The sequence below is a fragment of the Colius striatus genome, chromosome 16, assembly GCF_028858725.1.
Source record: "Colius striatus isolate bColStr4 chromosome 16, bColStr4.1.hap1, whole genome shotgun sequence".
Taxonomy (NCBI): Eukaryota; Metazoa; Chordata; class Aves; order Coliiformes; family Coliidae; genus Colius; species Colius striatus.
In genome coordinates, this window is record NC_084774.1 from 12,846,211 (window position 1) to 12,916,663 (window position 70,453).

The following is a 70,453-nucleotide window of genomic DNA, read 5'->3' on the forward strand; positions in this document are numbered from 1 at the left end:
CCTTGGTTAGAGGAAGCCTTCAGAATTATTTTTTTCTTCCTTACACTTGGGGTAGGGGGTACAAGAGGGAAGTTGGCCAGGAAGTCTTAAGTGTCTCACAACTACAGAAATGTGATCCATTTCTGACTCTTAAATCAATTCACTGTGTCATGATTTCAATGTTGGATACACAATAGTCACAAATAGGAAGTATAAAAAAAGGAAGTTAAAAACCAGAAGAGTTTGTTACTACATGTTACTAGAGCCTTACAATAATTTGCTCCCCCAGGGTGAATGTGCTTTTAGCCTTCATTATGTGGCATGATACAGTAGTGGTAGATGTCTCAGCTGCTACATTTTCATAACAGTTTCATAAGGCTGTACTAATTAATTACCACTTTGTTTACAAATATTTGCTGCTCTGACAAATACTTCAAGGAGAAAGAGACAGTCACCATGCATTCTTGGCTAAATCCCATAAGGAGACAAAGAACAAGTTGTCAAGAAAACATCACGGATTTAATAGGAAATACATATTGTAACATCAGTAAAAGTTAGGCAAGATGATAGCAGTGAACAGCATATCCAAGTGCAACAACTGGATCACCCTCAGATGAAAAGCATGACTGAAGGAGTGGTCTGTATCCTTCATCATTTGAAAAAAAGAAGTAGCAGTTGCATTGTTCAATAATACATATGTGAAAACATCAACAAAAATGAAGCAAAGAAAACTCCAACTTTCTTAAAGAGGAGTACCTTTACAAAGGTAATTAGCTTCTTGAATAAAATTCATTGTTAGCGTTTAAGTTAAATTTATGAACCCCAACCTGCAAGATAATGTAATGGGAGAACCAAAATTGTTTCTTCTAAGAAGTTTTTATTCTAGAATGACAGCAGTTACAGCAAACATTGTCCCAGTTTAAGAGGAGAAATCATCTTACTGCCTTGAAATTCCATGTGAAATCAGAATCACCAAATGACTCTAAACCACTAGAACTTCTCTAAGTATTCCTAAAGAGCTGTTTATAGAATGTACACTCTGACAACACTATGCTAAAAATTCAGGGTTGAGTGGGGGGTAAGTGGGAGGGGAAAGGAGGAAAGAGCTGATCCTAGGATCATTTTATCATGTCAGAAACTATCCCAAAACCCAAGAATACTGATAGGCTTAATCTTCTTATCTGAAATATTTGTTACCTGTGGCACTTTATATAGTAATGCTTGTTTTGCTCCCCCTGCCCCAGCCAGGTCTAACTGACCAAGAAAATTTACAGTGGCAAAATGTTAGTTTAGAAGCCAGTGAATTATTCAAGTTCTCTTCATGTTTATTTTTTCTCCTGCTATGCAGCTATTGCTGCTTTTAAGTAAAATTTGCTACAGTGACTAGTTACACGGTTCAGACAGCTTCTGTCCAGCAAATCATCAATTCCCAAGATGATCTTTGCAGATTGCTGACATAGCACACCACAAATAGACTGTACTATCCTTAATAAACAGTAAAGTCTTTCACAAGGAATTCATTCAAACATCACTGCTAAAGCCTTCTTTTCCCCCTAATACTCCATATGTTATACTGGAAACTAACACTAATGTTAGGGAATAATTTAAGATTAACATTGTAAAAAAAATCTTGAGGCCAACTTTTAAACCATTCAAAATACTCAGCCTAAATTATTTTTTAATAATTACAATGAAGCTTTAACTGTAAATGTAGACAGCTTCCAATGAATCCCACATCTCTCAGCCAGGTTAAAAGAGACTTCCAAATCAGTGAGTAGGCATTCTCTCCTCTCATTCTCTTCCCAAGCATGTAAATAATCATTCTTGAGCGTGCCAGTAACATTAAATTGGCATCATGTACACCAATAGCTAAACTCTGCATAGAACACCTCTCTAACTAGTAACTGTCTGATCCTGTAGCACTTGAAGGAGAGGTCTCACTGATGTCAGTAGGGATCTGAAGTGCAATAATTTGTTTTGTTTCGACATGGATCTACTAACATAAAGTCTTTCCCTTTTTGGCAACAGCAAAAGTTTTTACAATTGCCTTAGACCTTTTCAAAGCCTACTTTGGCACTTATTATGCCAGTTTCCAGCATGTATACAAAATATACTACAAAAACTTACTGCACAGATCAAGAGCCTGACAAGTCAGCGAAGAGACTGGTGTGATTTAGAGGGTCGGATGATGACACTCTCCAAAACTTGGGGAATGCATTTAAGTTGCTTCAAAGCTTTAAGAACTAAACATTTACTAAATAGTATTTTTGTACAAATCCATAACTTTCATGGGAAAGAACTGCTGTTGTTTAGAAATAGCAAAAGTCATAATTTTCTCAGTTAAAAAAAAGCTGTGATCAATGAGATGACATGCACCTTGTTACATTTTTACACACATGACACTTTACCCCTCCAAACTTGTTTTGCAGCATTTAATTCCCTTTGGGAGTATCTGAAAGTCTACTCTCTATGATGAGCTCCATTCATTAAACAGAAAGGCATTCTGGAATAAAACTTCAGTCCTGAGCTTTTTCAACAACTTCTTTACAGAAGAAAAGTTATTAAAAATTTAGCTGGAATGGTTGATAATCAGCACTCCAAACACTCAAAGGCTAATGTATCTCCAAATAGAGAAGCTATGTTAGGACAAGATATAATCAATTTCTGCAAGCCTAGTGCAAGATGAAAGCAGATGGTCTAACAAATTATTAATACAGAAGAAACTATTTTTCTCCAACAAAAATGAAACACTGAACATGTGCATCTCATCCAGGGAAGACTGCATTCCAGCTCTCAGCTAGGGCCAACTGATCAATAAACAGTTATCTTGGCTCAAAAGAACTTACATCAACAGTCTGTCATTTTAAATAGGCATGTGTTAAAAAGCAGCCTCACTCAGTGTTTGTAGTTTGGACAATCTGAAACACTGGCTATTTCCACGTCTTCATTAACTGCGATAATTCAAGAGAAGAACTGCAAAAAGCATATGAAGTACAGTTCCACTCAGATTGGTAGCAAAACAAAAGAAGTCTGAGGCATTAAGATTCAGCTACATTTGAGAAGGGACAGATTGCTGCTGCTGCTTTAGCATTTTTGGGTGGGTTTTTTTTTTGCTGTTTTTTAAAGTCTAATTTTGGTGTATAGTAAATAAGTAAGGATAGCTCAGAAAGCAGCTCATAAAGATCTGCTAAAATATACAGATCTCTCACCTGGCTGTAGAGAACTACAATGATCTCAACACTAGCCTACCTCTCAGTCTTGCCTAGTGTCCAGTATTTCCTTCTCAAGTCAATAAACCTTGGGTAAATACTAATGAATCACTTTTTTATGTCACTGAAGAACGGATATAAACTCAATTTTTACCACATGCTAACAGGTAATAAGAATTTACAGAGGTCAAATTCCTTTTTCTACTGATCTACATGAAAGATAATTCAGTATCTGAAGTCTTCCTTCTACTATGCTCTTTCCAAGTTCAAGAAATTCCAGATTTATTACTAATCAGCTTTAATAAAAGCAGTGTTTTCTGCATCACAGTTAAAATGCTAAAGCACCTGGTATCTTGGTATAGACTTCTGAAGCACTGAACAAAATGTTTTTAAAACATTTGCATTAAATAACAACACAATTTATTTTTTAAAAACCCCATCAACTGAGATATTTCAAGGAAACTACAGACTTCCATGACTGTTGCTGTGAAGGTTCTACATTTAATTGCTAACCTGCTTTTTATAATTAAAAATATGCCCAAGAGCAAACTTACTCTGTTCTTTCATTACTAATTATATTTCCATCAAGCATTTTGTAGGAGTACTGGAGTTTTCTGTTCACAACTTATTTGCTTTGAGAGACAGGAAAGAAGAAAACATACATCAGGCTGAACACCAAATACAAAGCCATCTCTACTGTGAGATGCTTCATTAAGGATCAATGTTTCAAAGGCGCTTCAAAACAGCCTTCGTTTGATGCAGATATACTTCTTGGGCTCTCTGTAAGCACACAGCTTGTACAAATGTGGCAAAAAAGGCATAACTGACATTTGTTTGCATATTTGCAAGGTAAATAAAAGGCATGCTAAAAATGTAGTCACTGAATTTCATTAAAACATACTGATCCATTCAAAATGTCACTGTAATAATTCACCTGTTTTGCTCCAATATAGCTCAAGAATTTTCACTAATAGAAACTAATCTGAAGCACATTTCTTACAAACTTTTCTACATTTCCTTTAGAGAAAACACTTGAGATGACAGAAGACAAGATTACAAAGAATAAGCATCATCAACATGACCTCATTTTGATACTAAAGCTTAACAGTGTATTTTAGCATATACTCAAGTTTATTAAGCATTTTTTTCTTCAAAAGTATAAAGTTTCTCACTAGTGCTGGTAGGAAACAAAAAGTAAAAATAAATAAACTAGCACAAAAGGGTATGGTCAACCTATAGTTTAATTGAAAGCATACTAAAACCAATACAGAATAAGCTAAACACCAATGTGCTAAAAACCCTCACAGATGAAAAAGCCCGGGAACCAAGAGGTAACGATCTACATTACCACATGTCTTAAGGTTACTTCCTATTCGTATTTTTGTGCCCAAAACAGGAAAGACTGGGTGTACCACGGATGAAAACTTGTTCAACAGAGAGACCTCATGCTGCACCAACAGCATTTTCTATCAGTCCTTTCAAGTGGGATTGAAAGGGAAAGAATTTCAGTCTGCCTCTGGATGAACTCAGTGACAATACCCAATACACAGGAAAAAAACCTGATGGAGATTCCCCAGGAGTTTACCCATAGGTGTGGAATGGAAGGAGTGTATAAGATTGCATCATTTTTTTTTTCTGTTTTTTACATAATTTATAATACTTTAAACACTGGTCTCATAAATATAATATGAACACTTTACACATGCCAAGCAATTAAAAGCTTTCCCCAAAAAACTTTTAGGTCTTATCAGAACCACTGGCAGTATCTGTTTTCAGTCAGTAACAACTTAGTCAGAACTACAATTAGGTTTTCCTCAACCAATATCTTAATGTTAAAAAACTTGTAGGAACAAAAAGATGCCTCTAAGCATATCAGTTTACCTTAAAGTGATTAAAGTCAGCATGAAAAAAAAGATTGTCTGTGGTTTAAGATCTTTTGCTTGTGTCCCCACCCCCAGCGCATATCATTAAATAAAAAGTGCAAATGGGATTTGGGGACTGGATGGATTGATTTGCCCACTATTTGTCTTCAGTTGCTTATTCTGTAGCCACATCACAAAAACTGTCCCATCATACTTTGGATTAGCTACAATTAAATTCAAAATAAGGCTCACTGAAGAAGAGGAAGAAGTGACATCTAACTTCCAGACGCCTCTCACCCTTAAGTCCCACAAAAGTGCTCATTTCCCTTTTTACAAAAAAAACCCTAAAATCTTGATTACAAAACTATTTAACATTTCAGTTCTACCATCCATGTAGTCACCTTCCTTTCAAGCAAGACGGAAAAAGCGAGGATGGATTCCCTTTGAATGCAAGAGATACTACACTTTCTGTAAGTAAACAGGTTGACATTACAATTGCAGTCTTTTCTGCGAGTGTACAGATGTCAGATGAACTGGCCCATTTTTATAGGACCTCGGGTGTATGCACACCAGCAGATAAAGATCTAAGACTGATAATATAAACCCAACGTGAACTATTAACTTCCAAGACCACCTACTGTATAAACAAGTCTGATTTTCTAAGAGATCAGTCAACAGCAGCTGCGCTTTGTCACCGATGGCTGTCTTCTAAGTTTGAAGCCCTTGCCACTAGATGGGGGGTTGGTGTCAGTTGATGGAATTCTACGACCTACAAGGAGACAGAAAAAATTAATAGTAAACATTATACTTGAAACTCATTCTAAGCATTTGGTGGATGTTGTGTATACAAAAAGTATGCCCTCAATTAGTCATATATCATTAGTAACAATGTTCCTGCATAATAGAAAGATGACATTTAACAGTCTATACCGTGTCCATAAGAGGTACGGTTCCATAAAAGAGGCAGTTTTAAGCTAATATTGCAGCACTTACACTTCAGGCTAATCTAGGCTTGGAGAGCTAAGCTATAAAAGCACCCAGTGAATATACTCTGCAGGATGCAATACCATCTGGAATATCTTCATTGAGAATCACCATCTTGACCTGTTATTTCCACAGTAAATCATCTGCATTGGGCTTAGCATAGAAATGCTTGTAAAGATTGCTGCCTTAGTCATCTAATCAGTCTCCAAAATTGACTACTGTCGGTTTAGTTGTCTTCTTTGAAAAGGATTTATGATTTCCCCCCCCCTCATTTATTATTTAAGATCAGTTTTAGAAATCAACTATTAAGTCTGTAAATCAGGAACTTAATCTACAGCATACAGAATTTTACATCAGCTTCGATATATTCAACTGCTTTTAAGGAACCTATTTTTTTTTTTCCTTTCAATCCTATTGTTTCCGTAGTTAATCAAAGCGAAGCTTCAATGCCCACAAGCACAAATGGATTGCTGTTGGATCTTCTTTTCACAATGAGGCTGACCTACCCAAATGTCGATGCTGCTGCCTGAAGCCTAGCCTGCAAATAGTATTGCATGGAATTTACTTTGGAATACTATTTACTTTTCATGCACACACCAAAAATTTGTCATTGTTGTTCCCACCATGAACGAGACAGAAAAGATCTGCAATTTAATTAAAAGAACCCCACGGTATCACAAAAACACTTGCAAAAAGCCTACACACAGTAGTGGCTATTTCCCATATGGTAATCTAGTATTTATGAATTCTTCTATATTTGAAAAAGCACTATTTTAGACTACATACAAACACAAACAGTAAGAACTTAATTCCTTTTCTCAGATGTATAGTTTGCATATTCCTCATACCCTTTCCTTTCTCTTCCTTAACCTTGGAAGCAACAACTGAAACATTCAATAACAGATACAATAAAATGACACTGACTTCTGACACAAGTGCCCTGCTCGCTATTCCTCCAGCAGCATCATGGTAAGCTTAAAATCTTTACAAAGATTATTTAGAGGTTGTTACGTGATGAAAAATTTATACAGCTCATTTTGTAGTTCGTATTCACGTCTGATTGTAACAAATTTAAGTCAGTACATTCTCACCTAAATAACACAAAAAGAAATACAGTAATCAAATTTCTACTTGAACTTCTTTCAGAACACATTAACTGTTTAAATACTTACTAATTTCTATAAAGAGTTCATTAATGTTTATTGCATTTTTCGCACTTGTCTCTACAAATATTGCATGAATGGAATCTGCATAGTCTTTAGCATCTTTTTCCATGACTTCTCTGGAAAAACAAAGCGAAGAAAAAACTGTAAATGCAAATACCTCATTATTCAACATCTTAAGGGACAAATTACTAAGGGACAGATTAAGCTTTTAAGTGTCTAATTGAGTATTTTATATTTTACCTGTTTAGCATCACAATGCTCCTTCATCTTGAAGCTGTTGTTCATTTTTTACACTATGCTGTCTCCCTGCCTTGAGGTATGAGCATCACTGAAGCACAAACTAAACAAGGCCTTAATCCATCTGACAACATTACAGTGGAGTTTGTTTCTTGAGTGCTCTAAGTGTAGGTCTGCAATCAATCATTAGGGGGCCTTTATTCTTCACACACACCAGTTTCAGATGTACTGAAAAGATCCTAAAGCATTAGTTCCACTAATCCAGTACACGTCCTACAGCTGTTTACAAAATCAAGTCTCACAACACTGCACAGAACACTATACTAGCATTTACCTTACATGAATGCAGAGCTATAAACAGGAATGTAGACTGAGCACACACCACCACAGCTATGAAGTGAAAAAGTCATTCTGCACCTCTGAGTAGACAAGGTGAGAATGAAGTATGTTTCCTTAAACAACATAAAAAACCAAAAGCCCAATAGGTGGAGGGAGAACTGGACTAGATGTTCTATCACTTTACATACAATTTCTAGAAAACAAGCTACTTTCAGTATCAGGGACATAGGATATCAAAAGCACACTTTGTATCAGTGACACAAATATTACCTCTGACTGAAGTACAAGGGATCTTGCTCATTATCTTGAATAACAATGTTTACATAATTTATGATGCCACCTAAGCACCAAAAATTAAGCATCTGAAACTTAATATTGCATGCCTTATATTTGTCTAGGTAATTTTATGCTGTATTTCCTTCAAGACACACGCTACTTGTAACAAAAGTTAATAGAGCTCACTGGATAACTGCTGTACATTAACAATTTGTAAAATTATACTAAGAACTATCTTGGCAATGGTTCTTTAAACACATAACCATCTGTCTCCTTTGAGACATCAGCTGGGGTATCTTCTCCAAAGAAATCTAAACCCAAGATATTTTCACACACCTTCTTTCTTGGTAAATTTTGGCTTATCTAACCAGGATATCACAAAAAAAGGCTTATTTTATTTTTAGCATATGCTTGCTTAAAAGTTTGGCTGTCCATAAAGTTTCTCAATAACTTTTCCAGCTCCCTGCAACTATTTCAGCCACAGCCAGTTCCACCTCAATACTTAAGTGGGGAAGGAAGGCACCTGAACAAGCAAGTCAGAAAAACCTACACAATGCTTTCCAACATGCTCAATGTTTTTCTTAACAAAATGAGGTGCTACAGACTGACAGGAGTACGTCTTATAAAGTGAGGTAAACAGCTTGTATTACGCTGTAGTTTCACAGGCAGTTTAGGCTTGTGTAACTTGGCGCTGCCACCAGTAAAGGTAATCCTGTCTCCTCGTAAACTGCTCATTCCTAACCCTGCTATCCCACCTCTGTTATGCCAGCATGTGTTCATAGTGCAAAAGATAAATACACTTGGATCAGTCTTCCTTGTTTTTAAATGGTTAGTTTTAATCTGGATCCACTTTATGGCCTGATTCACTGCCCAGTCACACGTACTCACACCAATGCAGGGAAGAAAGTGGGCAAGACCATCCAAGGATATACTAACCAAATCTTCCCACAGTAGAAACAGCTCACACTCCTTGTGAAACTACAATGCTAGTGCAAAAGAGTGTGAATTGTTAAGTAAACACCTTCAAATTGTCAATGTTACCTACCTTACATCATTAAGATCACATTTATTTCCTGCAATAGCTACAACAATGTTTGGAGGTCCATGCTGTCGAAGCTCCTTAACCCAGTTCTTTAATGTTGAGAAAGTTTCCTGATGTGGAATAAGACAAAAGAAAAAAGAAAGAAGAGATTAAGAGTCAGAACTGGCCCATGATAAGGAAAAAAACCCCCACACCTAGAAGTAGTAATTCTGGGTCAAGATCAAATTTCTTACCTCTTTTGTGATGTCATACACTATAATGGCTGCAGCTGACCCTCTGTAATACATTGGAGCTAAAGCACGAAACTGCAAGAAAGACACCATAGATTACGAATCTGTTCTTCCACTGACCACCATGATTTCCCTATTATTGCTAGTGAAGAAAGTTAAAATTAGCTTTAAAGTTCCCATTAGAGGAAAGCCTATCTTTACAAAAAGTCTGTGCAGTAGAGTACATAAACATCCACAAAAGTATTGTTTTACAACCGCTAACCAGTACATAGTTTAAGGTTCAGCAGTAAGCCTACTGCAAAAAGCAGGAAGCCAAATTTGACCTCATTTTGACTGGACTAAAATCTCTCATTTAAAAGACTGTAGATTATGCAGATACAAACCTGCAGGGTATATGCTCAACTTTAATTGTTGAGCAATAGGAAAACAGTAAAAATTGAGCTTGTTTCTTCCCCTTAAAGACACATGCTTTTGGACAATGAGTAATTTCAAGAATACTAGTTGACTTGAAAAATTCAGAAGTTGATGTCCACCTCTAGGCCCATGGCTCTTTCAATGAAAGAGATTGTAGTTTCTTTGTGGAACTTAGAGCTTTAAGCATTTAAGATTTCCCTCAAAATTACAAACCTGCTTAAAGACTGCATAAGCCCACAACTGTGACCTACTGCAAATAAGAGCTTTACAGAACACACTATATCATAAAAAGGCTACCGCAGGCATATTTGGTTGGTAGTGCATTTGGAGGGTATAAACTAGTCCTGCACCTAGAGTATTATGAGTCTGGGACTTAATCATGTGCTCTATCATTTTTTAAAGTTGCATCAAAAATATCAATGAAGCATTCTTAAGACAGTATGAATTTAAAAAGAAACTGAGAACTTATCTAGCAATCAAAAGTCAGTCAAGGCAGAGTAAACTGCATGTCCTGCTTTGATGTAAGCAGATGTGACTTAGAGCCTTTGTGCATCTTATTACTCAGGATAAGAATCATGAATAGGTTTTATAAAGGCTTATTTAGTTCTAATAAAACACCAATTTCCTTTTTCTTTGTTTAGCTCAACTCAGAGTATATCATAGATCATTAAAATCTCGCTATAAAGCAGAATTCCAGACCACTTACATTTGGCTCCTAAATTCTGTTTTGAAAACTGGATTTTGAACACAAAGTTCAGAATATAAAAATATTTAATAGTGGTAAAAGGAAACATGGGCAGGCACTCAGTTCATCTTGGGGCATAATCCCTCTCTTCCTCTAAAGTACTATAATGTAAAGGGAAACGTATTTGGTAAACCACCACTCAATCTGGTCAACCTGGCTTTTTGATTATTTGATTATTTATGTTGGGAATAAACCAACTTTCACTTGATGATTTTGTGTTACTCTCATTTCCTGCTTGCTAACACTTAGGTACTTTTTTCCACCTAAGAGCTGTTAGAAGATAAAATACATTAAAAAAAACAGATGTTACCAGAAACTGAATTTTCTTTTGCTATTTTTACAAAGATTTCAGCTTGCCCTCCAGCCTCCAATTTGTATTTTGACAGAATTATTAAGACTCTATTACACAATTATGCAGAGAAAGTGTCAAATATTTTAGGTAAGAAGGCAAAAATCCTAATTGCTGTAAGTAATCTCCTATGAACTTTATTTATTCACCATAGAAGAAATGAGAGAAGATGTAAGGTATGTGTAAGAAGATGTAAGGACATGAGCTGTGTAAAGTGGCTTATTGCACATTTCCACCCTTGGAGTGAAGTTAGCCAGCCACTCCTTGAAGCCATGTAGAACAAGGGATTGCTCAGCTTAATGTACAACTATTAGCTACTGGGCTTTTCAAATTGAAAACAGCAAATGCTCCTCCAGAAGCCAGGACTACAAATTCTGTGCATTACACATCATAGCTCAGCAGAGACATTTTAGCTTCAAGAATGGTGTGGACATTTTTGGTATTCCAGATCACCACTGATTGGATCCCTTCCATAATTTATTATCAGATCTGTTGCACGACTAGTAAACTGTGCTACAGATTTCAGGACAAGGCAGGTATACAGACCATGTGTGAAGATATACTGGGGCTGCACGGTGACTTCTCAGGTGTAGAACATAAGCTTCACAGGTGTCACAGCTCTTGGGTCAGAGCCCTGGTAAGACATCTTTCCCTTTTTTATTTCAACGGGGATATCATGGAACTTGTATGGAAGAAAACTAAGAGGTATTACTCATAATTCTAAAAACAGGGGAAAAAAACTAAAGGAACATGCTAGTCATATACAGAGATGCTTTCTCAGATAGCAGTGAATCCATATTACAATTTTTCCCACTGCTTACAAACACAATGGAATGCTAATATGTAATGGATGTTTCCTGCCAAGTTGTGGCATGCATGTTTATAAAGCTTTGCATTTAAGAGCACATGCCTCAGAAAATTCATACCCTACCTCTCCTAAGACTTTCATTCCAGCATTAACATTTCAGAATGGGCTAGGATGTTCACTTAAGACAAACTATGTACAGCAAATGCTGAGTGACTGCTAGTAATGGATGGACTTAGATCTCTTTCAGATAACATGGATACCATTGGACATTTCACTGGGACACATCCCTGACAAGTTTGCTTTATATGGTGCTGCTGGAACAGAATAAATTGTCATTCAAAATCTAGAGCACTGAAATGCAATACAAACATACTTGAGTTACTCTCTAGTCACGAAGGCTGTTAAGCTAAAAAGCTATCAAGTCAGTTCCACCAGGAATCCAAAAGGTCAAGTGACTCTGAACAGAGATGACTGAGCCTTTACAAGGTCGGTTGGGGTGGTTTTTTTTGGCTCAGTCTCTATTTCTTGAGCTAATCCTAAAGTATAGTGATTTTCTTGAAAGATTTCGCTGGCTCCCCTCTGAAGCTTGCATGCTGCCGAGACCAAAACCTCAACTACCAAATTCAAATTTAAAAATAGACGTCTGGACATAGCTTCTAACACTATCAGATCTGAGAAGTTAAACTTCACAAAATGATAAAATACCAGTTATCACCCATAACATTGCTTGTACACTGTTTTTGAAAGCCTAAACCTACATCCTACTCACATTCATAACACTAACAATGTAGCTAAGAAAATGTAACAGTTCTGTATTTTTCAGAATTGGGATCTTACTTTTCTTATGAAACATGATTATTTGTTTCACTTTTATTCTCACATTGCCAGCTGTACTGGCTGCAAATACTGCAGTTGTATGTTTAATACAAATAAAAATGGTAGTAGAGACAGCTGTTGTCTTCTCCAGCCTGCCTTGTTTTCTTTTGACATGGCATTCCCTTTCAGTCAATCTAAAGCCAGTCTCTTGTTTTATAAGCTCTTCTTCTTAGGTAATGATTTCTAACTCTTTAACCATTATTATAATGAAAAATAAAAGCATATTTACAGCACCCATATCTTGATGAAAACCTGCATAGAAATAAACATTCAAATAAATTTTTTAAAACAATCACATTGTAACTTGCAAGGACAGGGTTGAAAAGCAACCCAAACTCTTGCCAGAACTGTCACTACAGACACTGATTCTACTTACCCTCTCCTGTCCAGCTGTATCCCAAATTAAAAATTTATGAAGCTCATTTTGATACTGTACAGTCTTGGTCATAAATGAGGCTCTGGAAAAAAAAATTACAGCTTATGCTTTTGAGAATATAAATACCTTCTTAGGACATTACTACCATAGACTTTTAAAAAAGATTTACATTCCAATAAAAGCACTTTACTCACACACACACATATAACCGATGAAGACTTTAATACATAAAGGCTGAAATTAATCTGGAAAAGCGTCTCAGAGAATGAAATTTCCTTTCAGAGGATGAAATTCAACTAACAAACCAAAAGAAACATGAATGTAAATTATAAAGCTTTTATTGTTCACAAGGTTTTGATTAAAAAAATGAAGATGTATGACCAAAAAATCCACAAGAAAGGTCAGCCTTTTTAAGAGTATTCTTCATAATAAGAGGAATCACAGCAAATCACTTAAGAGTACACCAGAAACTCTGAGGGAAAGAGATTAAATTCTCTCCCTTTCTACCACCTTTTTCGGTCTCTGCACTAATGGTCAGATTACCACTGGTAAATCCAAATTTGGGAATAAAATATGGGATATTTGTATCATTACTGTTCAGTGTTAACAGGAGAAATACATCAATCATGCGCTGATGGTACTTCAGATCCAAAATAAACCAAAGTTCAATTTGGAAATAATTTCCTAAATTATAGATTCTCACTAGAAATTTATCTTGGTTCTATAAACAAAAGTATTCCTGTACAGTCAATTTGAGCCGAACAGCTGTGTTGCTCTAATTCACAACACAACTAAACATCCCACATGTAGCTAACAGGTTAAATGCTTCTTGAAATTCTTTGACAAGTGGAACTTTTCATTGTGACAGTCATCAAATTAAAAAAAAAAGAAGAGAGACCAAGTGGCTCAAAGACAGACCACTTCACACCAACAAAAGCCTCCAAACTAGAGCTATTCTGAAGGACTTCTCTTAAGAGAAGAGGAATTACCTCTACCAAATTTTCTAGCTGCTTCTCCCAGGGAAGCAAGCACTATAAATATATAAGATGCACCTGAAAGTAGTTCTATACTCATTCATAATTCCTTTTTGATGCTATAATGGAAAACCAGATGTTTTGCAGTACCTACAGATACATGCTGGACAGGCCAAACAGAGTATGTCTTCAGCATCCTCAGATGCAATAAAAGGGCAAATTTCTGAGAGGGTTTCTACAGTTGCCCATATTTGAACCTTAATCATGAAGGTTCATGACGACAAAGTATGATTGCTCAGATAACATTAAAAGGAATGGAAACAGGACAGGAAACATAAGATTGTATCTCATGAACTCAAAAAGCCAGGAGTAAACACAGATATATTCTCAGCTTTAGTTTTGCATGACGCTCAAGCCTCCTTTCTAACCCTTACTTTGTTCTTTCCACTGCCTAGTCTCAATTCAAAATATATCTAAGGTCTAAAAAATTTACAAAATGAATATGCTTAAAATTTTGGAACTGTATCTTATTGGAGCTTCACACAATCCCTGTATTTGGGCAAGTTGATTCATTTACACTATTATAGTAAAACTACCAAGTCCTTAGACCAATAAATAATTTCATTAAGAGCACTAAGAGATCGATTTTTAGTTGGTCAATTCAAGAAAGTATACCAATTCCAATACTGCCATATTCTAGACATTAGCCACAATGCCTAGTGTCTTCTAATAGCACCTTCACTTACTACCTTTTTGTTACATGCATTCCCCTGAGAAGGACTGCACATGTGATCTCTTTGGGTTCCTGCCTTCCAACAGATAGGCTCTACATTGGAAGGAGTAGAAAAATAGAAAAAAGTTAACCCATGCACCAAATAGTCATAAAACTTCCACATTAAAAAAAACCAAAACAAAACATGACTTGAGGGAAGACAACAACATTTTATAAAGTTCATTTGTCTCAGCCCTTCCTCAGAAGAAAAAAAAACCAACCCACCACAAAACTCTCTGCTCAGTTTTCTCTAGATTATAGAAAATTCTACTTTGCCAGGATAGAAGCATCACAGACCAGTCTTTGCTGTGCAGCTTTAATGTGTCTTGCAGACATACAGATCCTAAAGCCCTCAAGCATAGCATTTTAGAAAGCAGTTTGCATGTGACTAGAGACACAATGAGACTCCACACTGGCTTACTCAAACATTTAACCCATGTAGTCTCAATGTGTAGCAACATGTCTAACTACATAAGAGAGCATTCCAGTCACAGAAATAGGTATATCTGACATTTGCAAAACCTAACTCTGTTCTACCATACCTACTCACCTACTAATTAAGCAGATTTTAATGGCTTTTTTTCCCTTCTCCCACAGGAGCTGCATGCATGAACACAATGGCTAAATTTGGGCCACTGCAGATATCACCCATATTAGACAACTATTTAACAGACTGTTTTTAGAAGTATCTGGATAATTAGGAATGAAGCTAGATAATGATTTCTCAAACACCTCAGGTAATAAGGAAATAACTGGATCTTTCAGTAGCGCCCTCCTGAAGATGCTGTGCTTGCAGTTATCGCTATGGGCAGTTAAGTCTGAACTTTATATGCAACCTGAACTTAATGTTTAAGACAGCCTTCTCCCTTACATATGCACATCGCAATATGCTGCACATCAGTTTGTGGTTCTTCAGAAAAGAAGAATTAGCTACTGTAGCTAATTTGACAATAACAAAGAATGTTCAGCCCTTGAAGATTTAAGAAAATTACACAACAATCCACCTCAAAGGCTACCTTTGTTAGTAGGGAAATTTAAACAAAGGCATTATTTACTGCAGAATATTTTGCAATTCAGTACCAGTGTTTACACTCAAAGGAGGTGAGGGGTGGAGAGGTGTGTGGAAGAGAGAAGTATCATGGAAACCACATTTATTTGTAGCACAGGATGAGACACAGGTGATCTTTATCAGCAGAAGTTTTTGGTCAAAGCTGTAGTAGAGGCTGTGTGACACCTGAGGCAGGAAGTTGCATTGACATTCGCCCATAATACTTCTCAGCATTAAGTGAAGTCCTGTAGAAGAATTGCTTTTGAGCAAAGCTGTCCATAAGACACTTGCAAAGCAAAAAAAAGATAGCAAGACAAAAAAAAAAGATCCAAGCACTTCCAAGAATTCCTGATGCTGACCTTTTCTTGTATCCATTTTAAGATTTGAGCTCAGAACATTGCTAATCTGAAGCTCAATTTTCAAATACTCTTACCTGTGACACTGATTGCATTAACAATTTAATGAGTTACTTATGTGTGTACTGCATATAGATTTATAGCATTAGAAGTAATTCATGAAGAGAACTATGACTTGAATTAGTGTATTAGCTACCTTCAAAAGCCTAGGAGTCTGATAATGTACCTGACTCTTAAAATTTAAGAAAATCATGTAGTTGCATGCTAATTAGACTTCAAAATTTAAGAGTAGTGCATGAGAAAAGCATGTTGTTCCTTTCACAGAAGCATCTATACTGTAATTTATTCACAACCCAGCAATCCTATTAGGATTTCGTTGGTTTATATTAATGATATAAAATAGGTCTATATCTCACAGATGAAAGTGAAAGCTGCACAAGAGTTAAATACACACCTACATTTCATAAGGTAGCTCATGAGTTAATTAAGTCTCCATTCATGTTTATTACCACATTTAGCTGCCACGCATGGAAAATCTATTCAGGAGGTACAAACACACATTCATCCAATTTGGTTTTATTCTTGAATAAGTCACATTCATTTTACTTAGCTTCTTACCCTATTGTTGGGTTGATGTTGGGATCAAAGCTATCTTCCACAAATCTCCATACAATACTTGATTTGCCCACACCAGTGTCCTAAAAAAAAAGAACAAGGAGACATTAGTTGCTATGAACAGATAATATTTGTCTTCAAATCTTGAAATATACTGTACATGAACGACTCACTCTTGCAGAGGTTCTCAGAGAAGTTTGATTCTGAAGTACTTCAGGTATTAGCTTAGTAGAAAAGTAAAACATCTCTAACAAGATGTTCAGATGGTCTTATGAAAAACCAGAAGGATAAACATTCATGCTTATTATGTTTGGGGTTTTTTTTCCCCAAAGTTCTGCCCAAATTGCAGTTGAACAGGTGTAAGAAAAGACCATCTACTACTTCTACCAAAGCATATAGCAATTGAGTACAATACCATCTTTGCAAGCCAATGGAGCACAAGAGTGTGACACACACGTTTCAAGACTGACTAATGCCGTCCCACCCTGCTTAATGAAAGACTTGCTCTTTCTTCTGACACACCTGAAACACGTTTCTAACACAACTCTGCAGAGGTACAAATGGTAAATGAGAAAACATAATACAAAAATCCTGGGTTATTTATTGGCTCCATTGACTTCATAGTAAAAAAAAGCACCAGATTTAGGAGTGAAATAATTCAAACCATTAGACATAAAACTACTCTCAGTAGCAACTAGACCTTTTAAATGGTCATTTAGGTTAGGACAGATGAAGACAAACTTTTTGCTTTACACCTCCAGAATAATTAATATTTTAAGAAAAAAAATACCCGATGAATCACTTAATTGAAAATGAAGTTTAACGGCATTCATGCATTTCCTTGAATCTTCTGGATACTGGAGTAAATCAGGGTACAATAGGTGTACTTAGGTTTATCTTTTCAAGCTGTTTTCCTCTCACAGGGAAAAGCATATTATCTCAGTTCTGTATTTGCAGTCTCAATAATCAGAGCAAATCTTAAAAAGAGAAACATAGATGCAGCTCCTAGCTCCGGGAGTACAAAGACCAATTTTCCTGTGTGCTTATGAACCTTTTCTTATGTGACAAAAGGTTTCTTGGTTAGGTGAATGCAAATAGTAAGCAGTAGTCACCCCAAATGCCTTCAAAACATGAAGGGCACAGAAACACACAATTTTCCCCCTCAGAAGGGCAACCTAGCCATTTAGAAACATAAAATAATTCAACAAGTCATACTCTACACAAGACAGGGTTTAGATTCAGGTGGAGATAACTTCACCTAGTCAACGTGAGGCTCTCCACTGAAGCCCTCACCAAACTAAGCTGGGTTTTTTTCCCAACTTTGACTTCAGTTTCCTTGACGTCTCTTCTTTCAATACCTGCAACACTTCGGGCACTTTGAAAGCCTACATGTGTTATTAAAAAAAGTTCAAGACTCTTTTCCTCTCCACGGAGTTAGATTTCAGGTGTTTTTATTTATTGATTTTGAGAACTTCAAGCCTGGAATACCATACAAAAAAAACTTGAAAGCATACACTAGATGTTTGTGTATCCTCTCTTTCGTTTTTAAAGTAAAATAAGGGAAAAAAAGAAATGAAAAGGAGCGGTATTTACCTGTGGAAGCCACCTCCCCCCGCGGAGGGAAGGCCCTTCCGGCTGCCTCAAGGGGACGGGGCCGCACAGCCAGAACGCACCAGCAACTCCAGCGGCAGCGCGGCCCATCCTCCGCTGAGGGAGAGAACCCTCATGCTCAAAGCTTCTCTGAAGCCTCATGTAGAGGCTGTCCACCCCTGGAAAGACATTTGAATCCATCCCCTCAGCAGACTCCCTTCCTCCCGCTGCCTCCGGCCCGTGCCGGGGCCCCATAGAGAGGCGGCCGCGGAGCACTTACCCCTAGAAGGCAAACTTTCAGCTCCCTCAGAGCCATGGCCGGGCAGACTGCGCCTTTAACGAGCGCCTGAGACGCAGCCCAAAACGATCATAGCCCCTCCAGAGGCACGCGTACGCCCGAAGGCCTGCGGGGGCAGCCCCCCGCCTCCCCCACGCCGTGGTTACCAGTAAACCTTCCTCCTCAGGCTCCACAGACGCGACGCCATCTTGGGCGGTCCGCCGGAGTCACCTGACTACACCCGCCCGGCGCCGCCGAGGTTTTCTTCTCTCTCAGGAAGGGACAGCGAGTGCTGAGGGGCGGATTCACCCCCTGGCAGCAGCTGTTTATCAAACCGGTCGCGTTCCGGGTGCGCAGGGGCTGACCTGGGGGAAGGAAGTATCGGTGGCTCCTCCCTCTGCCCTCCCGCTCCCCTCCTCCTCCTCACCCATGTCCATTCCAAGATGGCCGGTAAGTGGGGCCGCCGGCCGAGAGAGGGTGGCGCTGGGGTGGCTCACCCGGTGCTGCCGCCGTCCTCGCCGTAGCCCGCCGAAACCAACCCCCCGGTATTTCTCTTCTGTTTTTGTTTGTAGGGATTCCTTTGTATTTTGTGGATTTGCAGGATGACTTAGATGATTGTGAGTAACTGTTTTTTATTTTTCTGTTCCCTATTTAGGCCTTCTCCGCTCTCCCATCCTGGGGTCCTTCTGTCGTCCTTTTTCTCTTTCCTCATCTTTATCCATGTTAGAGTGAGGGGAGGATTTATGAGGCTGTTTGGGAGCGAAGGCTTGTAGGATGTCCAGGTTCAGGAGAGCCTGTGTGTGTGTGTAGGAACGCGTCGCTGACAGGGGAAGCGGGCTCGCTCTCTCCCTTCCTCAGCTGTGGGTTCTCGCCTCACCTGCCGCATTTCACAGCGCACTGGGTGAGGAGTCCGGGGCAGCTTCTTGAAAGCAGGGTTTTGGGAGGCAGTCGTTGTCCCGCCGGGGAAGGTCTGGCAAGCGAGCGGCAGGCCCAGGGTGGCTTCTGGAAACTGGCCTTCCGACAGAGACCATCCTCGGTGATTCAAATGGCCGCTGAGCTGTTGGTTTCAGTGTAAACGACACTTCCAACAACAGCCCGCGGAAAAGAGAGCAGGTCCGGCCGACGGTGGTTTGAGGGATTAGCTCTTCTGTTGGTAGTACAAATTAGCCTCGAGTAGCCAGGGGATTTCCAAGCTGTGGTAGTACAAAGGCGTGAGACTTAAGTGCTGAAGAGACTACTCCGGATGCTGTGTGTTTGGCTGAATCCCTGTGGCAGTGGTTGTGTGGACAACTCGGAAGCGGGGTTAAAAGAAGACCGGGCGTTGTAGGTACTAACGCAGACTGGCGGTTTAGGTTAAGTATTGTGTGGTAGCTCCTAAACCAGGCAGCAGCTCCACCTCAAGCTGATACAGTCCGGACTTGTGTTACGGGAGTAGGGCCGAAAAACTTACCGGGTAGCATGGTTAGAGCTGAACTTCAGGAGATAAGTCTTATACTTACGTGAACTTGTATTGCTTTATGTGGGGTGGTTTCATTGGCACTTTGGGTGCCTGATTCACTTGTCTATTAAAAGTGAAAGCTGATACTTTGTTGCTTGTGAGAGACTGTTTGTTTGCCACAAGACCGTTGTTGTTTAGTGGTGCTAGAAAATATGTTACAGGTGAATTTCCCTCCCCCTCCAGTCTGGTATGAATGAGCTAATTTAGGAAGAACATCGTCTTTAGGAATGCCAGGGAAATGTTGGAATACAAGTAAGATCTAAAGAATTCCATTGGAAAGATGTAGAGTGCAAGCAGTAGAAATAAATGCAAACTTCATGTGTTCTGTTACGGATCTTGACCTTGAAGCAGGGGTTCAAGTTTGTTTTCTATTAATGTTTGTTCTTTGGCTGTTCTGTTGAGACTATGAGTAAATAGATTTCTCTGGTAAGTCGATTAAGTAGTACAATGCTTGTAGGCAAAACCCTAGTTTGAGTCATGAAGTTAATAAAGAAGTTAAGATAAAGGCGGGAGGCTTTGAACAAGCAGTCTAGTGGAAGGTGTCCTTGCCCATGGCGAAGGGGTAGGAACTAGGCAATCTTTAAGGTCTTTTCCAACCCAAACCATTCTATTATTATGTAAGCAGTAATTAATAAGACAATTAAAACTTCTGTAAAAGAAATTATAAGTTTCATGATGAGCATGTAAATAATTGTGGTTTAGAGCGTTATTGAAATCTTATTTCATTGTTTAAAAACATTATTTGATTAAGTTCATTAATTTGATAATATGTTTAGAATTGTGGTCTTGAAAGCTGTTTTCTGTTTATGTTAGACCAGACTTCAGATGTCCTGCCCAGACTGAGATTCTGCTGTGCTAATACAGTCAGTCTAACAAAGAGTTCGTGATGTGTTTTAGGAATATCTCAGTGAAATAAATCCCTGCAACTGGATTTTTACTTCATTATTTTAGTTTGTCTTATACATGGTGAAGCTTAATTCCCTTGAAACACATGGAGAATCTGGGGGATTCCTCTGAATATGGGGAAAGCTGTAGTTAAATCTACGTAAATTCATTGAACACAGTTTGCAACTTGTTTTTTGTAAGGTGAGAGACTGGATAATCTAAAAAAAAATTAGCTTAATTATGCCCTTTGTACAGTAAAGAAAATGTGTTTTTAAAATTATTTTTCCTTCTAAAAACACTGGGAGGGAAAATGACCTTAATGGGCTCCTGAAATCATTGCACTTGGCACTAGTATTTAGTGTTTTGTATTGGAAAAAGTGGACAGTGATACTAGATAGCAATGTTAAATTGTATAATTAAATCCTGTGACCTTGCAGGTGTTTCTTCTAGGATCTTAGCAGCTTTTGAGTCTAGGCCAAACTAAGACATGGTAAACTGAAGTTCAGGTGTGGATATTGTCATGTGTATTTTTGTTTGTAAGTGGATAGATTTCAAGCTTGTTTGTTTAATATGGTTAAGAGGAAAAATACTGAATGTTTTATTCACCTATGAAAGAACAGTAGATGAGTTAAATACTAGTTCATTATTTTTCTGTAATTTACTTTCTAGTACTCTGGTGCATTATGAAACTTTTAAGTACCTGTGGCTTCTTATTTTATGGAAAAATAAATACAAAATTATTGAGAGAATACAAAATTGATTCTATCATGGCTGTTCCTTACTTAGGTTTACTGAGAGCATGTGGGGGAAAAAAGTGCAGGTATTTAACTGTCTCGATTGTGAGCATAAGTAGTTTTCTTTGTCTTCCATCTGATCCAAGAAGCACAGGTGTGTGCTTAGCTAATTTAAATGAATAATAGAATGACTCCAAGTAGTAAATTTAAGTACGTTCATCATGATTACAAAATTAGTCCCAGGGGTAGTATTGTAGTTAAATTTAGGATTGAGATTAACTTGGTTGTCACTGGAATTGGTAGGAATTCTGAAATATTTTAAGTGAACTGATAAGTGCCTTCATTTTTCATTAAGTGCCTTAATTAAAAAGTTAAGTACAGGTGGGTGCTAGATAATGACAAGTATAAGAACATTTTTAAGCTCTAATATGTGTTTCTTTTTATAACAGATAGCTAATCTCAGAAATTAGCTAGTGAGCAAGTGTTTGATCTGTATGTATTTTAAAAATATGTATGTTAATTGCATAGATACAAGGATGGTCAGAGTTGGGTTGCAACCTCAGAAGGGAAATCTGCAATCCTGAGTTTCTTGAACACTGTGCTTTCTTAAACCAATCTGCCTTTTTCTTTAGCAAAAGACCCAGGTATAACCATTTGTCTTAAGTATGTTCAGATGATTTCCTCTTTAAATGATCTGTTTCTGAAAATGTTTTAGCCCATGTTAAATAATTGGAAAGCAGAGTTTTATATGTGAAATAGGTATTTTTCTGTAGGAAAAAAGCTGAGGCTTGGTACCTCTCTATAACACAGGATTTTATAGTAGTTATTTATAATAGGTATTAACATAGTTTAGAGCCAAAATTCATTTTGCCAGGTTGTACTTTAAGGGATTCTTTAAGGAAGAGTGTTTGTGATTAAAAAAAAAACTGGTAAAGTAAGAGTGAAGGCCATGGTTGGTCTCTGCTCCCAAGTAATGGGTGACAGAACATGAGGAAATGTCCTCAAGTTGTGCCAGGGGATGCTCAGATTGGTGTTTTGGAATAACTTCTTTACTAAGAGGGGTGTTTTGGAATAACTTCTTTACTAAGAGGGGTGTTAAATAATGGAGCAGGCAGCCCAGGGAGGTGGTGGAGTCACTTTACCCAGAGATAATAAAAAGACACACAGATGAGATGTTGAGGGACATGGCTTGGCAGTGTGAGGTTAGTGGTTGGACTTGATTATCTTAAAGGCCTTTTCCAACTGCAGTGATTCAATGATACTGCAGATGGAATTATGTAATACTTTACATACACATGCCTGAATTTTCCAAGTGTCAGTGGGAAAGGGTATTCCTGACTTTACAACATGGGAAACTTGTGCTATAAGTGAAACTAGCATTAATTTTCTTTAAGTTATTGATATAAATCTCTGCTGGTTTCCAATATGAAGGTACTGTGTAAATTCCACAGCCAGAATAAGGGAGATCTCTGCCTGTAGAGGCACAACGTAGAGTGCCTGGATTATAACCTCATAGAGACAGTTTCAAATACAATTTACGTGGCTTGTCATTGTGCTTTCAAGTTCTTACCAGTTTGGTGCTTTCTTTACTATTTTAAATGTAATATTGTGTCCTGCAAGTTAGAAACTGGCTTCTTATCTTCAGGGGTTGTCACTCACAGCATACATGCTGGTTTGAGAGGTGACTTTTTACATATGAGAAGACTGTATGCTTGTGAGTAAAGTGAAGTTGAAGATTTTTCCTAGAGCTACCAGTCTGATTTAGATGTACAGCACCCAGTAACTACAGTGAGAAAAATGTGCCTTGGCAACTTTGAAACTGACCGAAGAAATTACTGTTCTAAAGCAGTAGAGCTGTTCTGTACAGTTAGGGATTTTCTGTTGTTAAGATTTTAGGGTTTTTTTTTTTTAATGATACTTGCTTTCCTTTTGAAAGTATCAGTTTGTGGCATGCAGTTTTGTCAGCTGAGCACTCCTAACTCATATTGCCTATGGTTAGGTCTACTCAAGTGAAGTAAAATTTGTTAAAAGTCAAAGATTTGATGGCACTTGAAATTAAGTCTCAAAGCTTGAATTTACAGATCTATATGCAAGTGTTACTCTTGACTTCATTAGGTACAATTTAAGATAATATTTTGTAAGCCATTTCCAGTAATGCACAGATTCTTTTCTTTCGAAGAATATCTCTAAATAGTTATTGGTATAGTGTGTTTTACACTGTAGCTTCTCTTGCTGACTCTTGAATTTTATTTTTAATTTCTTGGGGGTTACTGTTCTTGTTTTTCAAGTTGGATTTGAAGATTATGGACCAGACTGTGATAGCATGAGGATAACAGCATTCTTGGATATTCCTGGACAGGATAACTTAACTCCACTGGCTCGTCTAGAAAAATATGCTTTCAGTGATAACATATTTAACAGGTAAGGGTACAATACCTATGCTTGATGACAACTGAGTCTGATAGCATTGTGGACGTTAAGGTGTCACTACTTTTGTTGTTATTTTCCTCAGCTCATGACTTTTGTATAACATTTCCATAAAAAGAAGTTTTGATTCTTGGTTGTCTGAGTAAGATCTCTTGAGTCTATCTGTGTTGTTGGGACTTTAGACTCACCAGTTATAGAGTTCCTCAAATGTTCAGAGAAGAGTTTGATCTTTTTTCAAGTGCCCATTTACATTTGATAAGTTTCCCTTATATCTGATTTACATGTTGTCAGGATATTAAGGCAATTAATATGTTGTTCATTCCACAGGCAAATTATTGCCAGAGGTCTTTTGGATGTCTTTCGAGATTTCAGTAATAATGAAGAAGACTTCCTGACTGTAATGGAAATAGTGGTCAGACTCTCTGAAGATGCAGGTTTGAAAGTTGTTTTGTTTTTTTTTAATTATTGGTTTTGTAACTTATTTTACTTAAGCTGCAATTTAAAATGCACTAGCTTTCAATTTTAAGAAGTCCATGAATGAATGAACGAAACTAAATCATCCAACAGGAAGATCTGTCAGTGACAAATTTTTTTTTTTTTCTTTCTGTTTTTGAAGTGTTTTGTGTGGCAGATGTAGAAATGGAAAGCTCTTATTATAGGGCCTGAAGTAATATTTTTTTCAAGGATTTAATTACACCTGAATTTGTGGTATATGTGGCACAGAATGGTTGTGTTTTAATACTTCCTGTGCATACATTTGTGACAATTAAGTTTTCTGGCTAGTCTCTGGACTCTGATATATGTGAAGCTATTCTATTTTATTCATCTTCCCTGTAAGAACAGGCAATAGCAGTGGTGATATTTCTTTGAGTATTTTTCTTTTCTTCTGTTGTAAACACATTAAACAAAACAGCTACTTTTTTTTTTAAGATACTTATTGTAATTTCTGATTTACTAATGTAGCTTTGCCCTTTTTTTATTTCTAGAACCTACTGTACGTACAGAGCTGATGGAACAAATACCTCCTATTGCCATTTTTCTGCAAGAAAGTCGACCAAAATTCCCAACAGCATTTTTTGAATACCTTATGCCCATAGTAGTGAGATACCTCACAGATGTTAACAATCAGGTAGGAAAACCAGACGAAAGGAGTTGAATCATTGGAACACTCTGTGTGGTTCAGTAAATTTAAGGCATGAGATTGAGATGTGGCTTGTATGTAGCCTTGTTGGCTTTAGCACACTTTGTTAGGGATGTCTGAATTTTGTTTTTTGTACTTTCCTTAGCAGATAGTGGGAAACTTAGAAGATTTGCTTAGGAGCATATTGACAGTATATTAACAGGATGATTTACAAGTCCTGTTTCCTACTTCATCTTTTGGCTTTTCCTCTGAATTTGATGAAGTGTCATCTAAGAATTATATTAAAGTTCAGTATTTATTACTAATTCCTTACAGTGTTAAAACTGGTTGGTTATTTTTTTTTTACTTCTATGTGTTTGTTAAAAACATGCCTTTTGTGATTCTCATATCAGCAAATTTTTTTAGTGACATACTCATTTTGTCTTGTTCATGTTAACAGGTTAGAAAGGCAGGTCAAGAAGCACTGCTTATACTGCTAGAACAAGATCTTGTTGCTCAGAGTGACATTGAAAATAAGGTGTGTCCAATTCTGTTGGACCTCTCTGCTCCTGACAGTGATGATGAGTACAAGGTGGAAGCTGTTAATGTAAGTGAAGTTGGAAGACATATGTTTTAATCAATTTTGTTTTCTGTCTTTTAGCAGTGCTACTATCAAGCTCTTTTAGAATGTAATAACTCTGCATGAGATTTTTGTGAGCAAAAAACCCTACAAAAATGAATATTGTACTTGCATTCTTATTGTCCTGAGAACTTTACCTTAGTCATGGAACTTAAACATTTTCTACCATTACTGTTTCAGTTTGGTTTATTCCTTCTCTGTTTGTTATCAACTCTGTTGAGAATTGGGAACCTGCTGTTGTGATATAGGTGAAGCTTAAGTGTGGTAAGCTGTTAAGTTTTGAATCTGTAGGTTTTAGTCATTTGTAGTTTAGGACACCCTTTAGACAATGTGAATTTACAAAGAATTTGAGCCAAGTCAGGGCTCAATGCACTGTACTGAGAGGTTAAGATAATTTTAAACTGAATTCGAGAAGAAAATAAGGCTGTCTGGAGTACTGTTTATTCATGCCTTTGACTAAGTGTACAGGTACTTTGGGTAACCTTTCTCTAGGTCCTGTACCTTTTGTGCAAGAGAGGTCTAAACTTTTGCATCAATAAAGTGCTTGGGGGAATATTTTTGTAGTACTTCTTGAGAATTGAGCTATACAGTCACTGAGAACAACGATGTTATTGTATATTTAAAAATGCAAAGCATCAGATCTTCACACTTAGAAGTGTTTCACAAAATGATGAGAGGCTTTTTCTTATAGATAGCTGATGTATTGAGTATTAACAAGAACTACCACTCCCTTTATAACAGTAAGATGAGGTCCAGGAATAGTACTGACGTAAATAAAATAAGCAATCAACCTTTTTGTGTTTATTCACTAACATATTTGAATTTTTAGTTTAACACAAAACATCTTTGATTTTTAATCCTAAATTTTTTAAAAGATCAAGTTTAAGGAGACTGTCTTTATACTTCAGTGTGCTAAGTGGCTGTCAGAATGGTAACCAAATAAGTTTAAAGTGCAGTTGGTTTTTAGCAGCCTTATTTTAATTCTTGTTAAGATGTTTACGTTCCTCCAACATTTTCTTTACAGTTGCTCTGCCAGGTTTCAGAATAAGGTTGTACAAGTATGAATGATGATCTGATCTTAATTCTTAAGTGTTCTGAAAAAAACTCCAGTGTTTTCTAATCACTTTCAAGAAACCAGTTGACTCCACAGAAGAGTGCTGGTGTGTAATTACATTTCAGCATGAATATCTGATACTTGACCTGTAAAATAGTTTTACCCCCTATATTTTCATCTTCCTTGTTTGGGAATTGAGTGTTGCTTAGGCAGTTTTCCAGACTGACAGCTGAGCACCAGATGTCTTCTAGGAGTTTGACAATTTGTAGGAAAGGCCTTGAATAGTGTCTTCCTTGCTTCTTATTTAGCATTCTGTTATGAAAGCAAGTGTTTCTACAAATAAAGCTTATTTTTGTGGAGGTAGAAAGCTTCAGTAACTTTGGAAAAATAAAAACATGCAAGATGAGTACCGTTAATCTGCTGACACTTGTGAATACAAGTTTACATATCTGGATAGAAAAGACAATTATGCACAGAAATGTCACGTTCAGGCACAATGGTGTAGAGTGATTTTAAATAAAAACTCTGGTTGTGCATCCCATAAAACTGGTGTATGAAAAAGTTAATAATTTGCAGCACTTAAGTCTGTTGGTACTTGCTCTTGGAAGTAATTTAAGTATTTGGACATGTTTACAAACTAGTTTGCTTTTCCTTATGCATATCCCCTTCTTGATTATTAGATTATCTGTAAAATGGCTTCCATGTTGAGCAGAACAACCGTTGAACGCATGCTGCTTCCTCGTTTCTGTGAACTGTGCAGCGATGGGAAATTGTTTCAAGTCCGAAAGGTTGGTGTGTTTCAACCCTAAAATACTATAACATTAATTTGCATGTTGCTTCTCAAATGCTTTTCTGAATAATTGTCATACCTTTTAGCTGATGAATTTTGAAAGAGCATGGAAAAGCAGTTTTAATTTATTGACACTGTTATATTTTTTGTAGTTCAGTAAAGAAATATGTAATAGTCCTTAGTGAATAGCTTTGATGTAGCAGTTAATCTGATCTTGCACATTTAATAGTTTTGCACAATGTTTTTTATGCAACTATGCTTAGTTATAGAATGCAAACAAGTTACCCAATTTGTGTCATCTTACTTCAAAACTAGAAATTCAAAAGCAATAGATAGAAACAGCCTTCCTTTAAAAAATATTAACATCTGGTGTTATTGAAAGGAGAAATCCTAAAAGTGTTAGACTTATCTTAATTCATGCTGGAGTACAAAAGGATATTTGTAGCATAAGAAGTCTTAAAATATTTGAGTAGACTTGAGGGTCATGCAGAGCTTCAGCTTGGTCCTTAACATAAGCTGCCCTTGTTGGAATTTGAGCTGCTATATAGCGTTCTAAATAGGCATGTAGAATGAATACACTTATATTAGCAAAGTCCTATCTCAATTTCATGTTTTGACAACATCTTTTTCCAGCATGACAAAGTGTCCCTTTTGCCTTAGTTATAGCATTATAATCTTATACATATGGCACAAACTCAAGACCTTGATTAAACTTTACTTCAGCAAAGTGCTTAAGCCAGTCTTAGCCATAGCAAAGATAGTTCTGTGAGTACACCTAAGTCCTTACCCTCGTATCATATTTTAGTCTGCTTTGGTTTTGACAGCTGCTGTTCAAAGTAATTTAAACTGTCGAGTAGGCTTTATTGTCCCTTTTAGTGATTACCAAAGTAGATAATGCTCTTCATGCAAAAAACTGTATTACTATTGATTTCAAAGGCAGGTGGCTTACAGAAGCTTGCTCCGAGTCTTTGTTCAGGATGAGTTCATATTACAGGATGTAGTTACATGGCTGAAATTTGAATAGTTAAACATGTACCATTGTTACATGAGAAATAATGCATGGTGAAGTGGATGATAAAGCTAATGTACTTGAAAGAGCCAGAATGTTATTGACTTTTTTTATTTCTTAGATTTGTGCAGCTAATTTTGGTGACATTTGTAATGCAGTTGGGCAAGAAGCCACAGAAAGACTGTTGGTATGTAAAAATCAAAATCAATTAACAGGACTTGTATTTCTCAGTTCAAAAGGTTTAATAGTGAGTTCTTTCATTGTATTTTCTTAAATTAATCAGTGTTCATGCATTTTTTTTTCAAACTGGCTTGGCTAAGGCTTTGGTTGCAATTATATGGCAAAACTGGGAAAGTTCTTGTTTTGCAAAACCTTGTTTTAAAATGTAACTGACAGTACACACACATATCTATATCTATACACATATATACACACACTCTCGTTAGAATTACTCTTTCTTTTTTCTCTGAACTAGACGATCAGTCATGTTCCAATTTCAGGAGAAATGGGCCATTAATTATGTACTAGGGAAGAATAGAAAGCATTTAGTTATGCATAAAATTCTAATGATGGAAATCTGAGACAAATAGTTTTTCCAATTTCATCACTTAATATGCTTTAACCTATCAGTACTACTTCTGTTGTTCATTTATTCTTTTTTAATTGTCTCCAATTTCCAAACAAATACTTTGATAGTTGCTGCAGTCTCTGTTTCATTTTTAATTAGTCTTGGTTATGCTTATTTTTGGCAGATTCCAAAGTTCTTTGAGCTGTGTTCCGATAGTGTTTGGGGAATGAGAAAAGCTTGTGCTGAATGCTTTATGGCAGTGTCTTATACCACATCGCCAGAAGTTCGTAGAAGCAAACTATCCCCACTGTTTATCAATCTTATTAGTGACACTTGCAGATGGGTAAGTAACTCACTCTGTGGTTCATGTGTCTTCCCGGGCAGATCGTACATAAATAATGGGCAGGTCAGAAATGTACTGTAGAAGTTCTCTAAGATACATTTGCTAAGATTACAGTCTAATCTGCTAAAATCTAATGGCAGGGTTTTGAGTTTGTGCTGGGTCAAAAACAGTGTCAAAAACTCAGGGATGTTTTGGTTATTGCTGAGCAGTGCTTGCATGGTATCAAGGTCTTTTCTGCTTCTCGTGTGGCCCTGCCAGGTGCACAGGAATCTGGGAGTGTGCATGGCCAGGACAACTGAGCTAAACAAGGTGAAGGGCTGTTCCACACAACACTGCATCATACTCAGTATAAAAAGTGTTAGTGGGGAGGGGACCAGTCACTGCTTGGGCATCAGTCAGCGAGTGATGAGCACTGGGCATCACTTGTTTTGCTTGTTTTTTTGTTCCCTGGGTTTTATTTCTCTCTGTTAAATTTATTTTCATTACAATTACTAGATATTTATTGTTATCTTTTATTTCAATTTGGTTATTTTCTGATTCTCCGCCCTGTCCTGCTTAGCAGGGTAGGAGTGAGCGAGCAGATGTGTGGTGCTTAGTTGCTGGCTGGGGTTAAACCACAACACTCTTCTGAGAATAGGTTGCTTGTGTTGTAGGTTTTAGTTGAAGTAGACAGTGATGTCCTTCAAATTTGTGACTTTTAAAAAAACGTCTGTAGTATGATTGTAGATGTGTGCTTAATATTCTGACACTCTAGGTCAGTGAGCTAGGTGTCACTGATTTGATAACTGGTTATACTAGGTATTAAATAAAGCTGTTACAGTAAGAACCAATTGATTCTTGCTAAAAAAAATTGAATATTTGTTTTTTAGTATTAACTTTGTGTGAGTGACATAAATCCTGATTATTGCCTTTATATTATTCCAGGTTCGTCAGGCTGCTTTTCAGTCTCTTGGCCCATTTATTTCTACCTTTGCGAACCCTTCAAGTGCTGGTCTTTACATTCGAGAGGATGGGACACTGAGTATCCGACCATCAACACAAGATGTGAATTCTAATTCTTATCAGCCAAGCAACAATATAAATTTAACATCCTCTAGTACAAATGCTACATTGTCCAGGTAAAATCATGGGAAAGATGTGGTGTTACAGAGGGGGAAGAAAGAAGATAATTATTTAAATTCCCATTCAGGGCTAAAAATCTCAACTTCAGTGTAGTTTTAGAAAAGGTAGAAAAGTGAGCTTGCATATGTGTCTAAGTGTAGCCACTTTATCGAAAAAGTCTCTCTAGGGGCTTCACAGGAAGGTAAAGTGAAAACTGAAGTGCAGTGGTAAAATAGATTCTATCTGCAGAGAAAATAAGCTGCTGTAGTTGATGCTGTCTTTTACAAAGTATTTCACTGAATAGTATTGTTAGAGAGTACTTTAAGTTCTATTTGGATAATAGTGTATGTCTGTTACCAGTTCAGAACAACCAATGGAAATCAAACCAGAATCATCGACTGAGGAGACTTCAGCTGAAGTTAATGCCAATCTCTCAGTTGGGAACCTAAATAAAGATGCATGGGAAGAAAGTTCAGACTGTACCAGTCCTGGAGAAGACATGTCTCAATTGTCTCAGGGTGACAAAGTTGCTGCTGGTGCTGTAGAAGTCACAAAGGACAGCAGTTTTCCTCCAAGGAACTCAGGACTACAGTCTGCTGAGGATGTATTTAATACTTTTTTGTACTGGCGCCCTCCTCTGCCTGATATAAGTCAGGATCTGGAGTTGCTTCAGTTCAAGACCGAAAAGCACAAAGAGAGCTGCTCTGTGCCATGTAATAACTGCGTTGCTAGTTGTGAAATAAAAAAGGTTCTAGAAAGCTTACAGGAGCACATAGATGATCCGGATGTTCAAGGTGAGACTTTTAGCAGTAAAACATATTTTCTATGGGCAGGTTTTTTTTCCTGCCTTTTTACTCCAAAAGGGAAAAGAGTTGTTGAAATTTCTTCAAACTGTCTTAAATTTGAAGTGCTAGAACTAAGTACTGTGGTTTTAGGGACAGAACTACCTGTTACTAATTGAATTCATCAAATACTTGATTGAGTGAGAGTGCCCTAATTTCAAGTTATCTTTCCTTAGCCTCCCCACACAAACCCATTGATGAACACAATGAAGCGATAATAGCCTGATAGTGGGATGCATATATTTTTCTGCTTAGTCTCTTGAGTACTCTAATAAATTACACGGTTTTCATCTGCCCATTTATTCATCCCTTCTCTGCATGCAAAGTCATATCTTCAGGAGCTGCAGCATCATTTGGATTCCTTGCTGCAAGAGTAGTGAGTAGTAAGCGGACTGTCAGTGTGGCATATTTACATGCCTCCATGTGCAAGGGGAAAAAAGAAATTCTTCATGGATGCTGTAGGCTTGTGTAGATGCAGCTATCTCAGTTTCTGCATTCTGAACTCCTACTAACTTCATGTTCCTAGCAGCACTAATACAGTCTGTCCCAACTTTATCTGTGATACAGTGGTGAACCTGACCTTTTGTTTTCAATCTGCTTCTGCAAAAGGGTTCAGAGAACTGGTTTAACCAGTTCCCTCCTCTGGATTTCCAAGCAGTGGAATCAATTAATATAACAACAAAAGAATTTGTATTAAAGTGTTAGCATTAAGAATGGGATGTGAGCAGTATGTGGTGGTACCTCTTATTAGGGGATTATTGGAAATACCTTTCAGTAGGAGAAATTGGTAGAATACTCTTGCTGAAAAGTTATAAAATCATTGTTCTTAAGTTGTGATGGATTTGTGGAAGAGTAAATGAGTAATAGGCCTCTCTAAGAGCAAATGTTTGCTAGTATGCCATTTCTGTACAACTCAGAAGGAAACTCTGGGTTGCTTTTTGCCTTTTTGGATTAACTAATTACAAGTTTAATGCTTTTAAGTGCAGAAAAGGGAGACTAAATAGTGTTCCTTTGCTTTGTACAGCTCAGGTGCAAGTATTGTCTGCTGCTCTTAGAGCTGCTCAGTTTGATTCTGTTGGTGAATATGAGACCAAAAAAATGGAAGAAAGCAGTGGCAAACTTCAGAACAAAACTATTTCAGATGAAACAGCTGTTTCAGATGCTACGTGCAGCCAGGTGAAGGAAGATAGTCTTTCATCCCCTGCCTCCCGGAATAACATCAGTGACCAGTCTACCAGCAGTACACTAAAAAGCACAGTAAGTATGCATTGTGCTCCGGATCTGAAATGGAATTCTTACCAGCTGAAATACTGTGTCTGTTCATATAGTCACTGGGATAATTGAGACAACTGATCTAAAACCTTTCAACATTATTATGCCATTAAAAAAGAAGCGAAGCTGTTTGGGGCTGTTATTTCTGTTTGCACACAAGTTGCCTAAGAGTTAAAAGTTTTGCAGTAGTCTTGCAGGTTTTCTTCAGATGAGATGTACTAAGTACAGTCTCACACTTCCTGTAATGAATCTAAATATTAGCCTTTTATCACCAGACAGGAGGCTGAATGAGGTTGATGACACATACACAGTTCCTGGTTACTATTTATTATAATGTACAGATAGGAGTAAAAAGTTTGAACAATATCTTATGTTGCTGGAGCTACTTGAGAAGTACAAAGAAAAGCTCTCCTTGCCTGTGAATGAAAATTGCATATAAAACCAGTGTAAACAAAAATGCAAAATACTGTGTGAATGTCTGAACTTCTTTTTAGTCTTTTAATAGATTTAATCCTTTTGAAGTTTTTTGTTGATAATTTGGAGAGAGGTGTAAGCTTCCTAATATGGTAGGCTTGGACATTTCCAGCATCGTGTTCTAAAATGAGGAGAGCTTTTATTATGGCAGAACTGACTTGAAGCAACAAATAAGCTGTCTTGTGGAATATAGTTTGAATTCATACCAAGATGAAAAAAAGTAACCATCCAAAATCTGTATTACTGTTGGTTTTATTGTGTTATATTAGATTACTTTTTTTAGGATGTAAATCTAAACTGCTCTTCCCCTTGTTGCTGCAATGATCATAATAGTGTTTGTCTTGGTGTACAGCTCTGTTGTATACATACACAGAAAAAGGCTTTGCCTGTGCAAGCCTTTGTCTGTAAATGGCTATGCTGTATCTGAATTGCAGTGTTCTGTAGAGTGATGCTTTGAAATACTCCAAACAGCACGAAGTCTAATTTGTTTTACTAGTCAGTGTGTCTCTTTACAGGATTCAGAGGAACAACATGGAGGAACTGGGGTATTTTTAAAGAAAGAGCAAGAAAATAATCCACCACTTGAAGATGACAAATCAAAATTACAGGTGATTAAAGTAGCATCCAACTGGTTTAGTGGAATGCTGGATACAGCTCATCCTATCCTTAATACCATGGTGGCTTTTGCAATGGTCAGTTGCAGAATGTGAAGAAATGCTCTGGGCATTTGAGGAGAATCCTGTCTTGAATCAGAAAGCTAGAAAAGTTACTTTGCCTTTTTGGTGCCTTAGAGACAATCTGTGCAACCAAGGTAGACACTGACCTTACTGTGGTGTCACTGGACTTACTGTTCATCTTGAGCCAAGAAGAAATTTTCAGTTTGGTTTGATGCAACATGTGATTAACTAATGATTACCGTTCATTACTGACTGCTCTGTCCTAATGAGAGGGCAAATAACTACAGGGGTCAAACTCTGTAATGCTAACTCGCAAAAGGCAGGTGTTGCCACTGTTTATGTTAAGCTGTGAGATGGTCAGTAGCAAGAAAATACTGTAGCACAACAGGCTTATTTTCTTTCTGACTTTAGAATAAGTGTGTATTGCTGATACACTGTCTCTATCTATAGGATATCATACCTCAACCTTTATTAGACCAGTACTTGTCAATGACTGACCCAGCTCGAGCCCAGACTGTTGATACTGAAATAGCCAAACACTGTGCATACAGCCTTCCTGGGGTGGCCTTAACACTGGGCAGGCAGAACTGGCACTGCCTGAAGGACACGTACGAGACGCTGGCCTCGGATGTACAGGTAAAAAAAATGGGTTTAATGATATATCAGAATTTTGAGTAGCTTTTTTCTTCAGTTTGTTGCACTGAAGATGTAACCTCATGTGTTTTTGTAGAAGGGATTAATTGTGCACTAAAATAAAAAACAAGCTTTAAATCTAGACATAAATAAGATTAACACTCTGCTACTGTGTGACTTCTGTGTCTTACCTCTCAATCCATGTGTAGTTCAAAAGCTTTTTTTAGTTCTGGTGCCTAATCCACTTCTCTTCTTAAACTGTCTGCAGTGGAAGGTCCGTCGGACACTGGCTTTCTCCATCCATGAGCTAGCAGTTATTCTGGGGGATCAGCTAACAGCTGCTGATCTGGTGCCAATTTTTAATGGATTCTTGAAAGATCTGGATGAAGTGCGCATTGGTGTCCTTAAACACCTGTATGACTTTCTGAAGGTAGAAAAGTGTTACTTAATTCCTGAAGAAAATTTTGTTCATTAAGAGAGGTTTTAATGAGATGTGCAAGTATCAGTATCTAATTACATATTTAGTTTTGTGTAATGCTGCTATTTTACGTGTCTCAAGGTTCTATCACTTCTATCTCATATCCCACAAGAATATCAAAACAAAAAACCTTTTGTAAGTGTGGCTGTAAATGCTCTTCACTGTTGTAAAGGAATCAGTATTTTGTGTAGTCCAGCAGGGAAATTGGGCTATTAGCTATATATGTTTGGGATTGGGAGAGAAGATCTTGGTGAGCTGCTGCATAATAAACACAAATCTTTAGTTTTTGGTTGCTGAGTCTTATGCCCAGAGACGGGCATCCTTGCCAAAGTGATGACTTAATGTACTTTTTTGGATGTCAGTCTTGTGTGTCCAGGCACTCGGCAGATTGTGTGTAATTTTTAGTAAGCATCTTATGAACATCACTTGCTTTCGCATAGGTGGGAATAGAATAGTGTGATACACCAGAGAACTGCAGGTATTGCATTTTACCAGTTTTATACCGATAATGTTTTTTTCCTGTAGTTACTTCATGCAGACAAAAGGCGAGAATATCTTTACCAACTCCAAGAATTTGTGGTGACTGATAACAGTAGGAACTGGAGGTTTCGTTACGAGCTGGCAGAGTATGTAATCTTGTTAACTTCTGATTTTTGATCTATATTATTAACTTAGAAATAGGTAATTACATTTAAAAGTTAGCACACCTTCATTAGGATCTAAAAGATTACAGCCATTCTTTATTAAGGAACTGAATTTAGAAGCCACTTGCTATTGAGTTAGGGTTATTTATTGTTGGTTTAGGGGCAGGAGGGAGTGTTTGGAAGTTGTATTGTAATGAAGCTTAACTGAAAATTATCTGTCTGTACTGATATTTATATGGAGATCTAGTTTGCTTGCAGCTCATGAGATACAAAAATCTGATAGATACTATTTGATGTTTCAGATTTTATTTATTTCTAGACTGCCTTGTAAAAGCCAATGAAATGTACATGCAAAATGTACAAAGTCATTTTACTAATGTGTATGAGAGAAAAAACAGTTCTAAAGAATTTAGTTTATTCATCTGATGTTTCCATCTGACTGGGTGTGTAATACAGAGTAATACCCCACAAGTCTCTTTCTGTGAGCACTGTTGATGTTTGAAGCACCCAAAGAATGTTTGTAGGCATAGTTTGGCGCTAAAACCTGACTTTCATGTTTTATCTGCATGCTTTGTGCTATAGAGGATTTACTCTCCCTGTGTAGTTTGGGACAAGCAGCTGAATCTTGCTCAGGAGTCTTGTACAGCAGTTCCCTGACACCTAGTGGAGAGCTGTCACAGTGGGGCTGGTTTGTGCACAGCTGCTGAGAACAGTCTGGCAATGCTGTTGCTAGAGGGAGTTCTGCACAGTTTTGAGAGAGAAACTGTTTTCTGAAATGTAGATTTCTACACTGAAGTAAATTTTTCATTTTTACTTTGCAAGAATGTTGAGGATGTTGGTCTGAAGCTGCAGAGAAATTTGTACTTCTGTTTGTAGCTTCTGTTCTTAGTTGGGATAATGTTAATAGGTACATCTAGGTTGAATGGAAGTTTCTCATGGGCTTTTTGATGAATTAAAGCATGTACCTCTGATATGTGTGTGCACCTTGATAAAGTACAGAGAAGAACAAACTGATCAGGTGCTTTGTAATAACCATGGTATTTTTGAGGCTCCAAATGATCAATCCTTCCCTGCGTTAAACAGATGATGTAATTGGGGCATGCTAGTGATGTACTTGCTAGACTTAATCACTTTGTCTTCCAGGCAGCTGATCCTGATACTGGAACTCTACAATCCCAACGATGTCTATGACTACTTACGCCATATTGCACTAACTCTTTGCTCGGATAAAGTTTCAGAAGTTCGGTGGATCTCCTTCAAACTGGTAGGGGGTTTAGTTCACTTTCTAGCAGGAGAGGAGAAAAGCAATCCTTGAGGGATACCTGAAATCACTTTGTTTCTTTCAGACAAGTAGGATGAATATAGTGATGTTTTGATAAACATGGTGAACAATATATAAAAAAACCAAAATGAAAATTGTATCAAATATTTTGAGATGTCAAACTTCCACAGATACTAAAATCTTACTCTGTTGGTTCTATGTGAATGGTAAATGTATTTTCAGCTGCATGAAAACCAGGATCTAGAACATCTGGGAGACCTTTCCCCAATTGTTTTAAAAATAAATAATTAATGATATTTCCTCAAAGATTATGAGATTTGTGAGCTTCATGATAACACCATCATGCCATAGACACCCTGAATGAACAGGAAGATTTTTTCATTTTTTATGATATGGAAAGGGGCATTATTTTAATTATTAATGTTTTTTTATTTACCTGAACAAAGAGCTTTTTAAACTTTATGCTTTCTTCAAAATAAACACAATTACTAAGTCCTGCAAGCATAGCTGACTACACTGAATATACTTTTTGGTGTCCCTTTGGAGGAGTCAAAATGATGTTTTTTTTAACTTTTTAAGGGCTACAACTTAAGTCTCGTCTCTTTCTTCCCCTCCTTCTCCCTCTTCCTTTTCTTCACAGGTTGTAGCAATATTACAGAAGTTCTATGCAAACAATGCAAATGCACTGGGATTAAATTTCATTAATGAACTTGTAGTGCGGTTTCGTCACTGCTCCAAGTGGGTTGGAAGACAAGCTTTTGCCTTCATTTGTCAGGTTGGAGTGATCTCTCTGTGTTTCTGTGTGTACATTGAATTTGGAGCCAGTCTGGGGTTTATTTTAACATGGGCAAAACTGAAATTTAAGCACTTCTTTTTTGTTATTTTTGGGTTCTGTGATTCTGTGGGTTGACAAAAACTTGGTAGCAGTCAGGAGCAAGGGTTAAATGTTGAAGGGCAAAAGGGTGGTGACAGGCAAGAGAGAAGCATTTCTGAAAATATAATTGAAAGAGTTACCTGCTTTTGATGAGTCATCTTTGGAATGGTAAAAGATATTTTCATCTCAGTATGCCAAAGGTTGTACTTATGTTACTGGCATATGGCTGTATGTGCTCAGAGTTAAACTGCTTTTTAATAGGCCAAGCTGGGGACAAGATGGAAAGGAATGGCCAACCATGTATTTGTAATATAACTTTTGCTGTCTCCTGTTCTGTGTTTATCCTACAGGCTGTGGTAGAAGAAGAATGTATGCCTGTGGACCAATTTGTTGAACACTTACTCCCCAGTCTTTTAAGCCTTGCTTCAGATCCTGTGCCAAACGTGAGGGTTCTGCTGGCCAAGGCTCTGCGTCAGACCTTGCTAGAGAAAGGTGCGGCTGCCCGCTGGCCCCCTCCCCGGGCGGGCCTGTGGAAACTGCCTCGCTGAAGGGCTGTTCGATTCTGTTTAGACTGAAAGCAGTGACACGCTGCGTTTCCGCGGCGATGGGAGGGCGCAGGTTTGGGGAGGGCCGGTACTGGCTGTGGCGTAGGCGCTCTGAGCAGCGCCGCGTTTCCCCCGCTAGGGGGCAGTGCCCGCCGGGCTGAGCGCGCAGCGCCGCGGGCGCGGGGGGAGCTGCGGGGGCTGTGCGTGGGTGTCTGTGCGTGTCTGGGATCGCTGACTGTGTGGCAAACGTCTCTCAACAAATTCATCTAAGGGGCTGTTTATGTTCCAAACCTTTACGTTAAGGAAGGAGTCCTCTTTGGAGTCCTTCAGCCCTGAAATGGTTTGCTTTGTCATGCTACTCTGAAGCTAACAGTTGTACCAGGAAAGAATGTGATTTTATGTGCTGCTACAATTTCCTGTGTTATTCCTTAAAAGCAAAAAAAAAAATCAGCTGATCTCTGATTATTCAAAGGAAGATGCACAGAAATTTCCCCTCCTATTTTGTCAGAGTAAAGTATGGATAATGTTATGTAATGCATTGCACAGCAGCAGCTTTCTGAGCTTGCTTTCACTTGCTCATACATTTCTATTTATAGCTCAGCAAAAATAATTTCTCTTAGAAATACTGAAGTACCTAATGAGTAGAAGGCAGCATATTTCTATCAGCTTCTTCAGCCTCCTGTAGTTTTTCAAAGGAGGTTATAAATTGGATGAGCTTCCACAGATGTTACTGGTATCCTCTGTATTTCTGCACTGCTATGCCCTTAGGGTTTCTTCTTTTGCTTTGATTAAAATTGTCTTCTTTTCTACCTCCTTTATTCTAGCTTATTTTAAAAGCGTTGGCAATCCTCATCTAGAAGCTGCAGAAGAGACCATTCAAGCCCTGCAGTCTGACAGAGATCAAGACGTGTCCTTCTTTGCCACCATAAAACTAAAACAGGGTAATATGGACAAGACAACCACTGAAAAACAAGACTGATGTGTTGTTCTGTAGACTGAACATTAAAATGGTTCTTCACCTTATGTGTCTGGTTAATATGAATAACATGGACAAATAAGGTTTTTGTTACCTGCTTGAGCTGGTAAGGGTCTATTGAGAAATGTTACGCTTTTCATTTCACGACCACATTTCATCTGCATCTGTGTGTTCCCGTCCAACATGCAGGAGTAATTATTTCTGTTTTTTTCACGGTAAATGTGGGTGATAACTGTGACTTCACCTGCAGTCAAATATTTTATGTAAAGTCTTACACCACACTTAGTGTTTCATATTTCATTTTTAAACAAAATGTTTCCAGTAGTAGCAGTCTACTGTAAGCTTGAAATGGTTTCTAAATCTTAACCTGATTATAGGAAACCTACATGAAGATATTATTTCCAAACTTGTAGTTTTTGTATTGTTTCATGTATTGCATTTTAATTGAAAAAAGTGTATATATGTGAATAGTTTTGAGTTTTAACAAAAAGCTATGAAGAATTTCATTCTGTATCAGTGGGGAAAAAAAGCTCAATTTCATTTTGTAGTTACTCTGATTGAATTAAGCCATGGTTCATTTTTAATTAATATAATGTGATATTTCTTAAACCACAGAGAGCTCAAGACTCTTCATATATTGTGACTTTACTATTAATTTGTTATTCCTGAGCTATACCCTTACAGGTGTTAAGAGGTTTGTTTATATTACTGTTGGATCTCATAATGGTAGGTAGACTGTAAATTTCCCAAATTGGAAGTTACCTGTTCTGCCCAAGCAAATTGACTTTTAGGGCTTCAGTTCCTGCAATGTGTGTTCTATCTGTAGAAGGGTATTAGAGTGTTATAGACTAGAGTTTTTATTTCACATACACACCTTGTTTAAAAAACACCTTTTAACTGGTCCGGTGTTCAAATCCCAAACAGCTTTTTAGTTTGTTCCTAAGAAATAAAGGACCTCTAAAGTCTGGAAAAAACCCAAATGGCAAATGTTGAGGAGAAAGATGGTGACATGATTTGCTCTACAATGGCTTCTCTTGATCGTATGGTAAAGTCTGGGGCAACAGCAGCTGAAGCTTACTGAGATCCTTAAGCTTAAGTAGGATGTGTTCTGTGTATGTAAACAGAGTTTTGGAAGAAATAAAGAATATACAGATAGAACAAAGTTCTGCTAAAAAAGAAACTGGATAGCTTCTGACCAGTTTAAAAAATGATAAAGCTGATGATACTTTTTGGTGGATCCTGTGTCTGCAGGCCCCACAAATCTACACATTTGGGACCTGAAAAAAAAAAGTTTCTTTTTTAGATTGTGGATTGAAACTTTGTCCTGCTAAAAAACTAATGCTTAAGTACTGAAGAAATGGCTTCATATAGTAAGTTACTTTTTCCTCTGTGAAGACAATACTTATCATGGATGTGTGTAAATATCTCCCCTTATTTCACTGTTACTCTAGTTTAAAATTCACACGGGTGAAGACTTTTACAGAAAACACTTTTTTGTTTTTTGTTCTGGCTTGGCTGCAACCCAGCAGGTAGGTTCCTCATCTGGGTTCTGTCTTTTTGGAGGGCTCACTTTTGTATAAGTTTGTTCAGCGAGTCTTGTATTATAATGTGTACAGTATTTGTAACAAATTGCTTTCTTTTCAGATCACTAAATGCTTTTTGGAAGTTGCAGGCAGAAATATACCACTGCTATTACAGCAAACATAGCAACTGTAAATTCTGCAGCCTTCTACATTTAATTTTTTACAGTTTTTTTAAATAATTTAAAACAAATGCTTCTTCAGTACAGATTTTTTTATTATTGCAATTTCTTAATAAAAAGACTCCCTCGAGTTAATTTTTTCTAATTCTAATATCTTTTTCTAATGCTGGCATTATACTGGTATTTTCTAACAGGTCAATTTTCTAAGACCTTTCTGACAAGGTTTTACTTCTTCTTTTGTTATTATCAGCTCGTTAAATTTCTCAGCACTGAACAAATTTTTTTAAGTGTGTGTATATGTAAGTATGTTTGAAATGTACTGTATATAAATTAAATACTTCAAATGTTAACCCAACCCAGGTTTCTCTTTGTCAGATAATCTTAGATAGTTACCTTGACTTGCAATAATCCACTGGAAAACACAAGCTTTGTCTGTGTTAGCATGTTTGATTCTTGTTCATAGAGAGTTTTCAGTTAGAGTGTGTGTAAACAGCCACCAGCTAGAAAAGTTCACTAAATGGCTAATCAAAGTTCTTAGTTTTTAAGAATGTTTTGGTACCTCTCTGGCTCCAGAAATCATGTCAGTTTTAAATGATCTGATTTCAGGAGAGCATTTGAGAACTTTTGTTTAAAACTCTGCAGTTGCATGCACTAATGGGGGACATCATAGTTTTGGGGTGGGTTTTTTGTAGACAGTGTGAAGGTCTGATAAACAGATTTACCCTCTACAAGGTTTGTCTTTTTTTGGCTTAGTTTTAAAGTAGAAATGTTTTCAGCATGATTAAAGACCGCACCTTGTCTTGTACTAGACAAATGTATGCAATGGTGAGGAACGTGGTGTGCTCACATACAGTTCTCTGGGTTGTTACAATTATGCAAAAAGATGTGCTTTAGAAGCCAGGTGGAGCAAAGTTAGGTAGCTGATCCACAACAGCAGTATGAACATCACTTTTAACCATTTCTACCTAAGGAATGTGAAAATAAGGTTAGTGGGTGCTCTGTTGCTTGTGTGCTATAGGAAATGATCAAGCACTGGAGTCCAGAGCATGTCAGTTGTGTTGCTTAGAGTTCTGCCTCGCTGGTACCTCCTGCAGGATATGCATGTGGCACCAGTGAGGATGCTGCTTGAGGGGCAGTGGTGTCTGTACAGTGGTGTTTAGAACCCAGTTACCTGGAGACACTCTGGAAGTGTCACTCCGTCAGAGAATCTATGTAACTTTGTATTTATCTCAATAAATCCTATGACTGTTTTATAAACCAACTTGTGGTAGCTGGCTTTTGTCATAGGTGCAATGTTGGTTTATTCTTTGATTAATGAAACATCTCCCTGATATCCATCAGACCAGGAATGAGTGTGGAGTTCATCATGCTGTGTAGCAGAAAATGTATTAAATATTCTGAGATTGGAAGTGACTCTATCTGCACTTTTCCTTTGAAGTGAGCATTCTAAGAGTACTTAAAAACTAAAATTGTTCTGTCAGAACCAGAACACTAATAAGATGTATTTAAAATTAAGAGAACTTGTGTGTGCTGGGTGAGGCTGGCATTCAAATCCATCCTTCTCCAGTCTTTAGCCTGGAAGGACATTGTTTTTCTCAGTTTGGTGTTGCTCTTTGATAGTCTACACTAATGAACTCCTGGTTAGTTTTGCCTCTAATTTCAGGAGTCCTCTGTGTCTTCTACTGCTGCAGTCATCCTTTTGGCCATTTCACACACTCACTGACTGCTCCATCCCATGCCCTAGAACTTCTGCCAAGTGCTGCAGAAGAACATCTGACTTCCCCTCCATTTCTCTGCAGGAATTCAGCTGATGCAAAAGTGTGGAGAATGTACAGTCCCTGCACCCCTGGTAAAGCCTACCCATGTGCTTTGGGTTAGGGCACAAGACTATGTAGTAAATGGGGAACATAAACAGCCATATGACATGTAGGCTGAAATCTAGTCTTTAACAAAGAAAGTAGGAACACAAAATATAGGAAACTTTTGGGTATTTACGCCAGTTACTACTTAGTATCTGTAGTACTTGTCTTTCAAGTATATTTAGGTCATCCTAAAGGAAATGAGATGATGGGCAGGAACAAAAATCCTGTAACCCACACTTCCCATGGTGTTCTCTCATAAGCTTGTATGGGCCCTTAAATCACACACATGCACATGCACACGCATTGTATTGTGATGTCAGTTTGTGCTGTCAGGATACTGTATGTGTGCTTGTGGTGTGGAGAGGGACCTATACTTGGGTTTGAATCAAGGGGAGTGTTTCAGGGAGGAAGGAATTGCTAACAGATTTAGATTCTTCTCATTATAAAGGTTCCAAGGTCTTTGAGGCAAATCTCATGCTTTGCCTGGTGAGGAAATAGCTATGTCTTCCATGCCCATCACTGTGCCTTCTAGGCTCTCGCAAACCTTCAGTGTCCAACTCCTTCTAGCTGAAACTAATGAGACCTTTTCACTACCTCAATGCCAAAATGACTTGACAATGAAGAGGCTTAAGTCCCACTTAGAATTACTGACTGGCATCCCTGTTCATTTCCAGCGGCTTCAGTACCTGGATGCAGGTAAGAAAGGATATTACTACAAGTATCCCTTTCCCTGCTAGTTATGACTGCATTTAGGTCCTGAGTGGTCGAGGTTCTGCTTTCTTCCTCTTGCTGTACTGCATTTGGAGTTCAGCTCATGACTTAAAGCTTAACTTCTGCTTCCTACCCCTTAAAGATAATGATCTACTCACTAGGCTCTATCACTTAGAGTGCAAATGCTGACCTAAATTCCTGCTTTGCCTTGTCAACCGCCAGTGCCTCGCACCTCAGCCTGGATCAGCTCTAGCAAGGCTCTAGCTGACCCTCTCCATAGTCAGAATTGTGTGGAACAGTGTTTTTTTTGTCCTCCGTTACATCATCTGAATGTGTGGTGTTCTTGGCTTTGGAGATAACAAGCAGAGAGGCCTTGAAATGTGTTTAAACCTGCTATTTTTTAAAAAAACAACTCTTCCTATGAGTGGCTTTCTCAGATCAAACAAGCTTGTTTTTTTCTTCTTAGCATAAAGACACCATGTGTGTATGGACACGCTTCCTGCAGTCATCATCTTCTCTGAGGGTATGTTGACTTGTTTTTGTAACTCCCTACAGTAGATCTGCCAGATGAGTCGACATTTGAGGACAATGATGTCGTCCCTGGTGGAACGATTACGATGCGCATCTGGCAACAAGATGGTTGGGGGCGTCTCGTGGCAGCTGCTGCAAGAGGAGACACTGCAGAGGTTCATTCCGTGACTTCAGAGGATGGATGGGGGTGCTGTGTGGGGAGAAGCTAAAAGCCTATTGCTGAAGGTCTTGGTGCTCTTAAAGCAAGATTTGATAGAGCAAACAGCAGGGGAACCTTTAAGGGAAGAGCTGTATGACATTGAGTAGGTCAGTTCTGGCAATAGTCTACAATGAAAATGATAATTTTGAGGAAGTTGCTAATCCAAAACCTAGGAGTCAATCCTGAATGTCTTCTGTTCAATTTAGAAATAAGGCTTCTTTTTGCTGTTCCTAGTAAGCAGCATATGTGCTTGCAAGGTCTTTTCTCCATTTTATAACTTCTTACAGCACTGCTGTAAGTGCACTTTCAGATTACTTTTCTTGTCTCTGCTTATCCTGACACACACAAAATGTTTGCATTTTTTATTCAGCTGCTTGCAATTGTCCTGATGTATTGTCAACAACAGATACCATCCCAGTGGATTTTTTGTATAGCTGGGAGAGGTAATAGTATGTAAACAAGGCATTTTTCTTGGTTATCTTAAAACATCATTAGAAGACTTGGGACTATCTGTTCCTGGGTATTCTGGTGAGGCTGAGTGACTTGTCTGTTACTATGAGAATCAGAGGCAGAAACTCTCTGTTTCACAATCTGTCTTCCTCAGGCCATGCTGACTCCAGGGTAAGAAAGGGACTCTGCACGTGAGAGTACCCAAATCAAGAATCAGGAGACATTCACTGTCTCATCCGCTTTGTCTGGTGCTCGCTTACAGACAGTCTTGAGTTTGTGATACTGTCAAGTCTGATTAGTAAGAAAGCTTTGATTTTTATGGAACAAATAGTTTCTGTGGTGCTTTGACAGAGGGCATGCTGCTTTCTTGATTTAAGACTGAAGTGTTGTCTCAGCAGAAAACACAAGGTACTGTAACTGATTTGTACTGTAAACCTTCAGGCCTGAACAGATGTGTTCATGAAATATCCATTGGCACCTTTCAGGAAGAGCCATTAACTCTGTTGCTCTGGCCAAATTCCATCCTGGCTAATCACATTTTGTTCCTCTCTCTTTCCCCAACTACTGCAGATGGATACCACAGGGTTCTTCACTTCCTCATGTTAACTGTTGTGTAGTGTTGAGGTTCATTGGCAAACAACTGTTCTGCCTCATGCCACAAATGGCTTGTGTTTCACTGCTGGGCAAATTGTTTGGTTTGGATTCTCCCCACATTTTGATTTCTTACACTAAAGTTTATTTCCTACTCAGTGTAGAGCAAGAAACAGAAGCATGTGCCACAAAGACAAATGGTCTTAGAAATGAAAGGTGCATTTGCACAAGAGCCCCCCAAAAAGCTTGTTGCCACCGTTCATTTTAAAATGAAAAACCCCATTATTTTTAAGACAGAAGTATACAGCTGTTTAATAACATGCTTCCACTTATGAGATGAGAAAACCGTGATTCCCCAGATTAACGTTATCTGAAGGGATGGCTCTGAACAGATATCGTTAGGTAGCAGAAGATCAAGGTGGGACTGACGAATAAGAAACAAGAAGGTGTTATTTAGCTGAGTACGAGACTTTGTTGACACTTAAAAAGAATCAGACTACTTTTTTGGAAGAGACTAAAAGGTTTGTGTTCCCTCTGCAGCTCGTCCAGCTGGGAGTTACGGAGGCTGCTGCGGGCACCGCGCCGTACGCAGCGTTCCTGGGCCCACAGCAGAGGAAGGCATGGGTGGCACACCGAGCTTTCGTGGCACTCTTTGTTGCCTGCCACAGAGGTCATCTTGAAACTGCCAAGTTTCTCCTGAGACACGGTAATAATTTTAGAACAATTTTTCTCTGACCATACCTGACAGCACTTTCCTGCTTACCCAGGTTGTAGAATGTTATCCAAAACGTCCTCTCATATTTTGTATTTGAGGTGGAGAAGTGTGTTCAGTACGTTAGTTCTGATGTAGACTTGGAGACAATAAAAAATGCTGTTCTTACTAAGTGCAATGATTCCAGTGTTAGAGGAATTCACATTGTGAAGCAGGATTTTCTTCCTTCTTCAAGCCTCATTTATTTATTGCTATTTTCTTATTCTCTAGAAATGCTTAGTTTTTGTCAGTGCTTTGCAGTGCTTTATCAGCCACTGAAATGCAGTAAGAGTTGTAAGCACCAGCTCTGTGGCTCTGATGTTTGGGCTTTGTTGCTTTGCAGCTGAGTAAGCCTATTTTCCCCATAAGTCTACATTTGCACAAAGCACAGTCATTTTTGTTGGCTGAGGTCACTGGGTTGTCTTGAATGAGAGGATCATCAAATCACGGAATGATAGACATTGGAAAGGACCTCTAGAGATCATCTAGTCCCACCTCCTGCTAAAGCAGGTCCCCCTTGATCAGATGGCACAGGAACATGTCCAGATGGGTTTGGAAACCTCCAGAGAAGGAGTCTCCACGCCCTGTTTATTAATCACTTTTTATCATTGAATGCAGAGGAAATCCCACCTTGTCTGAGGCTGCCCCCTTCAGTCCAGGTTCTTGATTCTGGCCCCTTTCAAGTTCATCCCTATTGAGAGACACTGTGCTTTTCCAGTTAAGTGAGAACTCCTGGTGCAAAAAATAAGGCAGTGCCTCAGTGGGGCAAAGTCAGTAGCATTGCCCTGGAGGGAGCAGTGTCTGGTGCTGTGTGTGACCTGAGGGCAGGAGTGTTTGTTTGATTCCACTGATGAGATGTGACTGAGGCAAACTGCCTCAAACTGCATCTGCCTTCAGAAAAGGCTTGTGCCTCGTGGCCTGCGGGTGCTGTGCTGCCTCTTGCATCCCCCTCACACTGGCCTGCCTGTGTTTTTTTTCTTTCTCAGGTGCTGATTTGCATTCTAAAACCCCGCAGGGAAGGACGGCCCTTCACGCTGCTGCTGTCACGGGTCAGTGCGACTGCCTGGAACTGCTCCTCCGCTTCGGGGCTCAAGCACGCAGCACGGACAGCGAGGGGCAGAGTGCGCTGAGCCTGGCCGAGCAGTGGGGGCAGCGCCGGGGCCGACGGGCCATGCTCAGCTTCCAGCCCCAGAGGAGACCCCGCGGCCCTGGGCCAACCGCCAGCGCTGCGCAGACGCGTCCGGGCCCACGCACGCACTGACTTGCCTCTGGCAAATGTCAAGGGACAGTCTGTAACTTTCCCAGAGACCCATGCTTCAAATACAGATCACTAGGTGGAATTGGTAGGTTCTTGTTATGAAATAAGCTCATGTACTGGTTGGTGATGCTGTGGCTGAGATGACAGCTAACTTGACAGCACAGCTCTCAAACACGCTTTTAATTTGTAGCTGAGGTATTTATAACATTGTTCCTTAGCCAAAGTGGCCATTTAGTTAATATGGTTTGTAGCTCAAGCCTATCTGCGAGTTCTCTTTGGAATGTGCCTTGCTGGGGTAATTTCCTATTAGTTGGCAACAGACCAGGGCAGTACAGTGTAACAGGTATTTCAGGGGGCTGGAAATCCCTAGATCTTTAATCCAGTTCTCACCCTGACTGGGTTTATTGCCTCTGGCAGATCAGTTAAGGGTTATTTTATAAGTAGGGTGGTTTCTCTGCCATGGGAGAGAGCAGGCAAATTCAATGTGCATGTAAGTGACTAATTATGATTGCCCAGTGCTTGCTTAGTGCCTCCAACATTTTAAGCCTCAGGGCTTTGAAGGTTGGGGTTTCCTGAAGCCAGTGATGGGCTCGCCCATCTGCTTTCAAAGTTTCCTAGTATCCCACATTCCTTAGATACTTTAATAATACTACCTCTGATCAGTAGAAGGAAGCTGAGTTACTTCCTGAGGGCTTAAGGACTCAGTGCTGAGCCTTGAGCAGTTTCCATTGTTTTGTTTAGAGACATGTTTCCAAAGAGCTTGGCAGTTAACTTCCAATTAACCACAGAAGAGGTGGTTCTGGTGGGAACTGAGTACTCCCAAGAACATGGCCCACTGCCTTTTTTGCTCATGAAGCCTCATGCACAACCTGGAGACTCTACAAATAACTTGAGTTGGTTTTATTCCCTTCTTTCAGAGTGTTTTCTTTAGCTGATACCAGGATTGCTTCATAAATATCCAGGTAATTGCTGAATTTTGGCCTTGATACTTTAGTTAGTGCTCCAGATCCGTTTCTGGGAGCATCCATGTTCAGAACTGATTAAAAATCAGTATCCTCTTGTGCAGCATTTTATTTGATGAATAGGTAAAATGACGATCGGAGACACGCTGGCTGTGAACTTGGAGTCTGCTCTGGAGGTTTCCTAACCTGCCTGGACACGTTCCTGTGCCCCCTGATTGAGGGGAACCTGCTTTAGCAGGGAGTTGGGCTGGATGATCTCTAGAGGTCTCTTCCAACCCTGACCCATCTGTGATTCTGTGATACCTTTAGTTTTATATCCCTTGAGTGAGAGATTGTGGCTAATGGTGTAGACTAGGACTGGACTGGAATGCTTCACTCCTGGCTTTGCTTTATGTGCCATGAATGAAGTTACACAGATTTAGTCCTGTAGGAAGGGGCTGCAAAACAGGACAGCATCATACCCAAGCAAAGTGCCTGATATTCCAGGGAAAAAAAAAACCCAGGAGATCTGAATAATGTTGCCATGAATGTTTCTTGTCAGATAGTCCCAGACAGAAATATGGAGTGTTGCTTGGGGTAAGCACAGTAAGTATGACATGGCAGGTGTCCAGGCATGTGGCTGCTGAGCTCAGAGACAGATAGTTTTGTCTGTCCAGGGAATAGTTTCCCTGTGCTGGCAATCCTCAGCTTCCTGGAAGTAAGTCCCTAAGCCTAGTTTCCATGTTACTAAAGTAAAATACTAACCTGCAATGCGTTAAACATGCAGCTGCATCCCCTGAGCACTTGTGTGCCTCATCCAGGGCAGAGGGCTGGAGAGCTGCCTGGTCTGAGAGCTGGGCTTTGTGCCTGCCCTGGCTGTCCTGCCCTCAGACCTGCACTGTGCTGAGGCACTGTGTGAACCAGGAACAGAGGTGAGACATAAAAAACATGAGTTCACTCTCTAGAACAAGAGAAATTTCCCTTCAGCTTTTTTGGTAAACTGATAGAGCTTTGGGGTGCATGTTTAACTTCTGTATTGCAACTGCTGTCCTTTCCTTCAGTTTAAAAGGTCTCAGTTGAAGGGAAGATCCCTGGCAAGTTGCTGTTCTGAATAGCCAGAAGTTGTCCAGGAGCAGGCAGGAGAGGTTGCTCCAGGAGCCTCCCAGCCTGGGCTGCAGGACCCTGTGCCCTCTCAGGTCGATGTTGCCTTCATCATTCTGGTACGAAACATGAATGCCTTGCTTTTGTTGAGCCACATTTTCTTTGTTGTGGACCCAGAGTTTCAATGGCAGCAGTATTCTGTTTTCCTTCTGACGTTAAACTTGCCATGAAAGCCTCTCAAATCTAAGGTGATAAATACCTCTTATCTTTCAATTCCTGATTTTAATCAAGTAATAAAGCAAGGTCCAGAACTTCAGCCTGTGGAAAAGTACCACTTCTGAAGCCAGTTACTGTGACTCTGGAGAACATGTAGTAATGCTTACACGTGCTGACAGCAGTCTGAACAAAGGAGCATAGCATTCCTTTGGTTTGAGGGGGTACTTTCATGGTATCACTTTAAGTTCACTCAAGCAGGTTTTGTGTTGAGGATTAATTTTATACAACTTAAATCTGTAATTGTTTAATAACTGCTTAGGAGATTGAGAGGATTACAGATTGTATCAATGTGATCAGTAGATAAGACACAGTGCTTTTGACAAGCCAGATTGTACGGAAAAGTCCTTAGAAATCCTTTATTCTTTCTTCCTGCTGTCTGTCCTAGCCTGTCTGATCTGTACCCAAACTTCTAGAAACAGGGAGAGCATTTGTAGTTGCTTTAGACATTATACAGCATGCTGCATAGCTCTGGGGAAAAAACAGCCAATGTCATGTGCAGAGAACTGTGTGACCTCGGGCTGAGGACACCAGGAATGGCAGGAAATGACGTTCTATGCCATTGTGCAGGTAGGGGCAGATGCAAGTGTTTTTTGCTGGAAGCTCGAGACTCATGCACTGGAAAGAACAGAAGTCACCAATGTGTTGCATCTGGGAAATGGATTGGTCTGCCCCAATCCAAAGTTGTTTTGGGACAAATTAGAAGGGAATTAATGTCTGGGTGAGACAGGCCCTGGAGCAGTGTGTGCTGTTTGAGAGCAGTGGCATTGCACAAATAACTTGTTAGCTCAGTGAATTGTTACATATAACAACAAGCTCGCTCTTTCTTTTTCTACCTGTTCCATATTTATCAATAAAGGCCAGTAATGCAGAATGCTGGCAGTCATTACATTCCTTTCTTAAAGTCAAATGAACAGAAATTGTGAAATGCTGGAGTACAATATAACTTATAAAACCCAAAAGACATCAGGAAACTCGTACTGATTGGGCTCTTAAATGTTACTTTCCTCTTGCTTAGGAAAGAGAATTGTAGTGAGCTTGCAATCTCTCTGACATTGTTCATGAAGGAAGCAGACAAAAAATACCAATGAAACAGAAGGGCTGCGATTTAGTCAATTTGATGCAAAACACAATCATCATTTGAACTGGGAGTTACCGAGCAGAAGTGTATTGATGGAGAAGCCAAAATATTCTCTGTGCATAAATGGTGAAATATTAAAACAACATTTCAGAGAGGCTCCTGGAATTCTGTAAATATTCTAAGTGACTACAGACCAGAGAAGATACGAGGGTGAAGTCTGACACTGTCAAAGTCAAGAGCAGTTCAGAGAGAGCATGATTTAACCCCTGACAGCCTAGGCCATGCCTCTGTATGGTACGAACCAGTGCTGCTGTGGTGTGACAGGACCTCGTATCAGTAAGGAAAAGGAGAAATAGCTTTTTTTTTCAGAAGAGTGAGTAGAAGAGAAGGTGATTGCATGTAAAAAAGGATGGCAAGGGATCTGTAGTTGAGAGAGGATGGAGAGGGAGGAGCAATAAGGAGGTAATAAAGGACAGAGAAATAGAATGAACTGCACATCAGCTGGGGAATGTATTTTTGAAGGCGACAGCTATGCAGGGATCTGCTTCCTAGTCCTGGAGACCCCTAAATTGATGATTGTGCATGTTGATGTCCCACTCTGTGCTTTACTTGGCAGGACAGATTCCTGTTGGCATTGACAGTAACTCAGCAGACACAAAATATTTTTGAAGAGAAAGACCTGGTTCCTCTTTCCCAAATTCCATCCATCCCAGTGAAATTTTTTGATTAATCTGTCTTTGTGCCTCAAATCCCTGAAGGCTCCACTCTAGTGTGCATAGTCTCCCTATGTCTATAGAAGAACCTGTGTGTGTCTGCTTTCTCTGCCTCCATGTTTTGAATTGCAGTGTTCTTTGAGCTGTAACCACCAGCTGTGTTCATACACAACCAGAAGTTGGTAGTGAACTGTGTCTGAGGACGGTGCTGACCATTAACATTTAGGAAGGAGAGTGGTTTGCAGAGGGAAGCCAAGAGCTACTCACTTTCTGCTGTGCTTCCAGCATCCCGTTTAGGTTGGTTTAATGCCTAACCTAGGCAGCAATTGAGGTTAGTGCTTTGGTTTTCCTTCAAGTCCCAGTTCTCTGTACACTGCTCTGTTTGCAATGTTTGCTTGACATGACCTCCTGGAACAGTTTGATGGTGTTTTGCTAGAATTCCTGTGTATACAGAAGCTAACAAAGGAACTGTCAACTCAGAAAACCCATCTTAAAATATGGTCCTTCTGTTTTGGGATAAGAAACACAGAGATCCCTTTCCCAAGCCTCTTTGACGGAATTTGTGATGCCATTTCTATTTTTTTTCCAGGAACCAACCACCCACTGGGGTCAAACAAAAGTCAAGGCATAAAAATCCATCACTGTGAGCCCTCTTACCTGGGTGTTGGCTGCATGTTAGAGGAATGATCAGGGCTATGTTGTCTTCTATCTCTTGATGAGTGTCTGTATGCATAACTCAAATGTGTGAGTGTGTTCGAATTCCAGCTTGTATTGATTGAATTGGTGTTTGATAATAAACAGTACCTATAAATCAGATGGCAGTTAAAGCATTGATGTACTGTACTGGGGGGGGAAATTAATTCAGTGCAGTGACCTCGAGCAGAATGTAATTTCAAAAGTGCCTTAAATATGCTGATGGCATAAAATAAGTCTGAGGAAGTTGGAGGGCCAGGAGAGACAGAGGAACAAAACAAACTCACTCAGAATGATTTGTATTTTTCAGGATTACAGGCAGGTAAGTTGCTTATGTAGTTTATTGTGGGGAGGTGCAAGGTAATGAGGCTAGGTAGGGACCAAAAATAATCAGACTCCAGTCTGAGTGAGAGCAGTGTGGAATACAGATGAGAACTGGGAAGGACCAAAGTGAAGTCACAGAGGATAACTTGATCTCATATCCTACTCCTTATGTCATATCAGAATTGGGTCACGAATGGGGAGTGGTGAAAGAATCCTTGTGGAAATAAGAGATGCTTGAATTTTTCCTTTTCTGAGTCTCTTCAGGCTTTTGTGGCCTGTAATAACAGGCTGCCCAGCTCTGTCTCTGCCTGGGTGCTGGATGTACTTAGAGAAGAGTTCAACCCCCACTCAGAGACCTGTATCTTCCTGTGATTGCTTATGTTGTTATAACTGTACTGAAAATGAGATGACCTCCAGGTACTGGTACCTCATGTTTCTATTATCCATTGGTTCTGCACAGAAAATAGTCACTGTTAGCTAGAGTCTGCATCCTTGGAGTTCTGTTGTCAGTTTGGGCTGTTGTCACACACTTAGCTAATACCCTCTAGTAATTTTATTTCTTATTCACATGCACACTTAATGTCCTTAGTCATTAGACTGAAAAATGTTAACCTTGTCATAGTCAGTGACTGGAAGCAGAAAAGTCCACTTAACTCTCAGGGGAATGAATTCTAATTTTCTGCTTGTCAGAAAGTGACATTTTACATATTTTTCTCTCTCCCCCCCTCCCAGTTTAGTGCTAAATTTAAATGTGTGTGTCACAGGAATAGACCTTTTGTCTGTGCTAAACACCCCAAAAGCCTTGGCAGCTATCCAGTGAATGAGACTCCTGACCAATAGCTGCTGCTAGAGCTCATTTCATGCATTGAGGAGATTGGGAAGTGAGAATGGAAAGTTAGTGATAAGGGGTCATTGCAGAGGGCACATTAGCATTGCATGTCAGGATGCATATTATTTCCCCTAGAAAATATGGATGAAAAGCAGCTCATCTGGAATAAAACATCCAATGAAGAAACAAATTATGTTAATCAAGCAGCCTAATACTAATATTTGTCATTAAGATGTGATACCTTCTATTTAATGCCACAAACTACTTGGGAGCCTTTGAAAAAATGTACTGGTTGCAAAGCAAGTTGTCTGCAGATATTGAGTTCACCCTTCTATGAAAGGGAATATATTGCGTCTTGAGAAATAAATGGCATTTACAGCAAAGAGAAATAATCCTCCCACAGATTACAGCTGTTCCCTGCATTGTTGTGCTGGTGATCTTATCAGTGGTTGGAGACATTTCCATAAGGCTGTTGTGAGGGGGACATTGTGTGCTGGGAGCTGGATGTATTTTGAAAGACACACCACTACAAAGAACTCTTGAGTCTACATTGCAAAGATGGATGAGTAAAAATGAGGGATGGTGCTTTTGCTTTTTACAGATGGGCATTGAAGTGGGGGAGAGTGATTGTTGTGGCCAAAGTCACCCTGGGAGTCTGTGGAACTGTATCCTGATCTTTGAAGTCCAATTCCAGTATCTTTACCATATAATGTCTTTCTGTTCCTTTGCTGCTGAATGTAGATTTAATATGCACATGAGTAATGAGCCAAACATGTTCTGCATATGTTTAGCCAAATTCTGACCTCGGGGACAGAAGACAAGCTCTCCCTGATCTAGTTAGTGCTTTCATGACTGGTCTCAACCCAAGGAGTGCAAGACAGTGTTGGCATTTAGTTTATAACTAATGCCCCTGCTGAGCTTGAAGTTCAATTCATCTGCCTGTTTGGTGAGTTCTGGACAAGAGCTGTCAGGACAGCAGGTAATAAACTGCACAGCTGATTGTCTGACCTCTTGTACTGCCTGCACACCAGATGCTGATTAATGATTAGCATGTAACAAATTAATAAATCAATACCACAAACAAATAAGCCATCTATTACAGCGGCCTGTCAAGCCTCTCTCTCCTCTGGGATCGGACAGAGAGACTTGCAGGCATTACATTCCTCACTGTATGTAAATGCCTCTGGACTATGTGCTATTTTGACACCTTGCAGATATGAGATTATGGTCCATAGGTAATTTCATATCTGCTGAAAAAACACCTTTTTGCTTAGTTTTGCTCTGTGCAGATGTTGAAGGGAAGAGTGAGTGCTCAGCACAGTAAACGTGGCCTCAAGAGGAACAAGTTCAATATGCTGTCTCTCTGTACAGTCCTGGGATCTTGCCTTGAAGAGGTTATTCACACTGTCTAATTTCAGACAACTACCTTTGAAGTCTAAAGATAAGACCTTATTGCCTCAGCTTTCTCCGTAGTTTTGTAGAGAAAGCAGTGATCCTGTAGTGTATCATTTAGAGGTCTGAATTTGGACTCCAGTCCTGAATCATGATCAGAGAAGTTTAATCCATGTGAAATATCAGACATCCCTGACCTTGGTCTGAGACAGAATCCAGCAACAAATTGAGTTGCTCTGTTATCCTCAATAGACTGTTAGAAACACAAAGACTTTTGTGCATCTGGCTTTATTTTTCAGCAGTAAAAACCATTTAAGTGTGTTCTGATATGTTATGGTATACAGCTAACTAATGCCATTGCAGCAGAGAGGTTCAGACAGAATTCAGAGGTGGTTTCTGATGTGTACAAACATCTCCACATCCTGAATCAGACAGGGCAGTAAATCAATTTCTGATTGGCCTGACTGGTTTTTCCATTCTCCTTACACAGGAAGGGTATGTGTACTTCTGTGCACTTCTTTGGGCATGATTTATATATTCTAATAAATACCAAGTGTATGTATGCATAATTAGATGGGACAATAAAGAAAAGTGGGTGATGAAATTGAATTATGCATAATAAAGCTTTAATTTTATAGAGGAGTCCAGTCATCAAGAGAGAAAATGAAGCTTACTTGTTTTATTAGTGTTGTGATAGACCTGAGCTGGAATTACAGTCTTATAAGCTTTAGTACTTTATGATGTCTCATTGTATTATGAAGAACTTGTTTTCTGACTCCCTTATTTCAGACATTTGTGGGCCTTTCCCACAGCAGCATATCCTGGCCTTCACTCTGATCTTACTGACTTTCTATCATTTCATGCCATTGTGGCTCTGCAGGGCCTGGGTCAACTGTTGTGTAGGCTTAATTTAAGGAGTATTTGTGATTACATATGGCTGTCAATCTGTTCTCTGCATTTTGGACAGACAACGATCCTCCCTCACGTGGCAGCTAGATTAGAGGATCTGGGAGTCAGCTGAAAAGTCTAAATTCTGAACCATTTCTTAGAAGCACAGACCTGGGGAGGTTCACAACCCAGTGCAGTGCTGATGTATTTTATGCCATGTATCCAAAACCCACCAGGTTTAGGTGAGACCAAGTGAACAAAACAGCCTTTTGGAACCTGAAGTGTAGGACAAACTGTAACCTGGCTTTATGGGGACCATTTGGTAGACAACAGTGTGTATTTATCTACTTTTTCACATAAAAATGTAAATATCATCAGTATAGAGCTGTGCTTAAAAACACAAAGGGATGTGGCTCAGTAGGTTTGAAGACCCTTTCTCATATTGCTGATGATTTTGTCACAGCCAAGACTACTCTCTACATGTGCATTATTAAGCTCCAAAACAACTCCAGCAACACAGATGAAATACACACATTAATGTAACACACATTCCAAATAATTGCAGTAATAATTGCAGATCTCCCCAGCAGTGCAGGCTGAAGTGAATTTTCCTACCTTAAAGATCCAGGGCCTGTCAGCTGGTGCTCTGAGCACTGCCAGCCTGACTTCCCAGGACTTGTGCTTAAGCAAGAAGGGCCATTTTGTTGCCCCTAAGGATGTGTGGCCACAGAACTTACAGTTTTGCCTGTGACTACAGGCAGGAAAGAAACCAGATGGGGCGCACTCTGTTCTCTCTGTGCAAGTGACCTAATAACCAGTGTCCCTTCATGCTTTCTCTCCAGCCGGTCAGCTGTATCTTGGCTTCTGCTAAGAGACAGTATATGTGGGGTTTGCTTGTTTAATGCTAAGATGGAAGCTGTAACACACATGATGGGGAGCACAAGAAATTGCTGCATCTCTCCTTTAAACAAAGGATGTGACTGCTCTAGCAGTAAGAGCCTCATGGCTCCTTGATTTTTCCAGACAGAGACTGGGGTTTTTTGGGCTCTTGCTTAGTTTTTGTTTTTGCTCCAGCTTTCAGAGATGAGAATGTTGTGTCTGACGCATGTCAGCAAGCAAAAAAGATTCACTAGCATCGCTGGGTTCATCTTGCTCCCCGGTGAGGCATAAAAGCATTAACCGTCTCTCACTTCAGGAGGAGAAGGGGGGTCTGTTTTCAGCCTGTGAGAAGTGAGAAGGCATTGCCAGGTTTAGGTCAGGCTTGAGCACAGGGCTGTGGGGGCTCTCAGCAGGACAGACGAGCTGGGTGTCACACGGCAGCCTGGAGGCATCATTCCGAAAAGGCAAGAGACAGAAGCGTGTGTGCAGGGTGTGGGGGGGTGAAGGCTGCCCAGGCTTGTTTTAGCGGCTATTCTCTACAACAATGATCTTTCTGGAAAGCAGACTCAGAAAAAATGGATTGAATAAAGAGCCCTTATCAAGGAAGCAGAGAGAGAAAATGGCTGCTTCTATGCTCCCTCTGTAAGAACACTTAATAATGCTGTTGTTGGAGCTGTTAAAACCATTGCTGAACGAGAGTCCTGCCCTGCTGGGTTTAATCCCAGTCTGGTACCTGCAGGGCCCAATCCTGCAGACAGCAGCACCCAGTGAAGCTAGTGGCAGTGGAGCCACACAACCGAAATGGACAGGGTGGCAGGGGAATCAAGATTCTTTCTGTTCTGTTTATTTCTTTGTGGTTTCATCTAACTTCGGGCTTTGAAGTTCCCAGGTTTATTTCAATCTTTAGTGACTCTTTAGTTCATTTCACTTCTTTAGTGAAGCAGATAAAGCATAGAGGGGGAAAACATGAGGGAAAGGACCAAACTCAAAGTTGAGTCAAACTTGGGCAACTAAACACAGGACTCTTGTGTGAGACATGATCACCCTTCTGCTAGATATCATGGCAATCCTGAGCTTTTTGTTACTGACACAAATCGGGAGTAATAAACTGAAATGGTATAAAAGATATGACAGGTAATTATTCTCAGAGATACTCTTTAAAAAAGATACTTTAAAGTATTGTACTATAATGTCCTGAGCACATCTCTTCCATAAAATGTAACCTCTATTACGTATTTCCAAGGAGTAGGAAGCTCAGATTTTTCATAAGCTCTCATCTTTTAAAGAAGGAAAAAAAGCAGCACCAAGAAGTAACAACCAGTCTTTGATCTATAATTTCCTGTGCTGTTTCTAAACACACAGTTATTTTTTTTTCTCTTTGTACTTTTAGAAGGTTTACAGAGGCTGTGTAATGTTACTTTTGAGATCAATGTACTGATTTAAGAATAAGTAAAGCATTAAAGGCTGGAAAAACCGTACAGTGGGGATGAGACATAATGATGTTCTGAAGAATATGGAGCCTCGTGGCCAGCTAGAACTTTGCATGTTATGCATGTTAAATACAGCTGTGTTTAAATGATATGGCATTAAATTAACCTGCAATGTTTACTTTTATACTTATCAGAGGGTCTGACCCTATCTGATCCTCCTTCTCTGAACATCTGGTGAACTGCCTCCCTACATGCTGAGGTGCTGTCCAGAAGCTTACCGTGTTGCAGGTTACCGTCTGAAGCTGTGGCAGTTTGTGGATGGTGCAGATGAAAATGCAGATGTTTCAGAAGGCTCTTCGTGAACACAATCTCTGTTTTCTCTGCAAGCCTTGGGTTAGATGCCCAGGGGCTCACCACCATCCTGACATGGTTTTGACATTTCATACTGTCAGAGCCTGTAAATAAGTGTGTCTTACTTCAAAGGTAGCAATACTACGTCTTTCTGCACTCAGACGGAAGACAGCCCTGTGGTACTCTTCAGATTATATCAGAGAATTTCCACTTGGAAACCCTTGTGAAAATAAAGTCCACCACCGAGGCATACAGGGAAGAGCATTTGTAATCTCTCTGATCTGTTCTCTGTGGGACAGAGCAAGTCTTGAGGTGTACGCGAGCAGCCTGGAACTCGGTCATCGTTATCTCCAGTTCATCTGACAAAGATAATGACCTTTTCCAGTGGTTTGTTTCACTGGTCCAACATCAATCAGATTTGTGATATGTTCACAAAGTTTCTGAGTTTGTTTTGAATTTCTTTCTCAATATTGCTGCTGCTCTTTTCTATGGGTGAGAGCAGAATGAAGGGGCAACATTTTGTTCACTGGCAACCTGCTCAGCTTCACAGCACAACGGTATCATTTCCCAGTACAGTTAAGTTTATTACACTATGGTCCTATGAAATGGTTTGATGTGCTGTCAACTAGTCCAGTAACAATTTGATGGGATATGAAAACTACAGGAGTCAGGAAGAAGGTGATAGCCTGTCAGTGGTTGTTATCTGTCTTCCAACACTGACACGGTTTCAAGAACTAAATACAAGGCATTTAGGAACCTAGTGCAAGAAGTGACCTGGGCTGAGCTTCACATGGGAGTAGAGATTTCTGGTGTAGTTGCCAATGACTGTGTTAGGCTAATGTTTGTCACTTTGGTACTAAAATGTGGAAGAAACCGCTTCACTAAAGGGGGAAATGACTGGTATGAATGGGGAGCTTAAATCTCTGAAGAGAAAAAATAGCCACTTCCTCTGTTTTGTAAGGAAAACAATCACAGAATTAAAGTTACAGGGTAGCCAATAGCAGGAACTGGAGATTGTGATTTTTGCACCAACTTAGGGCTGCAGAGGGTGTCCATCAGGATGGTCACAGCATGTAACTTTGTAGAGCTGTCTCATGCAGGACAGTGGTTAGATTCATTCTCTAAGCAGTACAGTACAGCAGTACAGTAGCTCGATCAATTGACTCTGCACATACTGTGGCTGCTTTTCATTTTGCTTCTTTTGAAATGTGCAGCAACCCCTGTATGGTAACTGCAATTTGAATAGTGCTACTCAGAATCACCATTTCACCATCATCTAGTGAAAAATCTTTATTCTCTGATGCAAAAACACATTTTAAATAAAGACTAATCTTTCAGCTCTGAGCTTCCTGTAAAATATCTTAGATTAATGAAATTATAAACAGCAAGTGCCAGATCTGGGCCAGTTCTAACAGCAGAGAAAAGAACCCATTGTGAAGGAAATGCACCAGGTTTCTGTGATGCAATTTTGCTGTTTATAAAGTAAGTGCTTATGAGAATGATAATTCTGATTTCATAGTTCTTCAACTTAAATGCAACTGTCATTTAAGCCTCTACTATTATCTCATCACACACCCAGGAAAGTACATGCAGGCACACATCCATGGTGGCAAAAGACATATGGCTGACCTATTTTCATATCTTGCTGTGGTGGTTGTGTATCAAATACAGTAAAATTTTTGCATATGCAATTCTGAAAGCATCATCCATCGTTCCTTTTTAAAATAAGCCTGTTACCAAAGAACTAGTTTATCTAAAACAACAGTCAAAAGACAGGATGGCTTCAGTTTTCTGAAAAGTTGTATTCCCAAGAAGGAACTGATAATGCATATCCCTTTGCTAACTGAGACTTAGACCGTGAAAAGCTTTATCAAAGACTACACCAAATGAAATGTAGATTGAAGCATAGAAGACATCAAAATACACTTGCATCTTCTTTTCAAATTTGGGTTAGAAATAAGCTGCATAACTTTTTTTTTATATATGTTTCAAAACATCCCCATTCTGCTCTGACTCACACAGAAGCACAAGTCCAAGACTTCTATCCAGATTTAAAATTGACTTTTGTGGCATTTTTGACGTGATTTAATTTTGTTTGGAAGCATTTCCCCAGTGTGTGCACTGAGTTTACTAACACTGTCTCAACTTTGGAGATGGTGTGATATTTTATGGTGTGCAGTGACATTTATGTGCCCAACTTGGCTCCAATATATAGATTAATTTCTGCAAATTAAATGCCAGGTTTGAAACATTACAATGTGATTTAATAATTCTGTGCTGGCCTTTCGGATTCACAACTTGAGCAGTTGACTGGGCAGTCCTTTGTCAGCTGCAAATTCACAACTTCTGTAAAGTTTGTCCTATATAAAGGGTCAAACTTAAAATGTTGGGAAAATAAATAGGTGATAGTGTTACATATTCTTGAAGACCAAACCCCCAAATACATATATCAATTGATAGACTTATGCTACACAAAAGACTTCAAATTTTACACAATACTCCTTACATACCCCAAATCAGGTTATATCAAAGTATCTCCTGAAGTAAAGGTAGCTTAAGTGATGGAAAGCATAACAAAAAGCTTCACTGTTAGTACAGAGTTAATATTAAGACATTGGGCATAAGATTCAGAAACGGCCAACTGTGGATGCTGGACAAAGAATTTATTTTGGTTTTCAAAATCAAACTGTGACTCATACGGATTTGGATTTCACTTCATAAAAACATCTACTGGATATTAGGTACCAGTTTTGTTTTTCTAACACAACATCTTTTAAAAAGTAGTGGTCTTAAAGCTTCCTTTTCATTTGACCCGAATTAATGTCATTTTGTTGCTACTATGTTGTTACATATTAGTCTTTACTATACTTATTAATATAAATCAGACAAGAGGATCCATATATAACCTTAAAATCAACTGAAGAACCATGTGTTTAAAATAGACATACAAACCTAGCAAGGACAAGAAAGCACACTGATTTAAAATACTGTTCTAACAATTATCTTCCTTGTTCAAATGCATGTTACAGTTAGTAGCTAAACTGCAATTTAGCTTAAATTGCCAGACTCTGATTCCAAGTTATTATTTATTCTGGTTTTTAAGTAATGTGTCTGAAGTTACTTCTCCTATGTATTCTTGTTCTAGGGTAATCTTTCCAAAGGATATGAGTCACTTCTCCATTACTTGTGAAGAATATGGAAAAAGTAAAATATTATTTTGTGGGCATGTGGAACTGGATTTAAGGCGGGATGTTGATCATTGTGAGTCATTTCTTGGGAAGAAGGAGAGAACAAACACTAGCTGCTGACCTACTGCTATGAAAGCCAAGGATTTACTGCTGACTCAAGAAATAGATATTGATAGCTTCAGAATACAAAGGAGAACTTGCAGCAGGATTACAGAGGAAAGTCTTTCCTCTTTAAGTAGTGAGTTATAAGGAGCTCCCTATGTCGATTGCTTGGAGGCTGTTACTTGTTTAAACATGTTAGCCAATTAGAACTATATCCTGTAAATTGTTGCTACAACTAAAAGAGTGTCCTGAGTTTCCAAAAGTCCTGGCAAATCTTCAGGTAGATAATGAAGCTACACCAGTAACTGCCACTGCAATCCCCTACTATTCCTGAGTGTTTCACCACTCCTGGTTGGTTTAAACATTGGTATAAACAAAACTGAAGCAACAGAAATAACTTTGTAATAGATTTGCATTCTGATCAACTAATTCAAAACCCCACATTTTGATACTAAAACTGATTTTTGAAGTGACTTGGTGGCTTGTTTATTTATACCAATCAAGCTGCTGCCCTGGGAACTACTCAATTGCTTATGTGTGTAACTACACAAACTACTTGTGAAGCATGACCACCACAAAAGGCAATGCAATTAATAATTATGACTTAACTATACTTAGGATTTGCATTTTTTTCCCAATATGTAGTGGTCACACTATGATGAAGCCAGATAATTATCTTTTCTGCAGGTGTTTTTTGTGTTTGTTTTGATCTTTTAATGAGGAAAGCTCTTCCCAAATACAAGGATACAGTTCCATGGCAGCTTGAAACAATTTAAATCATGCCTGCTACCCTTTGCCTCTGCCTCTTCTCATTCTTTCTGTACAAATGAGATGTTTTTGTGCTAGCCACAGGCACTTGAGAAACTCAATAGCAGCCCACTTGAGAGTGCTGATTGAAAACTAATTCTGAACACAGATTCCAATAGCAGTAAGTGATGTATTGGGAACGAGCAGCAGGGTAGGACTGTCAGGAACGTGGCAGTCTGTATTTGTGTTTGAAAAAGCTGCTGTGAAACTGAGTCTGAATGGAGGCTTTCACGGGGAAACAATTATAAAAATGTGCTCCATCATTACTAAAGAAGTTTTTTAAAGACTTCCAATAAGTACTTTAAAATCATAGTCTTACTAATGCTAATAAAAGTGCTACCTGCTCTGTGATCTTTACGTGAGTTTATTCATCGTTGCTTTTACATGAACCTGAAGCAGTGTTAACAGCCTGGATGCCAGAGATTTCAAAAAATCAGTAACAAGCAAAACGTTCCATTAAAATGTTCACACTTCACCAAAATGATTGTGGATGTTTGCATAAATGATTTTAAACCCATAAATGTTTAACAGTCCATGACAGAATATTAACTTAGGGATGCAAATAGATCAGTGTGCTTAAACTGTTATTTCTTAATGTCAGTTAGAGGGCTCACGTGGCCACTTCAGGTCTTTAAAAAAGGCACCTTTGCTGCTTTGAATTTGAAAACCTCGTTCAAGTTCCAACCCTGGAACTGCTGACCTCCAGCCAATAAATCCCTGCGTAGTCTTGGGTACTGGAGGAGATGGTAATACCTAGAATAAAGCAACATGTAGCACATGATGATTAAAAGGTTTTTTGTTCTAATTTCTGTCATGCAACATCCTCTTTTTTTGCAGCAGTGTGGATGGAAATGAGATCTTATAAAAAACAGTGGATTTAAATGCAATCTGCTGATTTAATATCCTGAACACACACCGACATTAATGTAAGGAAATAAGAACTTGGAAGGATAGCTCAGTTGCATGCAAGTTTGATATATAATACAGGATAGTTTATCATTTAAAAAGACATTAGAATAATTTTGGTCCCATCCTATAGCAAGGCACAGGGAAAGGGAAAAGGAAAATGCTGGTTTCCAATGAAGTAACTAACTTTTACTTACCACCCTTCTAAAAAAAAAAGAAAAAAAAATCATTTACTGCCTAAATTGGTATGTGCAGCAGGAAATAAAAGGCAGAGCTGTTGTTTAGTAGTGTATGTTAGCATACCATTTGGGTATTTTTAAGTTTTGCTCAAGACTTTTCTAAGGGCTTTACTGGCTTAACATTATTAGGAGAAGAATTTTATCTTCAGCTTCAGCTTTTTTTCCTTACAGAATAATAATCTTGAAATCTAGTTAACTTCTCTAAACAAAAGAAATAGCATTTTTTACTTGCTGTAATGTAGTTGTTTAGCAATGCAGCTATGGAATTGTAGTTTTGTGGCCAAATGCTAAAGATATTACTAACCAGGCTGGCTTTTGCATCAAGAACTACTTATTTGTTCCACCTTCTTTCAACTTTAAGAGATGGGTAAGCATCAAGTTAATCTGCAACTAATCTAGCTAAAAAGGAAACAAAACGAAAGCCAACAGTCTCTGTTCACTGACTTCTGTGCTTACTTTGGCTGAATCATCTCGATTGGGCATGTTGTATCATTTTAGCATCTGTGGACTTAGTAGAGAAATACACAGCAAGAGAACAATGTTTCAGTTCTCTTGCCAGAGCTGCTTCGCTTTGTTCTTTGGCCAAGATTAGAAAATGTTTATGATATTTAGGTGGAGCAGTTCCTCTGAAAAGATAATTTTTATAGCCAAAAGTGCCACCCACTGAGCATGACAATGAACAAAATCATGTCCCGCTTACAATCTGGGGTAAGGGACTATGGAGAAGCAACTATTAATCTAAGCTAGAGAGAAGAACAGATGTGATGACTGTTACCATGAAGGTAAATGTGCAGAAACACACATAGTTTTGAATAAGGGCTTAAGAAACTTCACTCACTATGTAAAGTGTGATGTAAATCACAGCTAACCCTTATCTTCCTTAGCAAAAATTCTGAGGTGAAATTGAAAGCATGATCCCTGTTTCAGCATGCACTAGGCCATGCATTCTACTTCAGCAGCTGATAACTGGGTGATTTGTTAATGCTCTTACACTCTCACTGTGCTGAAGCAAAAGTAAACTTGACTGGAATTGTAGGCTTGAGACAAAAGTGAAGAACAAGTACCAGTAATGGCAGAAATGTTGCCATTTCATTTCTCCACCACACTCAGCACTAGCTCTTAATTTTTTTTTCAATTTAATTTCAGTAAAAGCTTTTACTACTTCCTCACTTATCTCTTCACCTTTGGAATCCCTTGAAAGAAAGCTAGTTCAGCAAGAAGGAACTTTCAGTCTCTTTTGTTTCCTTAATCTTCTCAAAGTGGACTAACCCTCCTTTTTTGTTAGCATATTCTGCTTCCTCTTTTTACCAATACGTTCCTCCCCAGTGTCATTGATTCAGCTGCCTGTGGAGTTATTTTGTTCATTGGTGATTCTGGCACAGACTATTTATAAATCAAACCATCAGTCCATTTCCAGCTGTTTAACAACTTTTAGACTATGTAAGTATAAATAGCATTGACTCCACCAAAAAGAAGATTGACGCAAGTAAAGCTAGAAAAATGACTGCATCTTCACCACTAGTTAAATTGGAGAGCTAAGGTCATGATAAGCCTTGAAGCAAGACATGTATATGTATATTTGAGCAATGAATGGCCAGCAATCACAAATGGCTCTGTGAGCACTCTTCTAAGCTCTACAGTTAACTGTTCTGCTATTAGATGTCACAGAGGACTGTGAGTGGGGGAGGTACTGTACAGAAAGATGATTATATACAGTGAAAGCTCTGTGAACTACCAACCACATCCAAACAGCAATTCCTTGTTTTAAATTAATGCTTTTAAACCATTGCTCAGGTTGCAAATACAATTCACTTTGACCTTTAGTTAAAGGCCCACCTCCACAAGACAACTGATTTTCAGAGCTTGTGTAGTTTCTTAAGAGAATTATTGCTACATTGTTTTTTAAAAAATCTGATTTTCTCACCTGAATGTATTTTTCTATAGGTGTCACAGGTCGAATCTGCAGATGTTCTGGAAGCTGTATCTTGGGCCTTGTATCTTCTTTCTTGTCACTTTCAATCAACTTAAACCAAAAACATCAAGATTAAAAATGAGACTGTTCTGCAATATGCTGTAATATCTGATATCTTCACCATTCCTCTCAAAATTGTATCTGAACTCCCTGTTCTTTCCATCTGAACCAGATCTACTTGTTGTGGTGCTTGGGACATTACTGTAATGTAATATTTGGTTTCAGAAAGTGATGTATTTCTGAATTTCAGACGAAAGGCTAAATGTTGCTGAGTGATTGCAACTCTCTTATCTACATCACCGGTCCAAAAAGAGTTGGGAATAAAACTTATATATATCTTATATGACCACCAAAGATTAATAAATGGTAAGTACATGTGTGCACCAATAGTAACAACACATAATCTGTCAACTTTTCAGCTGCAGATCTGTTAATACTGTGCAAAGGTGGCACATGTGACACACCAGATTTATCAAGGATAGATGTTGAAGCCTGGAGGACTAAGGTTTGCAAAGTTGCTAACTTGGATGCCTACAGGAACCTTCAAAGAATTCCTAGAACAGATTAAGTACTTCTAGCCCCATGGAAAGTACATTTATCATTATTCAGGGGCTGCATCAATCCTGTTCTTTAGTACTGAAATACTGTGATTACAGATGTAACATTATGTGCTACTATACTCTAATATCTAAACATCACTGAGAATAGACAAATATTTTCATTTGTTGTAAATTGCCCCACTGAAAATTTAATTAGCTAGAACCTTTTCCCCTGGATTTTTAAACTACCATATGGATAGACAAAGGGGAAATATTTTCTTGTCAGTATGCATCTAGTACTTGTTAACACTATTGGGAGTCATGTTTCTCCAGAGAAATATATCAGAATAGGCATAGCATATAAATTACCACTTGCTACATTTTATTCAGAGGAAAAAGGAAACTTTGAACCTGTGTGAAAAGCAATGCACTTGTTATCTCAGAACCTAGCTTAGGAAAGCATACTCTGTACTTTTCTAGTCTTCTGTGTTCTCATAATTTTGCGTCCAGCTAATTTTGTGTACAAGTACATGTCAAGTGTTGCTTATATGCCATTCCATTTTACCTCCTCAAGAGGTGTTTTCAAGAATCCCCATTTGTGAGGCCACTTTCTTGCATCGTCTAGTTCATTCTCAATGCGTTTTTTCCTGAAACAAATGGAGAAATACTTGAGATTACTTTGAAACCTTTCATTAAGAAAAACCTACAAAAATCCAACTAATAATGTCACAAAACACAGTACTTTAAGCGGGGATCTTTAGACCTTTGCCTAGTTTATATATGTTATCAGTTGTGTGACTTGGAGGTAATGGGGAAGTGTTTTCTAAAGGCTGGAAATGAGACAGTAGGCGTTAATGCACTTCTGTGCAAACTACATTCCATTAGGAACTGGAGAAGGTAAAATTTGCCATGATACATATCTTTGAAGACTTTAAAAGCAAGCACCCACACCCTTTCATACATACTTTCATTTACTAGTGATGAAATGCCCCTTTCTCCTGCCCCAGCCCTGCTCCCCATTCCTCGCACCCAGCAGGACAGTGGGAAGCGCTGGAGCTTCCGTGCAGCACTGGCTGCTTTGCCTGCCCGACTCAGGGCTGGGCATTCGAAGGTACTGAAAGCCTTGGGCTTTTTGCAGATGACACGCTTCGGAAGGAGCACACGACACGTGAAATCAAAGCATGAGCAAACTCCTTCAGCCTCTGCCTGCCTCGGAGCAGGCGCTGAGCTTGGAGCTGCCTTGGGCGAGAAGGGAACGAGGCGGTGGGAGGAGGAGGTAGCCCGGGGCTATCGGCTGAGGGAAGGGCTCAGGCCGTTACCAGCACTTGTCCCGCGCTACGAAGTTGCAGGCCCCGGCCATGTCGGTGCGGCGCTGCGCCGTGTCCGCGCCGCTGTGGCGTTGCTGGGCGACGGCGGCGGAGGCGGGGCCGGGGCGGGCCGCGGCCGCAAAATGGCGTCAAGGGCGTGCACGTGCTCCGTCAGGCGACGGCTTCGCCGGGCGGCGGCGCTCGGGCTTCTCTGTTCTTCTGCCCTTCGCCGCGCTGGCCAGGGGGGCGGTACCAAAACCGTGTTTCTCAGGTGAAAAGCTAAAACTGCGCTTTCATTAGGTCCCTGAGGCAATCAGGGGAAGCACACTCAGTGTCGTGTTTTTTGGGGATGCCTTTGAGTGACTTTTTTAAAAAATGCCATTGGGTAGGAAAATACGTTTGGATTAAGTTGATGGAAAGCTGTCACCCAGCTGTCACCCAGCTTTCCATCAGCTCCAGCGTGAGCAGTTGCCCATGTTTTAGGGGAAAAGATGTTTTCACCGAGAAACAAATTCTTGACACCCTTCTGGATACTCAGATGTGAAGAAGCTCTTTAAAACCTGCTCAGGGGTTCAGCAGCCAAAAACTTGAAGTGTTTAGTTGTTTGCTTGAAGGATGCTTGTTTTTTATTTTGCTGAGAATCAGATTGTTAATATGTCCAAAATTCAGACCATATATGCTCTGATGAGCCTTTGCAGTGTTTTTCTGGTAGGTGTTGTTCTTCACAAACTACGTGCTAATATTAGAAGTTGTGGGAAAAACCTGAACGTGCTTCATGGGTTATGTGTGAGAACCTAAAAAAAGTATTTACAGCTTTTAAAAAGTGCCCTGTGTTCCAATACATCAAGATTTTTGGCTCTCCATCAATTTTTTGGTAATTTTATTTTCTTGCAGTTGCTTTATAAAAAAATTAAAAAATACATGTAGCCAAGTGACTCTTTATCATTATGAGCTTAAATAGTTCCCTGAGCCCCCTTTTTTAAAAAAAACCTGGAAACTGGCTTGAGCAAACACACTGTAAATAGTTAATGGGATTCTTTCACACCATTGGACAGTTAATTTTATAAAATAAATGCAGAAAGGTTTTGACCTAAGCTGAGTGGTTTATAGGTGGTGTGTTTGAATGCTTAATTGCTAGCTTTTTGAGTTTTTTACTAGAGAAAAGGATCTAAAGGATTTAAATATTTGAGTATGAGAAGATTGTATATACATTTATTAGTCGTTTTACAAGTACTGAGAACCTCTATTTGAGTAAGAGGAGAAAACAAACTTCTGTAGTCCTAAAATAGCAATTAGTACTGCTCTTCTGGGTCTCTAACAATCATTAAACTATCAACAAAAGAGAATATTTCACTTACATGCTATTTCTTGATTCTCTAATTGATAATTAGACTAGCAATTAGATCAGCTGGGTCTCCCATCACACCTATAAACGCTTACTCATTGTCCTACTTAAATGTAACTAAACAGCAGGGGTTAATTATCTCAGGAGCCCTCTTATTACAGCCTTGATAACTTTCAGTGAAAAAAAGGTATTTTGTTAATGAAAACAACCAAATTCATAGCTTACTATGTGTCAGGATTTAAACTACAGAAGCAGTTGTCAAGAGAGAATGAAACTTATTATACTAACATTGTGAAAATAGGATTTAGAACGTTCAGTCTTTCTCTTTTTGAACTTAATTGTTTTTCAGATGAGGAAGTGCACTAAATGTGTAGTTAGTTTTAGGTCTTAATAGGTTCTTATGAACACAGGACTATATTAGAGTTGTCCTTGCACTATGAGAAAATGAGCGAAATAGTACTTTAATGACCTGATATCTCTACTGAATGACTGAGGAATACAGGTCCATAGAGATTGAAAAGTCAGTTGTTGAAAGTCTAGATCTTTTAGCTACATACAACAGCACTTATCACATGATAAATTTTAAAGTAGAAACTACATTGTTCGACGTACATGTTTAAAGGGAATCAAGTATAAATACATGTTGCTTCCAAGCAACATTCAGATCTTCTACATTGGGTAAATTCTAACCTGAATATGGCCGTAAGTGCTGAAATCCTGATGCTAATGCTGCCTGTCTTCTTGCAGTTAGCAATTATCCAATTATGATTCTGCTCAGTCTCTGAGAACTCACAACTCTTTTTCAAGAATTTAGAACCTGTATGTAGCTTAAGAGTTGCAGATTACAAACTTGAGTTTCAGATCTTTTTACCTACATTAGGCATCCCCCTGGCACTGGGGAAGTAGTTTTCAGTTGCCTTTTTATTTTTACACAGACCCCTCTCCCAGCAGAGTAAAAGTGCTTGCAGTGCTATGTTCTGACACAGGCTAGGGTATTGAGAATGATTAGAACTATCCAAGTGGAAAACAAGATACCTTAACCTAAATACAGTTTTTGTGTGGTTGTAGAAATGCTTCCAGCAGCACAGGATGAGGTAGTGCATGAGGATTTGGAGGAGGGCAGTACTGGATGATAGTGCTAGGTCTGAGTTTTTACAAAGGCTACAGAATTAGGATGTTGTGTTGACACCCATACAGGTGGTAATGCTTTGTGAAATAGGTCAGAGAACTAAACTGATTTAAATAGACTCTGCATAAAGAGAAAGTCAGATCAGTGTTTTAATCTGTTTCACAGAACAGCTCTATGAACAGTTGTGCTTCTGCAATCAAGGCAGCAGACAGAATGGAGACAGGAAAAAGTGATATGTGAGCTGAAATGAACAACCCAGGGTAGGTGGATATTAAACCTCTACTACTGCAAAAGACGTTGTGTAATGCAATGATGGCTTTGTTAATGTTGTTTATGATCTTCAAGATTTTAGTTAATTTTTGGTTTCTGTAAGTCTCATGTGTCTCTCTTGATACAAAAATATTAAGTTTTTTTTTTTTTATTGAGGATTATGGACAAAAGATTCCAAATTAGCACACAGTAGCCTTCTTTGGGATAATCGTTGAAACTGTTTGAAAAGAACAAACTTCCTCTTTTTTGGAGATTCTAGTTGATTCTAGTTGATACTTGGACTCGGGTACAAAAGATGCAGATATGCTT

At 38.9% G+C, this 70,453-nt stretch overlaps 4 protein-coding genes across 8 annotated transcripts; 2 read left to right on the forward strand and 2 right to left on the reverse strand.

The window, feature by feature from the left end:
• Positions 1-476: 476 nt before the first annotated feature.
• On the reverse strand, positions 477-18,913 carry RAB22A (RAB22A, member RAS oncogene family). Of its 3 annotated transcripts, XM_062009309.1 has the most exons (8): positions 18,528-18,910; positions 18,251-18,426; positions 16,661-16,740; positions 12,893-12,974; positions 9,328-9,399; positions 9,098-9,204; positions 7,207-7,316; positions 477-5,819 (listed from the first exon to the last, which is right to left on the reverse strand). In XM_062009309.1, exons 2-8 carry the CDS (start codon positions 18,407-18,409, stop codon positions 5,722-5,724), a joined length of 708 nt encoding a protein of 235 aa, XP_061865293.1. In that variant the 5' UTR covers positions 18,410-18,426; positions 18,528-18,910; the 3' UTR covers positions 477-5,721. The 3 variants fall into 3 exon arrangements, with proteins under 3 accessions (XP_061865293.1, XP_010206140.1, XP_061865294.1); XM_010207838.2 differs by lacking the exon at positions 18,251-18,426 and having other exon boundaries at positions 18,528-18,907; XM_062009310.1 differs by lacking the exon at positions 7,207-7,316 and having other exon boundaries at positions 5,732-5,819; positions 18,528-18,913.
• On the forward strand, positions 18,755-42,353 carry LOC104561962 (serine/threonine-protein phosphatase 4 regulatory subunit 1). Of its 3 annotated transcripts, XM_062009305.1 has the most exons (20): positions 18,755-18,974; positions 19,097-19,141; positions 23,930-24,062; positions 24,396-24,502; positions 25,055-25,197; positions 25,649-25,795; positions 27,563-27,670; positions 28,803-28,868; positions 29,434-29,592; positions 30,517-30,710; positions 31,054-31,487; positions 32,560-32,792; positions 33,797-33,889; positions 34,409-34,594; positions 34,860-35,021; positions 35,595-35,695; positions 36,857-36,977; positions 37,636-37,770; positions 38,220-38,361; positions 39,239-42,353. In XM_062009305.1, the coding sequence occupies exons 1-20, from the start codon at positions 18,968-18,970 to the stop codon at positions 39,391-39,393; spliced, it is 2,871 nt and encodes a 956-aa protein (XP_061865289.1). In that variant the 5' UTR covers positions 18,755-18,967; the 3' UTR covers positions 39,394-42,353. The 3 variants fall into 3 exon arrangements, with proteins under 3 accessions (XP_061865289.1, XP_061865290.1, XP_061865291.1); XM_062009306.1 differs by lacking the exon at positions 19,097-19,141; XM_062009307.1 differs by lacking the exons at positions 18,755-18,974; positions 19,097-19,141 and adding an exon at positions 18,985-19,069.
• A 1,096-nt stretch (positions 42,354-43,449) lies between these two features.
• ANKRD60 (ankyrin repeat domain 60) lies at positions 43,450-47,667 on the forward strand. The gene is made up of 4 exons (XM_062009308.1): positions 43,450-43,650; positions 44,221-44,351; positions 45,977-46,142; positions 47,174-47,667. Exons 1-4 carry the CDS (start codon positions 43,455-43,457, stop codon positions 47,446-47,448), a joined length of 768 nt encoding a protein of 255 aa, XP_061865292.1. The 5' UTR covers positions 43,450-43,454; the 3' UTR covers positions 47,449-47,667.
• Positions 47,668-62,975: 15,308 nt separating this feature from the next.
• Positions 62,976-67,470, reverse strand: CIMIP1 (ciliary microtubule inner protein 1). The gene is made up of 4 exons (XM_010197842.2): positions 67,413-67,470; positions 66,659-66,740; positions 65,507-65,605; positions 62,976-63,190 (listed from the first exon to the last, which is right to left on the reverse strand). Exons 1-4 carry the CDS (start codon positions 67,451-67,453, stop codon positions 63,035-63,037), a joined length of 378 nt encoding a protein of 125 aa, XP_010196144.2. The 5' UTR covers positions 67,454-67,470; the 3' UTR covers positions 62,976-63,034.
• Between the last annotated feature and the right edge of the window lie 2,983 nt (positions 67,471-70,453).

Coding starts and splice junctions, on each gene's coding strand:
- RAB22A (XM_062009309.1), bottom strand. CDS start 18,409: ATGAGGCTTCAGAGAAGCTTTGAGCATGAGGGTTCTCTCCCTCAGCGG. Junction 9,205..9,327: donor TGTATGACATCACAAAAGAG/GTAAGAAATTTG, acceptor ATTCCACATCAG/GAAACTTTCTCAACATTAAA. Junction 7,317..9,097: donor TGTGATCTTAATGATGTAAG/GTAGGTAACATT, acceptor TTGTTTTTCCAG/AGAAGTCATGGAAAAAGATG.
- LOC104561962 (XM_062009305.1), top strand. Junction 25,198..25,648: donor TCACAGATGTTAACAATCAG/GTAGGAAAACCA, acceptor TCATGTTAACAG/GTTAGAAAGGCAGGTCAAGA. Junction 27,671..28,802: donor AATTGTTTCAAGTCCGAAAG/GTTGGTGTGTTT, acceptor TTTATTTCTTAG/ATTTGTGCAGCTAATTTTGG.
- ANKRD60 (XM_062009308.1), top strand. CDS start 43,455: ATGTCTTCCATGCCCATCACTGTGCCTTCTAGGCTCTCGCAAACCTTC. Junction 44,352..45,976: donor CAAGAGGAGACACTGCAGAG/GTTCATTCCGTG, acceptor TTCCCTCTGCAG/CTCGTCCAGCTGGGAGTTAC. Junction 46,143..47,173: donor CAAGTTTCTCCTGAGACACG/GTAATAATTTTA, acceptor TTTCTTTCTCAG/GTGCTGATTTGCATTCTAAA.
- CIMIP1 (XM_010197842.2), bottom strand. CDS start 67,453: ATGGCCGGGGCCTGCAACTTCGTAGCGCGGGACAAGTGCTG. Junction 66,741..67,412: donor GTAGCGCGGGACAAGTGCTG/GTAACGGCCTGA, acceptor CATTTGTTTCAG/GAAAAAACGCATTGAGAATG. Junction 63,191..65,506: donor CTATAGAAAAATACATTCAG/GTGAGAAAATCA, acceptor GCTTTATTCTAG/GTATTACCATCTCCTCCAGT.